We start from the raw sequence: 60,948 nt of genomic DNA, 5'->3' as shown, positions 1-60,948 counted from the left end.
TGCAGATACATTGACAAGAGAATGGAGTTCATTGTCAACACAATGAATCAAGAAATCCAGAAGCTTGAACAAGAGCTTGAAAAATGCAATCACTGTCAGCAGCTAAGAGCTCAAATTCAATCCATTAAAAAGGCCATGGAAGCCATGAAGGTAACCCAGCAGTCAACATTACCTGCTCCAATACCAATGCTGACAACACCATCAGAGTTCAGCCAGCTAAGCGTGGTGGACCAACCAAAAATTGAAAAAATTTCTGAAAATAAAACTTTGGCAGAAATAATTAAAAAATCGACTCAGGACAAAAAATATTATGTTATTTACAATGGCCCAATGAAAGGAGTTTATGATGATTGGGCAAAAGCAGCCCCATTCACCCATCAGCCCAAAACTATTCATAAAGGGGGTTTCTTGACAATAGAAGACGCAAAAGAATCCCTCAGAGAATATGAAGTGCTCCATCCAGAGCAAATTCTAAAAAGAGCAGAAAAAGCTCCAGTACAAATCCAAAGAACAGCCCAAGCCCAAAGAACTGGACTAATGAAAAATATTCCCATAAGGGCCGAAATAAATGACAAAAAAAGGGTCTGCAGATCAAACTGTAGAGAAACCTTAAATCTGGTTCTAAATTGGACTCTAGACAAAAGAGCAATATTGGGATATTATCCCATTAACAAAGAACAGCTAACAAAGCTGGTAATCTTCCCAGAGGCTTCACCCTCTGATACATATCAGTTTTTCCAATACGGATTAATTGATACAATCCTAATTTTTGACAATTTAAATATCATTAAAGAATTTCCTGCAGGTTTTATAGATGCAGTGAAAAAATTCAAAAATATGATTGATGCAAGAGAACCAAGGGATATATCTCTAAAATTTACAAGTAGTCAGCCAATCTTCAATGAAGAAGGAGAATGTTTGATCCCAGCATTTCAAGTAATTTTCATGTCAGTTTTCCCAGGAGATTTTCAACCAATAGAACAAGTTCAAGATCTATCAATTTATAGCGACGAAGGAAGATTGGCCAGTACATTGGCAAGAGTCTTCGAGAGAGCTCAAAAAATAAACAAAGAATCCAGAACAAGAATAAACTACAAAAGCAGAAACACTCTAATTGTTTCTAGTAAGAAAAACCAAATTGAATCAAGAGAGATGAGACTTCTAGTGGATTTTGAATCAGCATTTTACAACTTTTCTGGATTACTGGAAAAACTTCCTGACGGGATAAGGAGGAATCTATGCCATTTACTAAAAGACAAAGAAGACCATAGGTGCCAGCTGTGCGCCTCAGAAATGTCTGAAGAAAGCAACAATGCTGAAGACCCCACCCACATGGGAAAAGAAGAGGATGAGACATCTGAGTCATCCATCAACATTATTGTTGAATGATGTAAGAGCTTTCGTCACAAGGCACCAATAATGTAGTTGGTGCGAATTATTGCTCAATGACGTAAGCAATGACGTCATAAGAAGGGTAAGGATGGGATTTGTCCATCAAACCCAACCATTATAAATAGAGTGCTAAGTTATTTGATAGAGCATCAGAAATCAGAAAGCAGGAAGCTTAGAGTACTCACAGGCCAGGAGGGCGAAGAGGAAGTAGCTGAGGCGATTCTGGAGTCTGATCCATTAGAAAAATAATTCTAAGAAATTCCCCTCTGGAATTAATTTGTAAAATCTCCCCTCTGGAGAACAAAACACATATTGTAAAATAGCAATAAATAAAGAAGTTTATTCTCCAGAAAGGTACATCTTTATCCCAATCTTTTTAAGTTATGAATTATTTAGAAGATATAGAAATAACTGAAGAATCTGATTACTATAAGCTAACTGCTTTACTTGATAATGAAAAACAAGCTATTTTAAAAACGGAATTAGATCTTAAACCTAATGATAATTTTAATAAACAAAATCCTCTAAAAGAAATCTTTAATAGAAAAAATATAATATATTATGGAAAAATTCAGATTGAAACTCCAATAAAAATACAATCTGCAAATGGAGAACTTGAAATAGCTCTGATAAATGAACAAGATGTAAATAAACAAATTGGAAAAATTAAAGATCAACAAAAAAGATCTAAAATTGGATGGATTCATATTAGTACCATTCAAGTTTTAGTTAAATCCACATACATGAAAGGAATTAATTCTCCAATAAGTCTGGCAATCTGTGATAAAAGAATCACTAATCCTAGAGATCAAATAATTGGAATAATCCATGGTAACTTGGCAAATGTAAATGTTAAATTTAATGCTCATATTGGATACGCTATTCCTTTATCAACCGAAAATCTCGGCAGATCCTTAAGTCTGGCTTATAAATTCCATAAGATAGATTTAATGGAACAAAATGATGAACCATTTTCTATCACATATGCAATTAATTATGCGCTAACAAATAGTCATCATAGTATAGACTTCAAAGATAAAGAAAGAATTTATGTTGATGAACTATTTCAAAAGTTTGTAAAAACAGAAATTCCAAGAAATAAGGCTATTGAAAGCCCAGTTTTGTTATTAAAACAACCGTCAAGAAATTCATTTTCATCATCTAGTTTTAGAATAAGAGAATCTAAAATTAACAGCCCTCTAAGTCTATCTCATTTAAAAATTGAAGAAAAAGATTCTGAAATAAAGGAATTAACAAAAAGAATTGAAAAGTTGAATGAAACTTTAAATAATAAATTATGACGATAAATAAAGAAGAAATATACGTGTCTTATCAAGATAAGAAACAAGAACTCTTTGAAAGAGAAAATCATTTGAAATATTTAAAGTTTTCTGAAATAAACCAAAGAGCTTTCAAAACTTTAGTATTATCTTATAACAATCTGAAAAAAGAAGTCGAAGAATTAGAAAAAATAATAGAATCTTTAGAAAATAACAATGAAGCTATGGCAGAAGATGCAGAAATTCTAATATGAAAGATTTTCAAAAAAGTCTTATTTCCTTAAAAACAATTAAAAGGAATATGAAAACAAGAATAATGGCTATATCTATAAAAATAAGAAATTTGACAACTGAATCTTCAGATTTAGAAACAGAAATCAAGAAGGTAAACAAAAAGATATTTAGAACAAGAAAATTAATACAATGTTTTAAAACTAAAAAATCAGTCAAAAATTTAAAAGAAAATACTAAGAATAAACAAATTTATCGTGCTCGAAGATTGCATTATCTTCACATACAAAATATGATTGCATTACAAGCTTTTGAATCAAGAATACATGTTCAAAATATTCAAGTAATACAACCTCTACAGGTTGAACCCCTAGAACAAGTACAAATTGAATCTGAACAAGAATTACAAGTATAAAATGCCTGGTTTAGCAAATCAAACGATACAAGAATTAAAAAATGATTTAGATTTTCAGACAAGTCAAAAAAGATATTATGAAGTAAGATTACAGAATAGTAACATTTACACAAGAAATAGAGAAGAAGTGGAACAATTCTGTAAAAATTGTATAGAAAGCATATCAAGAGAAATAGAAAATTTGTTAAAAAAAATAGAAAATTTTAATAATGCAAATCCAACCCAAGAAAAATATTTCAAAAACTTGCATTGATAAAAATTGGTATCAGAGCCAAGTTAACGATTAAGGATAACACTTTTCTCGTTAAAGCAACGCTTTTTAGTGACACGCTTTTTTGCCATAAAAGACAAAAATCTGTAAAGATGCATCTTTACAGTAGTAGGCACCTTTATGATATTATTAACTTAATTGAACAATTTTCCGAAGCTGATTTTACATGTAAAGTTGGATAAAAAACGTGACATTTGTTGTTGAAATTAAAGTGGAAAGTGTGTGGAGCCTCTTTAATCTCTTCTCCAACTAATACAGAAAGGAATACAACTTATCCAGTTACTACCGAATAGAAGAAGAGAATACAATAGAACTTCCCAAATCCCCAAAATTGCAACTGTATCATGAGGTAGGCCAACCATATGAATGTTGACATTAACAAAACTTTATAGTTTATTCGTTCGGTAAGTATGAGTATGGCTTCTTTCTAAAATGCTGATAACATTAATAATTCATGTAACTTGTTGAAGTCCCTAACAAAAGAAAGAATTTAATTTTGATCTGGTAGATAGTAAAATTTTACACTTGCATTCAACTACGTATTTTCCGTTAGCAAAAATAACTACTTCTTATATCAACTATGTGAATGGTTATTTAAAAAAGAGGAAAAAAACTTTAAACGGCTCCTCACAAATACTTCAAAAGACAACGAGACACTCAATAAAAAAAAAAAAAACTATTTTCAACCTTTAATTTTTATTTTTGTGAGACAAATTAGTCCCTTTATTAATATTTTTTCTGTGTATTAATGAAATAAACCTACATGACATGTTAAACTGTTGAGTTATCCATTAAAAACTAATTAGGATTGACAAATTCTTTTTTGTTAGAAGTTTTGTTGTCTTTTAAGGATAATTATTAGGGTTGTTTATTTATTTATTTATTTATTTTTACCTTTTTTAAATACTTAGTTAAATTTATTATATAAAACTAAAAAATATTAGTAATTTTTAAGTTGTTTTTACTTATAAAAATTAAATAAAAAATATATTAATAATTAACATGTCACATAAACATATTTTAAAGGCTAACCATCCTTACGAAATTAAATATCAAATGTCAGAATAGGTATTTTTTTCATTGGGAGTTTCATAGTCTTTCAAAAAAAATTATCAAAACCAAGATGGATACCCACTCTTAAAAAATTAGACGTAATATTACACCGTTGGTAAATCAAAATTAAACTTTAAAAAAATATGGGATACTTTGTTTTGGAAACCGGAAAAATAAAAATAAAAATATACCTCAAACTCCACTTCTCCATCATGTTAAGCTGTGTCAAAAGTGCTAGTTGTGATAGAAGCACATTGCAAGATAAAGATTAATTTACTTATGATACTTTTTTTTTGGTAATTATTTACCTTTGATATTAAATATTAGAATTTTGGGATTCTCATTCAACAAAAAACCAAGTACCACTCTTAAATTTTTTTTTTTTTGGGCATAAAGTTTTTTTAGAGAAAGTTTCTCCTTAATACTTTATTACATGCTTGTAATTTATAAATGCATTTGGAAATCATTCATTAATAAAAACAAATTAAATTCAGCAATTAAACCTAAACCAACTAATTTAAAATCGTGCAATAATTACTAAAACGAGATAAAGCACTGGTTTCCCTATAGAGCATTAGAGCACTTGTTGGGGCCAAATCTGATTTGAATTGGAGTATGCTACATGCCTAATTGTAACCATTAGAAGAGAAAAACACCAAGCAAAAATGTTACATAGAAAACGACAAGTCACATGCTTTGGACCCAAACTTGTTCAATTAAGATGAATGAAGATTACACCTACAGAGTGGCAACAGGGTAGTACACATAATCATATGAGTTTGGCTATGTTATATCTCTTTTGTAGACTAAAAGCTGTCTTCATTCTGTTGGGTTCCACTCACTACTGATTTTTGTCATCATTTTCACCCCGTTTTCCCCAAGTTTGGATTCTCTCAAGGATTTTAAATGTTTGTCAAAATAAAACGTTATTTGTACACTAAAATCAACCATTATACATTTGTATATAAATACATATGTTGTTTAACTCATTTTTAATATGTATTTTATATTTAAATATTGAACATATATTTTATACTAGTGACTAATTTTAGTTTACACATAGCGATAGCATTGTCAAAATTCACAACTGAATTAACTTCTTTCATGTATGTAACCTACAATCCTACATGCATGGTTTGTTATATTATGATAAATTTATATATATACCAATAAAATGATAAAATGCCATCTTAAAACAGTACTTTTGGTTTAAAATAAAAGTTGTTTATTTCACACCTATAATATATGATACTATGTGTATGATTTTTTATTTTTAGAAAAAAGAGGTTTCAATTGCTTTCAGTGTACTCTTAATTGAATGGTGATTGATGAATTATCTTTATTGGATTAAATGCTATCGTGGACACTTTTACTCAAGAAAGCTTGTTGTACTCATTTTTTAGTATGTAGCAAGTTTTGAGAAGACAAATAAACTCTCTCATGGCAGCAGTAACAATGCTGTCCCAGGAAATTATGTGCAAATATTAGAAGGAATCTTTTATTTCCACTTGATCATGTTAATGGGTAAATGATGGCATAAGAGTCAATGATGAATTTAGATTATTACACCGTGCATGCATACATGATTATCAGAGAATGTGTGATGCTAAACAGGTAATAAGGTTTATAATTATTTGTAGTTTTCTAATAAATAAAAAGCACTTATTTCATATCATGTAATTCCAAAGATAACCCTCAGAATGCATTTACATTTTTTGGTTGAAGGACAACGCACATAAATGGTCACATATATGCAAACATAAAAGACATGTTCTGCATGATAATGAACCCCACAATCTCAACTACTCACATATATAACATGATTCTAACGATTTGTATCCATTATCATTCATATTCTCATGAGGCTAGCTAAAATTTTTTTACTACTCCTCATAGTTTAGTTTGTTGAAATTAAAACTACTCAAATTGATATTCATATACTGTTGTTGTCTAGTCTTTGCCTGCAAATAAAATTCTAACAACTAAAACCCATAACAGCTTCATAACAGTTCTACCATGAGGGTAGTTATTGTTACAAGAATAAACCAATTCTTCATTGAAGTAGGTGCCCAAGAAACAGTTTCCGAGATCAAAAGAAAAATAGAACAAATTCATGGTACTCCAGCAGCTTCACAAATCCTAACAGTTTCTGGATGGGAACTAGTGGATGGCTTAGACATGGAAGACTATCCTATAGTCACTGAAGGTACAAAAATTGACCTCAATATCAAACCAAGCACAGAACCACATTTTAACCATGTTAACAAAATGCAAATCACAGTGAAATTTTCAGCTAGAAGGATAAAGATAGAGGTGGACAGAACAGATACTGTTCGGAGCTTAAAGGAAAAAATCCACATAATTGACAGCACCCCCATCAAAAGAATGACACTAGTGTTTTCAGGGGTGGAGTTGAACGAAGATTTCAGAAAGCTAAGTGAGTATGGCATACGTGAGTCTTCTGAAATTGTTGTGTTCCTCAACACCATAACTAGGGCAAGAGATGAAGCTCCCTCAAGGAAGGTGAGCCTGGTGGTAAAAACTTCCTCTAGTTTGCTTAATGCAGCAACTATTCCACTGGAGATGAGGGATGCATGCACTGTGAATGACTTAAAGCAGTTGTTGTTAAGCAGAAAAATTCTGCCTGTTGATGACTATTTATTTATTCATAGGCAAAGGATCATGAGGGATAGCTGCAGCCTCAGATGGCACGGTGTTGAAAATGGAGACTGCCTCTATGTGTTCAAAGGGACAGTTAGTCGCAGTGGATATCACTAAGCATTTTTAAATTATAAAATATTATTATTACTAATATACATTACTTCTGCTGTTTAACTTTTCACTAGGGAAATAATTGACAAGACCATAAAAACTTAGTGTTGTTTTATATGTATGCTTAGTGTTTGCTAAGAATCTACAATATATTTACAAGTCGATACTATTGCTATTTTTATGAATTTAATCTAAGACTATATTTTAAAAGAACTTGAAAGCAAGAAACCAAACTACTCAAGTGGTATATCATACATTATTAACAGCAAATAGTAGCTTCATATTTTCTTATACGATAAATAAATAAAAGAGAACTTGATTGACTTAGTAAGTGAAAATCCTTATTCATTGAACATACAATAAACTTTGCAAGTTTGGAATTCAAATATTGCTATTCCAATCGACGACATCAATGTTAAACTAAAAACATAAACAACCAGAATAGCAACGAGCTTGAACAACATTTTTTGTTTTTTCAAAAGGAATAAAAATAAATAAATCTAAGGTGATTCTCATAATTTTGTAGAATTCCCTCAAGGTCTTCAATATAATTTAAAACAAAACGACCTGATAAACTATAAATATACAGTGCTATAATTGAAAGCCAAAACTTCAGTTTCTATAAATAAATCATGCATTTACATTGGCAAGAAAAATTAGACAGCTTGGAAGTTCAAATTGGAATTAAGAATTGGCCAATCCTGGGAGTAACATCACTCACTACAATGCTTAATTTTTCTCCATCAAAAACTATGTACATAATAAAGCATCAAAAACTTTCTTTTCTCTTTTGTTTGGATCACAACTATAATTAAGAAGAATAAAAAGGAAGATAATGACATACTTTTTTCAGGCATCGATGAACTTATTACAAACATGTACAACAGTGCAGCATCTCTCCTGTGTATATCTAGCAATTGTTGGACTTTAATTCCTCAAGAAACAAAAATGTGTAAAAAAGGAAAAACAATTGGCACCTTTGACTGGAGAACTAGAAGATGAAATTGATTTCTTCGAACTGGGCGAAGATCAGCTCCACTAAGTCCATACACATATATTAGATTTTGATCTGTTCTGCAGAAAGTAAATAACTGAGGAGATATGATATATAGGAACCAAAAGAAACGCTACAAGTAACTGAAGAACAGGCACATGGACCCAAAATCAGAATATGCAGACAACCTTAGAAATATGGAGCAGTTGCAGGCAGCAGGCTGAAGTAATGACATATAGTTAGATGTCATTTTCCCACACCGTACTCTGATTCCAACCATGCCTGTGAGTCAACATATTGCTGCCCCGGAAAGTTCAATGCTATACTTTTTCTAATCTCATTATTGACAGGGCCTGACAAACCTTTAACTTTCTTCATACAATTATACTTTGCAGGCACATGGGCACCACCCTTTGAGCACAGATCCACTACAGCTGGAACACGCCCGTAAAATTTTCTCCCTTCATCTACAAGTTCACGATCTTGAGGCCTTTGGCTCCATACGATCTTCGGGGGCACTAAATCATCCACTGTAGCTTTCATCCAAAAGTGAGATCCTCTCCAACTTTCATATTTAAATACTCCACAAAGCCTAGCTTTATGGCCAGAAGGCCCAACATGAACCTCAGAACAATGTTTACAAACTTTTACTGGATAAACCAACAACAATTTCTCCACCCCTGACCTAAGAATTTCCCAAGCATTGAGTGTTTCTTGTGCTACAGAGGTAAGATCCCTTGGTGACAAAGATTCACCTCCATGCACGCTATCATTGGCAGCCTCCAAGCTCCAATTACTTGAATTAAGGTTTTCATCATTGGGATAAGCGCCTGCTTGCCAACATAGCTCCAAAACAGCAGGTACGCGTTCAAAGTCAAACCTCTGGTTGTGTGTAATAACAGGCTGGAACATGTTATGTAGGTGAAATGCTTGGACAGGAACAAGTATATCATTTAAACCACCTCTGACCCACTCATGAACTCGATTCTTGGCTCGATGCTTGTAGCCCCAGCAAGTTTGAATTTTATGCCCCTGCTCACCAATAAATATCTCTGGACAGAATCTGCAAATGTATATTATGGGCAGATAAGAATAAAATGATCTCAAGAATTTCAGCTCTCAAAACACAAAACACAATAGGCCCGAGGTAAGGTACTAACTTAACAATCATACTTTATATATGGTGTTAACAAGATTGCAATTATCTCATGTAAATGCAGAACAAACTTCCTAACTCAAAATGTAAAAAATCACATTTAAAAAAAAAAAAAAGGAAAATCCCAGATACTACTACTAGCAACAACAAAACTAACAATAACAAAAATTAATAAAAGGCTCTCACTTGCAAGCCATGATAGGAATGGACTTGAGAAGGATGGAAACGCCATGGAAGAGAATATCCCGAGTTACCAGCACCTCCTTTGCAACCGGAATGGTGGCGCGAACCGGGTACGCTTGGGCTCTTCTCTCGATTCTCTTGAGAATCATGGGGCGGTGCTTCCTCAGGTTCGCTTTGGTGGCGTAGAACCGAATAGGAAACTCAAAGCATCTAACTGATTCGCTGCACACAAGGCCCCGCCAAGGCAAATTTCTCAGAGCCATCGAGTCTGCAACACAAAATGATAAAAAAAGGACTTAGTTGGTCACAGAGGCATTTCATCGAACAGTTAGCTGTCGTCACGGACACGCAATGGGAAATGGTGACGCTAACCTATTGGGATTCAAACGAATCGCGAGAGAAGCCAGGGCCAATTGCCAAACTGGGGTTTTCGTTTCGGATCAATTTTTTTATCTTTGAGGTGCAAATGTGAAGCAGCGTCTGTTAATTTTGCGGTCTGATGAAGATGGAGTAGCCGGGAGTCTTTCGTTGTGGCTTACTGGCTTTCATCCAACAGCGATCAATAGTTGTATATTTGTATATTCATTTTCAATTTTAATTATATTATGAGTTCGATTATATATTTAACAATGTTTTATTAAGTAATTATATTTTAAATTTTATGTAATTAGCTTTAAATACACCAAGTAATTTTGGATGTTAATTACTTAATTATGAAAACTGGTTTTAAAAAAATAATAATTTATTTAATCTAAATTATTGTGAGTTGTGACATTCTCACTCTCGAGTAATTATCCAAATCAGTCCAATTTTAAAAGTAGACATTTTAGTTCAAAAAAAAATTAATACAGATCAATCTCCAAAGTTTTATTCCGGCAGACAAATCAGTCTCCGGTTCATTTCTCGACAGAGTAATTATCCAAATCAGTCTCCAAAAATTTAAAAAACGGAGATTTTAGTCCCAAAAAATTAATATACAAATCAATCCCTAACGTTTCTCTTCTTTAAACATAATAGTCCTCTGTTCAAAAATAAAATAAAATTATTATTATTATTATTAATTGCATAATAATATTGTACTATAAATTTTTGTATCTGTTAGACAAAAATAATAATAAATTTATTCATTAGATTCTTTTATATATATATATATATATATATATATATATATATATTTATATATTCACTCAATAATAATAATAATTAATAAAATTATTAGAGATTATTTTACAAGAAATTTAAGGTTCAAACTATTTGATATTTTTGTATTTAATATAATCAAAAGATGTTCTATTTTAAAAAACATATTTGTATTAAAAGAAATGTATTTAATATAAATTCAAATTAAAATATTTTCTTTTAATACATATTTTTTAATACAAACATATTTTTTTTAAATATGACATCTTTTTATTATATTAAATACAAAAATATCAAATAATTTTAACTTTAAATTTTTTATAGAATAATCTCTAATAATTTTATTGATTATTATTATTATTATTATTATTATTATTATTATTATTATTATTATTATTGAGTGACTATATATATATAAGAGAATCTAATAAATAAATTTATCATTATTTTTGTCTAAAAAATACAAAAAATTATAGTATAATATTATTGTGCAATTAATAATAATAATTATTTTATTTTATTTTATTTTTGGACGGAAGACTGTTATGTCTAATAGAAAGAAACATTGGGAATTAATTTGTACATTAATTTTTCTTGAGGACTAAAATGTCTATTTTTAAAATCTTTGAGGATTGATCTGAATAATTACTCTGCCGAAAAATGAATTGAGAATTGATTTGTCTGCCAAAATAAAGAATTGATTTATGTATTAATTTTTCTTAAAAACTAAAATGTCCACTTTTAAAATCTTTAGGACTAATTTAAATAATTACTCCTCACTCTATTTGAAACTTAAAAATCATAATTTTATAAGTTATAATGACTAAATACTCAAACTAATCCTTCAAATTAATTTCTTACATCAATTTTACTCTAAGAATCTAATTACACTAATTTGATTCTCGCAAATTGAGCTTCAAATTACATACGAATTCTTCGGTTCATTTTTGACATAAATCAGTAAGTGAACTGTTGATGTAATACAACTATTGTCACTCTGTCAATTATAACAACTAACTGACATGTCTAGTAATATATAATTTTTCAATTTAATCCGTGTTCCTATTTATAAACCCTAAAAGCTACTTCTTCTTTTGTTCTGTCTCTCTTTTTTTATCTTCTACAGTGCTCCTTTTATCATGGTGCAATACTAACAGAGATGGGTAACAACTAATTCTGGAGACTAACAAAAAAATAGAAGACGAAAAAGAGAAGCAAAATTAAAAAAAGATGGTATAAATGGGTCAAAAATTAAATTGTGGAATTATCAATTGCTAACCATGTCAGCTAGCCGTTATAAACAGCGTAACTGTAATTGTGTCACATCAATAGTTCATTTGCCGACTCATGTCGAAAATAGACCGAAAGACTTGTAATATAGCCCAAAACTCAATCGAGGAGAGGGGGTTCAATTAGTGCAATTGAATTCTCATAAAACTAGTGCAAAGACTCCATCTAAAATACCACTTTGGGATTTAGTCAAGTTATAACTCTTACAATGTCGATTATGATCATATTATAAATATAAAACTCACACATTAAACCGATTTTCTGTACTATCATAAATTTTAAAATACTATAATTCAATCTACCTCATTTTTATTTTATTATTGTCTATTGACTGGAAGAACATAGACAAAGGTGATTTGGGTTAGATTCCACATGACATTGGCAAAGCAACTAGATTCAAATCTGCAAAACATTTAAAGGGTATAATGAACATTCAAAGAACATCTCTGACTCTTAACTCTTGGTGCCATTGTCGTTCCTATTTCCATAAGCACCCTCCAAAGAATAGCAAAAATAGACCTGTCTATGTATATGTACAAAAATACAGAAATTCAAACCGTATATGCTTGTAGAAAGGTGAGGAACCAATCACCATGCTATTTCGATCGAGGAGCAATTTATGACAAGGCAGTCTCCATTTCTCTCCAACTCCAAGTGCATGTGCAAACTCACTTATGCTACCTTTAAACTATATTCTCTTGTTCTCGTTCTACTTCTGTGCCTGGTAATAGCAGCCATTGCAACTAACTTGGTGGAGTTACAAGATCAATTCGTTAACTAACTGGAAAATGAATCCAATTACATGCTAAGGTATGGCAGCCGAATCTTCGCCTCTCGGGATTGTAAACTCTTCATTTCCTAAACTGACATTATTTTCCAATTCAATGTTAGCTTCTCTTTTGTTACATAAAGTCTCAAGAGGAATATTAATTCCGGCGAAGCCAACCATGACAGCTATCGCTCCCAGATAATTCATAAGGCGAGGAGCATGGCCAGTCAAGGTATCCACGATGGCAGCCAATGGAACCTGAATCGTAAGGCCAGCAGTTGCTACTGTGGTTGATGTGAGAAGAACAGCCTTGGCCCACAAGTAATCACTCAGCACATTATCAAACAGTCCTGGTTTTGACAGGAAACAATCCAAACATTATGAAATGTACAAAACTTAAGAAACAAAAGCATTGTGTTGAACATCGAATACAACACAATGCGTCAATCTGGGAAATGGATCCTCTCAATTGTTAAAAAAATTTGAGAGTGTAAAGTGTGATCTCTAACCCTTCATTGCTCTCTCTCTCATATTTATTATTGGTCCCACGTATAAAATTAATGGTAGGAGATCACACTTTCCTCCCTCAATTATTAAAAAAAATTGAGAGGATCCATTCCCCTAAATATAGGGGTCATAGAGTCAGTTCATTCTTTAATGGAAATTCATTAACATAATTGGTGCCTAATTTTTAGGTTCAATTCTTTAGTGAGTTATTACCTTGTTGAATTGAATATTGACAAGTTTTACTTATTCTGATGTAAACTGCACTCAATGTAAAAGCTTGCACACTATCATCAAATAAACTAACAAATTACAGAGGATAAATACCAACATCACTTCCTACAGTCCTTAAATGTGCAAAATTTGTAACATTAACAAAAAAAGATAAAAAAAAAATATGGATATATGATCCTCAATACCAGATTAATTGCTACACCTAAAATCAAAGTGTTCTCTATAACTACTACTAATAATACCGATAGTCTGATAGGGAGGGATAAAGGTCCCCATTTCCAAATATGACCAAAAACAAAAAAAGTTGGACAACATGTGCAATATGCATAATTAAATAACCAAAAGTGCCTGAAAGAATGTGTCAGTGTGCTAAGGTCTATGTCTGCTTATTTGCAGAACACAGAAATATTAGCACAATTTCGATGGCAGAAAAGGTAAAATAGGTAGATCTCCTCCTTAAATAGTAATACCGATTGCAATTTTACAGCAATCATGTAAAAGAACTAAACCACAATGTCAAGCTACTAATAATAATGAATAACTGACCTTTGCCAATGATCAGACCAAGCTGCTTCAAGGTAAGTGTATGAAAAGGTTCCACCTTGGTGAAATTGAGTATGAGGGCAATTGGAAGAAAAATAAGAATATTAAAAAGTCCAAGAAATCCAAGAAACTGAGCCATGCTTGCTTCACCACTCTTTCCATCATCCTCAGGTAATTTCTTGCGAATTAGGGTTATATAAACCGCATATAGTCCTGCTGAAACAATTGCAAAGATGTCTCCAAGAAGTGGATTCGATGCGATTGTTTTTAAAGTGCTTTTTGAATCACCAAGACTCACAATTATTGTTCCTCCCATGCAAAGAAGAACACTAAAGAGCTTTAACCAAGTAAACCTCTCACCCAAGAATGCAAGCGAGACCAAGAAGGTAAAAAGACTGGATGCACTACTCAAAATTGTATTTGACTGCATAAAACATTAAAAAGGAACTAATTTGAGCACAATGATTAATTGAAACAGAACCTACAAACCAAGAGATGAAAACAAAATCCATAAGTACTTACTGTGACCGTAGTATACTTCAACGACAGGTTAAAAGTGAGCTGAGCAAGAAACCAAAATGGACATATCAATAGACTAACTTTGGCCACCCTCCACCGTGTCCAACGCCCTTTCTCATCCAGCTGATTATCAACATTCTCAATCACATTAACTTGACCAGGCAACACCTCAACCCTGTTTTCCGGTGGCAGAAATATGGAACCAGAGTTCCTTTGTTCGCTGATGCCAACCTCATCATCCACAACCAATGATTCATTGCCCTTGTTCCCTACATCATTCTCTTCAAGGAGTATAGCCTGCTCTGACTCCCTCACACTTTCTGAATGTTGGCTCGTTTTCTTCGCGGTCCAAAAGCAACCACCGCCACAAGAATCCTCCAAATATCGCCCAATTTCAACAATTGGTATCAAAACCACAAACAATGAGTTGCAGATGTAAGTAACAAGGAATGGTGACACACCACCATCAACAACAGACTGTACTACAAAGCTAGCAGCTATCCAAATTGTGGCCACAGCAACTATATACACCAGACCCAACCCCCATTTCCATGCTTTACTATTCTCAACTTTTGAAGCCATACCAACATTAAAACTCACCGAAATCAAAATAGAACTTCTCAAAATTGCAAACACTGATAGTGTGGGAACTCCAAATCTAGAATTCCCACGAACCAAAACCTTCTACAATTGGGAAATTGTCAACACCAGTTTTGCAATTCAAGCTGAAAAAAAAAAAAAGACACACACACACACACACATATAAGCACCAATAATTTGGAATTGCGATTCAAAATCTTTTCTTTAACTTTTTTCACATTAAAAAAAAAGTTGCAGCAATTATTTGGGAAAAGGAGAAAAGAGAAATCGAGAGAATTAGCTTAGTAGATGAGAAAATTACCTGTTAGGAGAAAGAATTTCGGTTAATGGGAAGATGAAAAACCCGAGATTCGCATCTGTATTCCAGTAGCAATCGTTGAAAGTTGAAAGTTGAAACTAAATCCACGCGGTTTCCGGGTTAAATAACGGGTGGGTCGTATCCGAATTTTGTGGTCTCTGGCCCGAATATGTGCCAGCCCATTATGCTCCAGGTTTGCCCATGGCTGTTGTAAACCTAGATTTTTGGCAAAAAAAAATGGGATAAAAATAAAACGAAAAAAAAAATAGAGAATCAACTTTTATTTAACTACCAAGTCCCAAAAAAATAAACTTTTATTTAGCTTCCAGTCAATTTTAGTGTTTAGATTTATAATTTAAAATTAAAAGTTTATAATTTAAAGTCTAAAATATAAGATAAACAAAAATATTTTCAAAAAATTAAATAATATTAACTGAAAAATTTTAATTACTTAAAATTACTCTAATAAATATATAAGCATTTTCGCAATTAAACTTAGTTTACAAACTTGTTTTCTTTAACTAGATAAATAAACAATCTCAATATGTCTTAAATTTTTTATTTTAGACATTATTTTAATATTAATATTATTTTATAACTAACATGTATTTTCTTAATTAGAAAAATAATTTAAATATATAATTAATTAATAACAATTGTATTTTTATAGGATATCAAAATGTTTAGTATATGAATAATGTTATTGATAAACAAAAATTACCTTTTATTTGTGAATGTTTGGTTCAACCTATTAATTACTCTCTCTATAAATAAACTGTAGTATAGTATTGTCTTTAATTGATAATCATAATAATCAAGTAGTTAATATATAATTACTTGTCACAATATTTGAAATAAATTATGAAAATTAAATTTGTCAAGGGATTATTGTCATGATTTAAACATTTGTAACATGAGTTTGAACAAAAACTATTACAACAACCACAACCAATTTGAGCGGCTGGGAGCACTTCTCTCAACCGCTATATATTAAAGCTTGACAAAGTTTTTAATCCTTAATTACTTTTAGTAAAAATTAAAGGAAAAGAAAAAATCAGCTTCATACCAAAACAAGCTTCAGGTATTTATCATGTATGTTATGATCGTTACTGCAATTCCCTAAATTCCCCTATTACATATATATATAAGCGTGAGGATTTCATTTAGAATTATCAAGGTTGATATTCTCAAATATATTTCATTTTATTTCTGACTTTGCTGAATTGATTAGATTTATTGAAAAGAGTGTGTGTTGATTACAAATAATAACCAAGTGCAGTTTTCATGTCTGAATTTGACACAAACGACATTCCATCTACTTTTGGTGAGTTCTGTTTTTAGTCTGAAAAAATATTGAATACACAATATGTATGTTATTAAGTTGATATGGTAATGAACAACATACATACAGATCCGTTTGCTGAGGCAAATGCTGAGGACTCAGGTATCGGGGCGAAAGATTATGTTCATATCCGGGTGCAGCAGCGAAACGGGAGGAAAAGCCTTACAACAGTTCAAGGATTGAAGAAAGAATTCAGTTACTCCAAGATTCTTAAGGACCTCAAGAAAGAGTTTTGTTGTAATGGTACTGTTGTCCAGGACCCTGAGTTGGGCCAGGTATATATACATCCTTCCTCGTATTGTTCGTATTGTTTAGCAATATTATTGTCTACTTATACTTTTTTATTATATTTTAAAAATTAATTTAAAGTATTTTATTATTCGAAGACTAAATTGACGTATAATTTTTTAAGAATCATTTTGATCGTTAGTCTTTAAATAATGAATACTCTTTTAATTTTACGGTATTTATTATTTGAGTTATAAATCATAATTATTAAAAATTCTCAAACTATCGTAATTCTTTAAGGTTTTTAGATTTGAACATTACATGCATATTTTTCCAATAGTAGGAGAAGGGAATAACACTATATTATGCAGGTCATACAACTTCAGGGAGATCAAAGGAAAAATGTTTCTACCTTCCTTGTGCAGGTGAACGTTAAATAATTAATCATAGATGGATTCTAGCAATACATTTTAAAAAGTATTCTTAAATAATAAAAATATTATTTTAATTTTATTTTTTTTAAATAATATATATAACTAGTGTAAAGTAATTAACATACTAGAATGACCCTTAATAATATCATAGTTTTAAATGGGTGTTGTAATCTATAATAAATTCCCATGTTGTTATAATGCAGGCTGGCATAGTAAAGAAGGATAATATCAAGATTCATGGTTTCTAATTAAGTACTTACTACTCAATAGCAAAAGATTGTAAATCTAAAACTCAAGCAATATAATAGCCAGCTTTGCGTTATTGTATGTTAGTTCAAGAGGCCTATGTGCTGTAATCATCTACTCTAGGTTTCTTAATTAATCATTGTATTATGTAGTAAAAGATTATTATAGATTACTTATATATGTGTGTTCCCATGCATGCAACCATTTCGAATAAATTTCTCACTTTTCTTCCCCTTGTGCATCACTTTATGTAAAGAATCACTCCACCTTTCACTTTTTCAGAGAGATGTATAATACATTATCGAATTAAATTTTCAGAATTAATCTTAATTAAGAACAACCCTCTTTTTAAAACAAAAAAATAGTTGTTATTGATACGTCGATGTCATTGTTAAAGACGTAGTAATTTATATATTTTTTATTAACTTAAATTTTGAGTAAAAATATTTATAGATCGGATCGTATATACAAATATGAGATATTTATATTGATCGATCTATCAAATTGCATATACCACATCTATATATCTAAGAATCCACACTAAATAATAAATAACTAAATAATATATATGTTGCATTTATGTTTTATTTTAATTAATAATTATTATTCATATATGTGGTATTATTTTATGTTTGTTATTTAAGAAAAGTTAGTTTATTAATATTTTAAGAATAAATATATTTAAAAGAATAAAAATAAATTTATTACAGTGAAAAATGGATTTTGTTGATTTTTTCTTTTATAGGAATAAGCTTTTTGATATTTTTATTTTGCAGATATATCCAATCTAATCCGCAAATATGTGGATGGGATCCAAATATAAAAAACGTGGATATTGGATCTAATTTGATCCGATAAATTTAGTGCAAATCAAATTGAAATTTTGACTATATCTAATACGATTGGATTCACAAACACCCCCTAATTTTGGGATAAATAATATTATAAATGTTATTAGATAATTATTAAAATATATAATTTTATCTTTAACATCTTGATTGAATTTTAATTTTATTCCTAACATTTAAAATGTTATATATATTTTTATCTTAAATATTCTATTTGGTTCTATTTTTGTACTCTGTTAAAAATTAATTTTTTTTAAATTTTATTTATTTTTTTCTTTTTCTTCTATTATTTTTACTTTTAAATTACTATTATAACTACTACAATTACAATTTTTTGCTACTTAAAAATACAATAAAAAAAAGTTTTTTAATTAATTTTAATAAAAAAAATAAAATAAAATAAAATAAAATATTTAGAATAAAAAAATATATTTTAAAAATTAGAGACAAAACTAAAATTTAATCTAATAAATATTAAAAATTAAATAATACTTTATTTTTTTAATTTTTTTAGACATGTGGTAATATAATTTTATTAACTAATTATGTGAACATAAAAATTAATTAATTATATAAATATATATTAAAATATATAAAACAACACATATAAGGATATACGAATTTGCGATAATTGATTTAGTGATTAGTTTTTTTAATTCAATATGAAATATTATAATTCAGTTTTTCTTTCTTTTTGACTCATCTGAAATTATTGGAGAGACATGTGATATGACAAGTGACAACCTACCTTCTCCCACCGAGTCAGCAACCACATTAGTCATCATTTGATTACATGCCATAATAATGGAAATAAATTGTTCCACTTTATTTGTGATTGTAATAAATATATAAGCAAAATTAAACATCATAGGGAACTTCGTTCCGTATAAAAAAGCAAAAAAGAGGTATGAAACATGCGGTAGGGGTGGAACAAACGTAACTTGGTCAAGAAATCAGAGGGAGCAAATGATAAAACGTGATGGGCATTATTTTCCTTTACATTGAAAGAGAACTAGTGGTAAATAATTGAATATACACAAAAATATGCTAATGAGTTTTGCCTATAGAAAAACTTTTTAAGTGTATCGATATTTTAATAATTTTTAATTATTGATTTTAATTATAAAAGATATAATATAATATATATAATTAAGATCAACGACGAATATACCGGTATATTTAAAAAATTTTCTTCTCTATATATCTTGTGAATTCTTTTCTTTTCACAGAGTTGGTGTTTGTAGATTTAACTTGGTGCTTATCACAGATGTAAGCAAATTTAAGAATATATTTGTATCAATAATCATCAGTGTCAATTTGCTTCATGGCTTCTATTTTATATTTTCAAATATTATTTCTTTAATATAGAATAATTATATACTTATTTTATCATTTAAATTTATTGGTCCAAAATTTACTTACACTTGAGTTGCTGTTAACAAGTGATTTAACATTAGCATTAATAAATTAAACATATTCTATTAAGTGCTATTTTCTTCACTTGCAATTTGTAAATTTTTTTCTTTTATTTTTTTGATGAAAAAAAAATCTTGACAAATAAATTAAATATATAATTTAGACTAACCATAATGTAATATATATATATATATATATTAAACAATTAAAAGTAATAGTACATTTAAATATTTGGTATCGCTGCATATTTGACAGGTTAATAACTAATTCGATATAAATCGAGACTCTATTGAAGGTGTCATTGGCTAATGAATTCTTATATATATATGTAAAGCTAAATTCGAACTCTTAACATTTGTTTAAACGAACAAGAGAACTAATTATTCGATCAACTCAAATTGATTTATATTTGTACATTGTGGTTTTTTTGTTTTTTTTTTTGTTTTTACTTAAAACACACTAGAAAAAGAAACAAGCTCAAAGAGCAAAAGAACAAAAACTAGCAGCAACTATAACCTTTCAGGCTTTCACCGTTCCATAAAATCAATAACGAAGAGGAGCAGACACAATTTTCCTTCAAAGCTTTGGCTTTTCTGGTGTTGATTCTTAACAACAAAATTAATTGTATATTATATTTTATTATGCTTTTTCTCTCTCGTTTTTATATTTCAAAGATCTAAAACATTTTCTAAATTTATTATTTACTTTCAACTAACATGTATAGTAACATGGTAAAGCTCAACTACCTAAGGGTCACATATACGTTCAACTACCATTCTTCTCTGTACTTTACTATATCCATTTTATTGTTCCAATTCTACCATTGACGTGCTTTTGATTAATTAATTAAGAAATAAGAATCACTCGGCTTCTATATATTAATAGCAACAAAATTCATAACCTTCCTCATCCTCTAACATATCTTACTCCCCGCATCTACTATATATCTTTTGTTGGAATTTGGAAACTGTCTTTGACAATGGACGACATAGATCACTCTTCTTCTTCTTCTTCTCAACATGTTTCTGCAAACTCTTCAGGTATATAAATATATAATAATCCTTTAATTTTGTTATACTCCATTTCTTCTAATTTATATAATATAATATTCCTCACTAGCTAATATGTAATGCTTTCTTGTGTTAATTACTACCACTCTTTTTGGTATTTTAATATTGGATCGAATAATTATATAGATTATATTTTATTGAGATCATATTGATGATTACATATATACATATATATTCTTCTTCTTTTTTCTGTCTCTAATTTTATGAGTTATATATGATGACACAATATAATTCATTTAGATTGATGCAAGTGATGACTAGTGCTTTATTTTTGGAGAGTTTATATTGTGCAGAACAAGTGTCCAATCGAGCTTCCAAGGTTGAATTTTCGGAGGATGAGAAAACTCTTATTTCCAGGATGTATAAACTTGTTGGGGACAGGTCACTATATATATTCTTAAATTTGTATCGTATTTTTAAGAAGTTAATTTTGATACACTGTCAATATAAAATAATTTTACACGTACATTTAATTATGTAATGTACATCAGTAAAAATAGTAAAATACTTTATACTATCAGTGCATCAAAATTAAATTCTATTTTTAAAACTAAACATTACATAACTAATAGTAAAAATATAAATAATATTACACATCTAAATCTTTTTATGAACCAAGTCTAATCAAGTTAAATAATAAAATTTGGAATAATACTAATCATAATTAATTTTTGTTAGGTTAGACCAATTTGATTGGACTTGATTAACAAAAAAACTTGAATGTGTAGCATTATTTTAAAAATATAGATGCTTTTCAAAACATAGTAATATGAATAAGCTTAAGAAAATAATAATATATGTTGTTTTGATTAATTTCCATAGCAGGTGGTCCTTAATTGCCGGAAGAATTCCCGGAAGAACAGCTGATGAAATAGAGAAGTATTGGACTTCAAGATACTCATCAAGAAACGAATAACTAAATTCTGCCACAGAAACTATACTCTTGGCTTGGAGCAAGAAATTTTTGGGAGCTCAGTGAATTTTAGTTTGTGATGATGAGACCCAAAACAAAAGAAAGTGTGCTTTAATATAATTTAGTACACGTATTTTTATCTGTATTTGGGTTTAAATTTGACCAAAAATGGGGTCAAGCAGTTACCTTAGAAGTTAGAATTTAAAAGCTGATGGTGTTTGTGATATATTGTGGATCTTTTAAATGTTACTTGGCGTGTATGGTTACTTTCAATTTATAAATTATAATCATTTATCCACTTGCTGGTATTAGTATCATCTTCATTCTTCGATATAAAATTATAAATTATAATTAGGAGATACTATATATATTAATTTTATGTACATTTTGTATATATATATTTTTTGTTTTAATATTAAAATTAATTGATAAAAATAACAAATATACACATATAAATATAACAAAGAATAGTATAAATATAATTTCTTTAAATAAAATGGTTGGTGTAAATTTATATTAGTTCGGAAAATATTCAAATTTGTATTTTTATTTATTTGTATGCAAGTCGAAATAATGATATTATAGGGATCATGAATAGCGGTTATATACATAGGTTCCCTCGGTTAAAATGTCCTAGAATTTTAACTTATTCAACGTGACAAATATGAAATATGTACACACTACTTAAATTCCTTATCGTTAACACATTAATACACACCTAATGACATAGTAAGTTAAATGATTAGAAATATTTTTTTAAGGATGACAATATTATTATTGGTCTACAATTAAATTATATGATAATTAATCTTTTGTTGACTTGTAAATTTTGACGGGTAAAAGTGTAAAACAATGTACTCAAAGTTTTACATTTAAAAAAATAAAATCAAAATCTTAATACTTAATTAAAGGAAAGACTGATTAAGAATATATATTAATGGATAATATATGAATTAATTTTTCTACAATAAAAAAAGTTAGTAAAATAAAAATTGAGAATTTAATTATTTTTAAATTAAAATAATAAAGTTCATACATGATATAGTTATATTTTTATAAAATAAATATATAATAATAGTAAACATAAAATTTGTTTATTATATTTTAACTAAAAAAAAATTGAATTTGAATTTTTAAAATAGTAAGAATATTTTTTTTATAAAGTATATAATAGAAAAACATTTAAGTAAAAAATCTGGACCCTAAATTTTTTTCGATATCTAGATATATAATAGAAGTTTGGTGACATTTTTTTTTTAAGTATATGCTATGGTGGTTATTATTATTATAATGATTACGACTTTATAATTTGATAACATTTAAAAGATATTATTAAAATTAAAATAATATTTTTTAAACATTTAAAAAAATTAATTTCACTATTTTGCAATAGATGACAAGATCCACTGTCGCTGTTTCTCTTTCTCTCTCTCTCTCTCTCTCTCTGCATCGATCTGAATAATGAGGCACGTTGGAGCTGATTCGCCATGAATAATATGCACCTTCTGTTTCTTCCAACCATACATCAAATTCAAACCTTTTCAACCTACAAATTTTGACTCTCTATTTTATTTATTTCCTTCACTGTTTTAATTTTTTTCTCTCAGCTTCAATCAAATTCAAGGTTAGAGATTTATTTCCCCCGTTCGAGATTCGGGCGTAACTATGTCGCTTTTATCTTTTGGCCTGCCATGTTGTTTGTTCTGTTAGATTTGATTTTCTTTCTTTATCTCTCTGGTTCTTTAAATCTAACTAGATCTTGTTGATTTGATATTTGGTGTTGCTTCCTCAAGGAAATGGTAAATTTTAATATTTTTTGTTTTATTGATTTTTTTTTTCAGTAAAAATAACAGCTTGCGTATAGCTCGATCAATTTCCTTATAACTCTCTTGTCCAATGTGAAATTTTGAGAACTCCTGATGTTGGGCTGAATGTTCAACTCTGACCTAAAATCATGTGGTTTTAGATATCCAAGCTTGGTCTTGCTATGCTGCTTGAATTTAGATCCTTTTTTCAGATGATCAAGCTGTGATAATTTTATTGCTACCTTGCTTGTTTTTATTAGGAGTTTGTGATCTTACAATAGATTATTTGAAGAAAAATCCAAGCTATTGATTGGCATTTGGCATGACTTTTCATATTTTGATAATTTGATACTCATGCTTTTTGTCACGAAATAGTGCTATCCATGATGCTCAAAAGCATATTATAGTGTTTCTCTATTTCCATGTGTCTGCTTCAATTCTGATAGTAACAAAATTTCCCATTTGATTGTTGGGTTATTTAACTAGCAAAGTCTTGTAAGTCTGAAAGTTGAATCTATTTGCTTATGGATGAGTTTAGTTGGAGTCTTGGAGAAGCTGGAGTTCCTGCTATTCTTTTGGTGAGGAAAAAATGCCGGTGAAATGAAATATATTAGCCTTTTAAGGTATTCTTCATAGTCACAGGGTATGGATAGATGGTGAAGTTGGAAACCTTTGTAAGTAGTGAGTGCTAGTAGCTTGGTGTTGACAAATTTTCTTGCATATGCATTTTGTTTATTGAAGCTATTGGCAATGAGATTACCAAAATCTGTGGTCCGAGGACAGTCCGAAATCCCATTTTGCTTCAAGTCGAATTTCTAAAGCTCAATTGCATAAGCCTCTTGGGCAAGGACCACAAAATCAAATTGGCCTTTCAATTATGTTTAAGAATTTTTATGCATTTAGAACTTTCATGTTTACCTCTCGTTTTCCTCAGTGATTAAATGCTCAGATAGAGAAGTTGGTTTCGGTCTAAGGGATTGCTCGGCAGTTCCAGGCCCCAATGATGGTTAGATATAGGTGACAATATTTGAACCCCTGAATTGCAAGTCAGGTTCACTTGGGGTCACAACCACCTCTGCGAAATCAACTTTCCGTGGGAAGTTGTTTTTGGTAACTAATCAATGATACTGCTATAGCTATGGACATTGGACAATAGGTGGTAAGGCTATCAAAATTTGAAATCATTCTAAAAATTAGGTGGTAATGCATGAGATATTGTATGATGATAGCACAGGCAGGAACAGCACTTGAGTGCATATGTCCAAGCTTATGAAATGAGCTATTTGGCAAACAAGAAAGGCTATTCTATCTGAAATCAGTTACCATAAATGAGGATGGGATCATGAAAGACTACTTAACATGGTAACATCAACATGAAAGAAGCAGGTAAGATTGGAGTCTTACATCTTTTAAGTTTTGCTACCATTGTCATCTATTAATGCTTTCAAGGTTTAGTTTCATGTGATCATTCTCAGCCATTTGAATTAGTTTTAGTAGGGTATTTGACAAAATTCAGGCTTACCTCAGTGTATGCATACTTGCATCTGTTTTCCTGAATCATTAATCAAATATTAATCCTATTCAATCATCAATCCAAATATATTATATATGTTTAACCAATTAACTATTCATAGTTCACAGCTCCTGCCACAGTCCCTTTTGAAGTTGCAGTTAAATAGACAAAATGATGGATGTAAATATCAATTATGTGACAGAGTCATGGTCCATGTATTGCAGAACTAATTTTTCTCTCAAGTTGTCAGTGAAAGGAGAGAAAAATTCCATATCTTATGATTCATAAGATGTTCAATTATTCAAGCAGAGCCAGTTTGAGAAAGGAAAAGTATCAAAACCAGGACAAATCACAGCAACAAAAAGATTTCGTGTATAATTTTCTCGTAAATGTTATGTAACATATGTTTTCCTATCTTTGAGTAAGTCACTTTCTCTTGTGGTGATCATCACTTCTTCCTTGTTTTCAAAATGGGGATCACGATAATGGCGGCGATGATCAAGACCAGTATAACAGCAATGATCATGCATTTTCTTGACCTCTTTTGATAACTCTTTGCAGTTTGAAGAGCATCGTTTCCCAATCTAACATGATCAGTTGCGTTTGTCACCTGTCAAGTAGAATGCCATTTTGGGAGGAAAATGCAAATCTGATTAGTAAACTAAAATGATAGACGACTTTGCTGATTATCCAACAAATGAAGATCACTAAATTTCCTGCTGCAAAACATGAACTTGGGATATTATAGCAGCTTAAAAACATTGTGCATTATTTTTAAACAATTATATGAGAATCGAATCAAGAAAAAAAAAAGGATCAAAACCAGTCAAAACTTGAAAGACAACACACAACTCTGTGAAACCACTTCACAATAATATATGTATATATTGACCATTATATGTATATACCAATATCAGATATCAATTCAATTATCAGTATAAAATATATATTGAAATATACTATATTGAAAACATATGAAGTAATACACGTATATATATATATATATATATATATATATATATATATATATATATATATATATATATATATATACACATCAGTTTTGGTATACATATATTCCAATCCATGATGGAAAGTCTTGAAGTTAACTAGTTTATATGTTGCACAAATTTAAATTATTGAATATTATACGGCATAATGCGCAAATGACAATTTTATTAGATAATCAGTCACAAATTTAAGAAATTCATAGACATGTTTGATGTAGATATGCATATAATAATATACCCAATGTAGAAAAGTGCTTTGCTCTTTTCTTTTTATTTAGGACCATATTTTCAGCCATTTTATTGAGAATTGCAATGATAAATGGAGCATAACCATGATTTATAAAGATAAGAAAATCTCCTAACCATAATAATCAGATTATGTTAGCATACAGCAAGAAAAGATATAAAAGTTTAAAAGGAAATGATAAAACTACGATGATAATGTGCTGGTATTTGCTAGTTACCAGCATACCCTTTTTCATGTTTACATGGCTTCATCCAATATATAACATAACGCATAAAGCGGAATGTCATGTAAATGTGATGCTCAACAATTTTATTTTCTAAGCAAACAAAAAGGGCCTTCGATTTTAGAAATTTCTTTGCTGAGAAGTGAAGTTGGGTGAAGACTAAATATTGAAATTAAATTTTGAAGAGGATTGTACATTACATATGATTTTTTTATTTTTTTAAATATTTTTCTTAATTTAAAAACAAACAATCTTCATTTTCACTTTAACTTTAGTCTTTATCTTAGCATTAAACTTCTGTCTGATGCATAGAGTACTACTACCTATATATAAGATTTGTTTGCTAGCAAAATAATTTCTCAAAAATTGAGACTTAATTCCATTATACTCAAAAATTAGTTTCATCACTTAATAACTATTCTAAATCAGGCATTGTTTTCATAGAACTAAATTGAAGAATAAGGGTTTGTCTTTGGTTCTCACAACTTTCTCAAATTCATTTGGTCTTACCGAACATGTAAATTGGGAGAATTTTGGTTGGAGTGAGAAATAGGAAATTATTTCACTCCATTTTTTAATTACCCACTAATGTCCAGGAATTTATGTTATTTTCAAAATAAATTGGAGGGCAGAAAATAAAAGGTGAAAAGACAAAAAAAACTATACATTGTGTACTCAACCCTCCAAAACTTGTGCTGAGAACCAAAAGCATTCTTCAAAGGAAAGAATACTGAAACTACTTTTGGAAGTTAAGCTACCCTGGTTCAAAATTACTCTTCTTCAAGTTTTCAAATTCTAAATCTAACCCTACTTTTCCTTTTCCAACACGATACTAAGACATAACTCAATCCTGCACATTTTACACCAAACTCAATACAGAAACTTAATTTAATCTTAGTCTCTATCTCTCAGTCTCTATTCCAAATGCAGCCAAATGCAGCCTAAGAACATAAGAACTAGTGACTCGGTGGCTAAAACATGGTTGTCCGCCGAGTACTGGCCCGGCAGCAAACGGTACTCTAGCATAAACCAGTAAACATGGAAGTAAAACAAAAAGAGAGTGCACTGTCGTTCTAATCAAAGTAATAACACATGATTAAATCTACCAAATGGAAGAAGAAGCTGCTTTAGAATGGAACATGGAAATATACTTTTGAAGGTATATTAAAGAATGTGAATTTCATATTGAGACACACCAATGTATATAATAAGGTCAGAAATCAACACACCAGACATATCAAGCATCATATCAAAAAAAAGAAAAAGAAAAATAAGACTCAAGAATCCTGTGCTAACAAGTCGTCCCGCTTCACTCGTACAAATGCTTTACTGAAAGCAACTCAAGGAACGAAAGTATATTGACAAGGGATAAAAGGGCCATGATCAATTGCCCTAGCTACTCTTCCAAGGATGAAGAACGCCGACAACTATTATAGCTACTACTATCAATAGTATAAGGATGGCGATGCACGTCCATTTTCGAGTGTTCTTCTGGAGTTTCTTAGCACCTTGAAGTGCCGTTGTCCCCCTCTGGACATGATCGACTGCGTTGTTGACCTGAACAAGGCTCTCATTATCGCAAACTGAACTAGACATTGCCTACACTCTACATACAAATATACACGCAGAAAAACTGAGGTTGTGAAGGAGCATGAACGAACCTGGCTTTCGATGTTGTCTAAAATCTCTCCCTGAGCATCAACCAAGACTGCCATGTCGAGATAAATCTGAAATGATAAAATACGATTGGCATATTCATAATGGTATCATCAACTTAATTAAATATTTAAGGCTGAGATTTTTATCCATGCAAACCTGGTGCAAATCAAGAAGCTTTTTCTCAATTTCTTTCACAGCATCATGTCTCTCCTGAATTTCTTCTACTGTGCTTACAACCTGTAACAACCAAGAAGCATGAACAGTTATGGACAAGTTCAACCAAGATTAAAGCTTTGAATTTCACCAAGATGCTCCTAGATACATGCAGCAAAAGAGAGAGGAAAAAAGAGAGGGGGTGGTGGAGGGACTAATCTTATCTATAATAATGTAAAACATCACTTCACTTGATGCAGCTACTACACTTTAGATAAATCAAAACTTCATAAAATCGTGATGAAACATTTCGCACTTTCGCTAATCCCCTCCTCTTCTGAGAAAAAGGCGGAGAGACAGATTGACAACAATGACAGCATAGCGCCATATCAATTTTCAAATTTTTTTGGGGGGGGGGGGGGGGGGTTACATTCCAAAACAGAACATAAACCAAGTACCTGTCCTCGGCCTGCTTCTAAAATTGCCTTCTGGAAGATTTGTTCACTATTTCCAGTTTCAATCAGGTGATCAATTGTCTAAGACAGCCATGAAACAGCCAATTACAACATAATCTATATGCAGTGTATTCTTCATCTCAAGTAACAAATTCACAAGTGAAGCTCACCTCATCATCTGGCCTAGTTCCAGTGACTGTCAAAGAAATAATTCAACCACAAAGTGAAAACCTTTTCACAAAAATAGTGAAATAGATCGAAGAACAATATATACTACTACCATAGGACAACAAAAGTGAATTTATCAAGGAGCTGAAAATGCTCAAACCTGTAATAACTCTTCTCTCAACAACCTCACGATATTCATCTTGTATTCTTTGTCTAAGAGTCTAGAACATAAAAAGCTTCTAAGAATATGGACATAAATGGAGAAATACAACTGATGTAAGGTGCTAAAAATGTAAACATACCTGAAACTCTGTCATTAGATCCTTGAACCTTTTAGTTAAGGCACTGCAATTTCAAGATAAAATAGATATTTTAGCTTTTTAAGTTGTTTCATCATATATACTAATGAAGATAAGTAGTAGTGCTCCCAACATACTTTGTCATATTCATCCTCGCTCTATCAATACCCGTTCCCTTCTCACAACCAGGCTTTTTTCTGTTGTTTAAGTTCTGCAAATAACAAGACCATATAAAAAACTCCTCATATGTTTGAAATTCCAGGACTAAAATCTACTAAAACAACATCAAGTCATTATCTTCGTCTCATTACATCTCTGTTTATAGCTTCTATTTTTGTTTTGACACCATGTGCAATCTTTCCAACTTCATCAATATCCTTCTCCATTCTCTTCTTGATAGCTGAAAATGATGTTGCATTTCCATCAGTGATCATAGAGCATTAAGTTTCAGTCACACATAATGTCCTAATGGAAAAGGCAATATATTTAAAAATTATTGATTTGATGCAATATGAACCATGAATATTTACATAGCCAATATTGATGCCAGAAAAATCTCACACATTATGACCCAATTCGACTGTCATGCTTTCGACTAATATATAGGGGGAGTTTGCATTGCAATATACCTTTCATAGCAGATGCTTTTGTAACGGCTTTTGATTCTTCATTAGCTTCCTGCAACATTTCCATTTAGTAACAGCTGTAGATGAAACCTAGCTAACAACAAAAAGTGATAACTGATGGTGATAATAGGTACCTTTAGCTTTTGAAGTAGCCCAGAGAGCTTATCAATTTGTTTGTCAACCTCATGGATCTAATAACACAATAAATAATATTAGTAACTTCAAATTATTCAACTGAAATATTGAACAAACAGTTTGAACAAAACAAATATTATATACATGGAGAAACTAACCAATTTCATTGCCCTCTTAAACTAACACTATACTATTACAAAAGAGAATCAAACAAAATATTCATGATGGGAAGAGGAAAAAGAAACTGCAATGGCAAGTTAAAAACACCATCAAAAGACTACATAGCATGCACATAGTGGTTGTACCTGCTTATTAAAAGCTTCCATTCCCAGATCAGAGTTGCTTCTCTGAACCTGCATTCCCATTTCAATATCACCTTGTCTAGAAGGCTGACCATGATTACCTTCATCAGCAAACGAATCCTACAAGACACAAATCAAAGGGGAAAAAACATTTAAACTTAGATCTTAAAAGACCACAGCATGATACATAATCTAAGTAAGCTCCAAAGTTACTAAACGATAATAAAACAAAATAGTAAAAAAAGATCCCAAGATCACTATCAGAATAAATCCAAAAATCCCAAAACATGTACCAAGTGTTCTGTCTTCCACTCGTTAAGGTGGGAAACAAATCAAGCAACGATGTAGACTAGGAAGCATCAATAAGCATAGCATAACAGAGAGCACAGCCACTTCAAATCTAAATAGGGATCCAAAACATGATCCAAGTTAAAGCAACACACCACTTTCAAGGAATAAAATTTAAGAAGAAGAAGAAGATTCCACTACCAAACACCGTAAAGCACTAAAAATCAAAGCTCAATAGAACAAAGAGTGATTAATCCAGGTCCTTACCCTATAATTCAAACCTTAATAGCATTGGAAAAAAAATCCACAGTACTCCCAAGTCATAATACAAAGAGGTTATCAAATCCAACAGTAAGAACAGAAATTTGCGATCCAAAAACGTAAACTTTAGCAACAGAAGTACAAGACCCGGTTGTCAAAATTGAAAATTTTTTGTTGCATCAAAAAGGGGCAAATCAGAAAGATGATTTAACTTACAGTAAGAAGGTCGTTCATCTTGAAGATATGATAAAATCAATCAAAAGGGAGCAGAGTGAATGACAGAAAGGAATGGAATTTGCAATGAGATGATACTGAAAAAAAACGGATACAATTGTTTCTTTTTGCCGTTGGCCGGCGAAACGACAGCGAAGCAAAGAGGCAATGCAAAAGGTAAACCCACGAAGAAAACTATATTAACAACAATGGCACTTTTTTTTCTTTTTTTTTTGTTGTCTTTCTTGTGTTTCGAATAATTACTTCCAAATTATAATTAAATATTTCGAAATTTCTATTGTCTCACTTTTTCTTTTTCAAATTTGCAACAATAGTACACGCCTAAATCAATTTATGTTATAGAAAAGATTAGAGAGTCAATATTTTTAATGGAAAAATAAAAAATTAATAGTATTGACTTAAATATATTAGTACTTAATATTTTTCTTCTTTTATTAAGGAGCCAATTAAATATCTATATATCTATGTAAATATTACTAATGTATTCAATTTAAAATAAAACTATACATCAAAGAGAAAATAATTTTATTAATATTATTTAATCACATATAGTATATTTTCAAAAAATATTAATTAGTTATATATATTATAGTGGAGGTTTATTTTACTTTATTTTGACAAGAGATTTATTATCTTTTATATTGACGATATATTATTTTAAATTTAAATTATTTTCGATTGACTTTCTAAAAATAGGGTTGAAATTTTTAGTAATATTTTTTTTAGTCTGAAACCCATTTTAAATAGGTTTAATTGGTTAATAAATTAATATTTTCTTTCTACATAACTATGATCTTGCAGGGATTTTATACCCCATCAAATTGTACTTTTTATATAACATAATAACTAGAAAAATATTGTATTTTAATAATTATAAAATTAGTTAAGAGTTAAAGGAAATGTTTGACTCTATCCAATAATCATTTTAGAATTATTTCTATAAAATTGTGAAACAAAATAAATGAAAAAAAAGACTAAGAAAGATCAAATTTGTTAGAGGAGAAATGAGGTCTGTGTGAGTACCGAGTACTGACCAATGGGTTACTTACTTAGTAGGCCTATCTCTACCTTTTGGATTGGCCCTTGCGCATTCCGATTGAACATTATTTTCAATTTGTCAGTGGTTGAAAGAATAAAATTGTTTCCAAATGTCCACATTAAATCCAGCTAGAATGAGCTATATCATGACTTGCCAACGGTTTAATTTGAGAATTTGATTTTGACTTTTGCATATGTTTTGTTTTAATATATCTATGTATGTATTTTGTGTTTAGGGTATGTTTCTATTTTAATTTATAGAGTAAAGCAACCAAAAGATTAGAAATAAGCAGGCAACATCATTTGAATTTGCAAGTATTCATCTTGCTTCTATTCGTTTGGGAGGGATAATTATTCGTCCCTACCGCCTCTATATATAATATATAATTTTAATATATAATATGTGTAATATATATAAATAATTAACAAAATGATTTATAATATTATATTATATTTAAAATTTTATTTTAATTTATATTATGTATATGATTATAGTTATATAAATTTTAAAATTTAATTTTATTTATTAAATTTTAATAATTATAGGGGCGGGTATCCACAAAAACGGATAGAGGCAGGACGGATATCCACAGAGACGGATTAGGATTCAACTATTTACTATTGTAGATAGAGCAAAAATCTGTCCCTATTCATCCCCGTTAGGGTTGGCAAACGGGCCTAAACCCGCCGGGTTAGTCCGCGTAATCCGCCAAAAAAGGCGGGCTGAGCTGGAAAATCGAGACCGCCAAATAACAAAAGCTCGCCTAACCCGCACCGCTTAAACCGCGGATTTTGGCAGGGCGGGGCGGGCTTCCCCGCCGGGTTAAGGTTTTTTCAGTGAGGGGTATTTTTATAATATTTTTACCAAAACCTAACTTCATCTAATATAACTTACAAGAGTATGAAGATAAAAATTTAGTGTTTTGAACTATGTTTAAGTTATTTTGGAGACAATATTTATAATTATGTTTTGGATTATGTTTATTTTGCTTTGGAGAGAATATTTATACTTATATTTTGAATGAAAATTTGGTTTATAATTATATTTATTAGATATTTATAATTACAAAGACTTTAATGTTTGTGAATATAAAAAATATAATTTTTTATGCCATTAGAAATTATAAATTTATTAATATGGTTGTGAAATTATATATATATTACTTAGTAGTTAATAGTAAAAAAAAAGAAGAGCTTTAGCGGGCTTAGCCCGCCAACCCGCAGTTAGGCGGGGCGAACTAGAATTCTAGGACCGCCTCACTAGGCGGGGCGGGGCATGCTTCTAGCGGGGCGGGGCATGCTTCTAGCGGGGCGGGGCGGGACGGAGCGGGCTTCCTCACTTGCCACCCCTAGTCCCCGTTGCCACCTCTAAAATTAAGTACAGTTTTAAATTCTAATATTTAAAAACAAAATCAAAATTGTCTTTAATCTATTTTTTGGTTTAAAATAATCCTAATATTATATTTAGTATCAAAATCATTCTTTTGACCAATTTATTTCTTATAAAATTAAAAAAAAAACGCTTTTTTTTCATTATCTTTTATCTATCATCCTCAACCATCATCCTCTATCACAATAACAAATTATTATGGAAAAAATTATTTTAAAATATATGTTAATAAAAGAGGTATATATGTCATTTAAAAAATTATTATGTTAAAAATAATGATTTTAATGCTAAATATAACGTGACATTATTTTGAATTAAAAAAAAAAGATTATGGACAATTTTAATTTTAACTCTAAATTTTAGGAATTAAAATTTTATTTATTCTAAAAAATTAAGTTTTACCAAAAAATTAATTTTATTTGTGAGTTTTTATTACATAGCTTTCTATAATCACCACTCATTTAGCTGAGAGTTTTTGGCTTGTTAATAATCGGATTTAAAAATATGATAAATTTTTAAAGAACCGATTTAATGATTAACTGATTTCTCAAATTTCAAAGAATATATTACAAAGAGAATATTAACTTTTCATAATTCATTCTAATGCCTAATAATTTAACGTTATAAATTTAATTGTTATATTGTAACCACTATTTTACTATTAAAGAGAAGGTTACAAAATTAATTATATAAAAACTTAAGAATATCATATGAACATATAATACTATAACAAAGTCATATGGTCACAATTAATTAGGAGATAAACTCATAATGTCATAATCTTATAATATATGCACTATTTTAAATACGTGCATTAAAGTATAATTTCTAATTTAATTCTTCTTAAACCTATATTAATTTGAGCGTTGAAATTCTTACAGAAACACATTATCATTAAAAATAACGAATGAACTTGGAATATTAGAAATTTAGAATAAAAGTATGATAACAATATTATATTTCAACCTACTCTTTATAATTTTATTTAGATAACTTCTAAATTAATCAGCCTAGCTCAACTCAAGAGGATTACATTTAACAGAAGAACGAAAGAAAAAGGAATTCCTACAGGGGAAAGGCAAATGGAAGGCTTTGGGACAAGATATTAGTTAGAAAACAAAAACATTTCTAAACAAACCCATTAAAATTTCTATTTTACAACTCTCTATTTGCTATCTGGTACGAATTAATGCTAATAGTATATAACAATTTTGTTGGAGGTAAGAAATTTCAGGAATGAAGAGAAAATCTGGATAGAGAAAGAAAACACAAGCTGAATTATGGAACTTTTTTAATTTCTTGACTCATATATGTCAGGATTTTTTTCATAGTATTAACTATTGAATATATAAATATAATAACTAGACATTATAAATAAAATAAAACAAAATGTAAGAATCAAACATCACCCCATTTTTCTTCTCCTTTTATATGTTGCAGCACACAGGACAGGCGAGTATACTCATAAATAAATATTTACTTAAAAATAAATAAAAAGCTAAGCCTATTTCTACAACTACATAGACAACTTTGAATCTTGATTCTTGGACCTGCAATTGCTATCAATTTGCATAAAAGTAACTTAATATCACTAAACAAAGATATCACATATTAAGCAATAATCAAATCTTGATTTTGGTTACACAATTAGACTCCACATGCACACGATTAGAAACAATACCAAGAGATATATCACAAGAACTGTGTGTTGTAGCCTTCATTTTGATAAACTTGAGTATGATAACTTTCCCAGGCATAACAGCATCTGATGTAAAATTCAATGTCCCACTTGCAATATCAAGCAAAAATTTCGGATCCTCAATCATCTTTGCTACATTAAATTCCGCATTGCTGCTGATATTGATCTGGCTACGAGCTGGAATAAAGTTTGAGGCCAATGGAATATCTGCCACAACGTTACCATCATAATTTACATGGCCAGTGGAATTCACAGACCTAAAGTCTCCATAATTTGGATTAGTGATAGTGATTAAGGTTGGTATGAACACACTGGAGGATAAATTAGTGACTGAAAGGCTTCCTGGGCCTATTACTGGGTGGACAGTTACAACAGGGTCCTTGATTTTGAAGACTGTGAAGATTAAGGCAACAATCACAGCAATGACTATGATTAAGAATAATGCTGACACTGACATGCATATTTTGAGTTTCCTACTAACCATTGTTAGTTGTGTCTTGGTGTTTTTGATTGAAGGTTTTTGAGAACTAAGAAGGGTATATAAGAATTTTGGAGAGTTGAACAACTTAATTAAAAAATGGAAAGAGGGATTTTGAGGAATGTGAATTAATTTGGAGTATAATGTATATATGGAAATGTGTTATTTTTTAGATTTTGATATAAATAATGGATTTGATTTATCATTTATGACTTGAAATTTAATTTTTTGCTGCTTTAGTTATGAATCAAATTCATCCAAAAAATAAAATAGAAAACAAAAAGTCCACTAACAACCAGATCAAAATTCAGCCTAAAAATTAGCACTTGACTCCTAGTTTGTTTAGAAATTAATAACAAATTAATAAATTATCATTATTATTTTTCTTTTGCTTATATATTTCTCTTTATTGTAGTTTGACCTTTAATTTATTTAGAACTAGCCAGCAGCTAGTGCAACTACATATAAGGAAAAAGTTATAGATGCCCTTTATCCTCAAGTTTATTGGCAGTTATTTACAGGTGTTTGTAAATTAGATATGATTAAAATCTTCATCTAATCCACATAGTATTAGATTTAGTATTTATATTTTTATATTTATATCAAATATCAAATATATCTATAAAATAAAAAATATAAAAAAAAATTATTTCTATAAAAAAAAGTTAATAAAATTCTTTTTTCACTCTAATAAAATTCATTTTTTTATTATTTTAAATATGTTTACTCCTAAAATATTATTAAACCAATTTTTTTTAAATAACAAAAAATAAAATAATACAATATATATGAATAATAATTATTAGTTCAAATAAAAAATAAATACAACTTATCAATTATTTGTTGCAAACACACAGATCGAATCCACAGATATAAATGTGATATTCATAATTCGATCGGCCCAATCATTTTACGAATTGGATGCAAATAAATACCACAAATTTACAAATACGATCATCCAATTCATGCCGTATTTTCTACATTATAGATATATATGGAATGTATTTTATGATAATGAAATTCTTATATAAGAATGTAAAAATATATTTATAGTTATTAGATTAATTTAAATGGTTAAAATTAAATATATCTAATAAATAATATACATTATAGTCATTGAATTCATGTGTGAATGTATTTATAATAGTACATTTATATTTTTTAATTTCTGTTAAAATATACCAAATAAATAAATTAAAAAAATTAGATTTTTTTATGCAAATAAAATTTAAAAGTATTTTTGATGATTGAATATATTTTTAAAAAATTTATAAAATATATGAAATAGAACTTTTTAAAAAATGTATTTAAAAAAAAATAAGTGCTTTTTAAAACTAATCCAAACTACCTTTATATTGCGTTGTTGTCTTGTTGATCTTAAAACAATTTAGTAATCAATTTTATTTCTTATTATTTTAACTCCCAGAATGATGAAAGGGATTTCTGGTGATTCGTTTACAATTAGTGAGCATCAGTTCAACTTAAAGCAATATAATCTGCTGAGATCTTGCTTCCATAAATAGTGCTTTAAACTCGGAAGGAGTGTCAATGTGTCATTCTACTAATACTAATAAAAGAAAAAAATTGTTAGAGAAATAATATTTTTTAACTAACAATTAGCCAATAAATTTCTGAATTCTTTTTCGAGAGGATTTTTTCTGTTCGTTTTTGGTACTAATATGGGCCGAGGCCCAAAAGAAAATTACAATGTCAAAATTTCGTGGGGCATTACAACCCCTTTAGCATCATCATTAATTCTTGACCAAAAAATAAAAAAGCATCATCATTAATTAGGGAACCTAATTCATCTGGTGGAATATCTATGTAGTTTTTATCATCATTAATCTTTTAATATTTAATTTTTGAGAAGTTTTTCACTCAGAACTATCCAAGTGTTAATAATTGATTAGTCCATAAAATCCCATTTTCCCTACCATTTTGGTTCTCAAATAAATACATGGTGATTCATTAGCCTGTCGTATTATGGTGCATATTATTGTTGCATACATGAAATTTGACATTTTTAATTAAAGTCTTATCTTTTTTCATTAAGTACATTGACATGCATGTATGATTACAATTACATTTTAAAAATACACTGGAAATCACATAATATATTCATGTAAATATTTTATCAAAAATTTAATTTGACTAATAGAGGTACACAAATAATTATATTTTATTTATGTAAATTTGGTTTTTTCTATTAATCACCTACTTAACACAATCAATTTATACCGAATTAGATGGATTATAATAGGGTAAATTAAAAAGCATTATTTGTTTCAACGAGTTTTATTTTATCTATATTTATTATTTAATAAGATGTGAAATTTGTTTATATTATTTGTACTTATTTTTATTTTATATTTTTTTGTACATGTTTATTATTTTATAAGATGTGAGATTCCGTTTGTATATTATCTACAAATAATTTCTTTTGTAATATTAGTGTTTTTTTTGTTTCCTACAGTATCTCCTAATTCGACAGGTTAAGGACTAATCCGTCGCGGATTTGAGCTCCATTTAAGGGTCTGTCGCTGACAATGAATTGCTGCATGCACAAGATAGAATTCGAACTCTCGACACTTACTTAAGCGGACGAGTAAGCTGACCACTCGACCAACCCAAGTTGGTTATAATATTAGTGTTTAATTTTGTTGGCTGAGTAAAGAAATTATAGCAAAAAAAGACACATGGACCATACATCCCAAAGATTAAGCCCCCCTATATGCACCATAAAGATACGGTGATAAGCTACATTGGATATTGTTCTCATTATATTATTATTATTATTATTATTATTATTATTATTATTATTATTATTATTATTATTATAAAAAAGTTCTTCAGTTTATGCGTAACTTAGTTATTGGTTGCCGGCCATTTTCATATTCAATCTCAGAGAATGTCTGCACCCACAAATTAAAATAAAATGATGAAACTTAGATTAAGTATAGTTGTAAGTATTGTATACCTTTTTTTTCTGGTGACATTATTTTACTGTTTTGAGTGTGTGTATATAGTAAAAGATATTTTTAAAGGTATTTAAAATTATTTTTATATAACGAAAAAATAATACGTTTTATTAAAATAATAATTTTATATAATTTATTAACAAGTATATGTAATATTTATTATAATTTTTATTTTTGATAAAAAATTTATTGTACTAAAATTAATTTCAATAAAAATGATGTATTTTAAAGATGTTACAAATATAATTTTTATTTATAAAAAATTGTAATATATTCTATTTTATTTTAATTTTATCATTAACATTTGATTTAATTTTATTTTCACATTTCAATATATTTTAGTTATACTCTTAAGTTGGATAATATATATATATATATATATATATATATATATATATATATATATATATAACATGTCAGCAGTCCTATGTTAAAGTATAATGGAAACGTTTGAAATATTAGAAATAAAAGTAATACCTTTTAGGTCATATAAATTAAAGAGAATGCTAGTACATAGCAAAGGAAAAAATGTAATAATTTTGATTATTAATATAATATATTTAATATTATTAATGAGTACACCATTATATATTAATTAGATACCCTTTAAAATTGTTATTGGAAAAGCAAATACAAAAAGAAATTATTTATCAGTTACAACAACTAACAACAACAATAATAGTAGTAGTAGTAGCAGTAGTAGAGAATGTAGATAATAAATATGAGATTGTACATTGAAATGAAAAAGTTCAATGTATTTGTGAGAAACACAATGTCCATTGTCCCCAACATGCTTAGCTTTCTCCCTTTGCTTCTTTCTATTCACGGGGACTAAATAACACTAATTTTACTACTATTTCATATTTTCATTCTTGTCACGGGGGACAAGAGAACCTTGTTTTCCACAAAAGTCAATACAATACAAAATTACACTCACCAAAAGGACTACGTTTGAGGCTGCCACATGCATGGTGGTTACGCTTAGTTTATACTTTAGAGAAGAGTTTTAAGTGTACTGAAAATATTGTTGTTTTAGTTATTTTATCGGTTGATTTGAATTATAAGAAATATATATAATATATATTAATTAAAATCAACGGTTAAAACAATTGAAACACCGATATTTTTTATACACTTAAAATTTTTCCTATACTTTATATATGTCTAAAGAGGAGTGTTAGATAAATAATGACGATCTTGAATAATATGAAAAATTACCAATCAAATAAAAATACATTATATTTTTAAATTATCTATCTAAATCTTAATATTAAAATAACCATTCGTACACCTAGTAAAATGAACATCCGATATATTTAGTATTCATATTATTTAGTATTTACCTATACTTTTTCATATCAAAATCATTTGAAAATCAACAAGTTTTTTCCTCCTTTTTTTTTTTGGATATTTGTGCCTTAAGTTATGTCCCTCCGTTTCATAATTTGACCTTTACATGACATAATTCATTTTTTCTTCTATTAAAAAAAAGCAAAGAAGAAGCAAGTAAATGGGACAGAAATTTTATTTATTAATTTAATTTTTCTAAAAAAAAATAAAAAACTACAATTTATTTTGGCTTGGCTTTCAAATTGCCTCTATGGCCATAAGCCGTAAATCACGCATGAATTATAGCTTTCCAAAAGTGGCAATAATAATAAATAGACAAAAGTATATATAAAAGGGAGAAAATATTTTAGACGATATATAAATGATTTTAGATTTAATTTCCATGATTTTGTATAAGATCAAATAATTTATCTGTTGCCTCTATATTGCTTCTGCTTATTGTTATTTTGACCTAAAAATTGTAGCACAGTAACACATGGACCACCAAACGACCTAATTAGGCATAGTGAAGCATAGGAAAGCTTCGTTTTTCTACCCTATCCTTCACCACATCCCTTTCATCATTGCCTTTCATAACATAAACAAGTTCAAACTACTTCCATCATTCAAACTCAATTATATATATATATATATAGCAACTAGATTTAGGAGAGCAAGAATAATGATGCATTTTTAAAAGGTTATCATTCTTCATTTTATCTCATTTTTGCTAATGCTATATAATTTGTAAACCTAATAAGAGTTTAATTTTAATATAGCGCTTTACACAGTCGTGCAATTACATTTGTTCTTTTGAATGACCATTCCCACGATCAATATAAAAAATAGTTATTTTTACAGATATAATATTACGTAATTGAATGTACGAGTAAAATTACTTTATACTTGATTGTGCATCAAATTAAATTCAACTAATAATAACGAGCATATATTTTAAAAACATCTGTATATAGTTCAAAAAGGACAATTTTTAAAGTTAATATTTGTGAATATTTATAAATTTTAACAAATATTCTTACAAGTTTTACCGAATGTTTTTAAAATACTAATTAATTAAGTAAACTTAAAAGAAGAAATTGGATATATGTTATATATGTATAGATAGAGTTTCAAATTAAATTTGACTCTATTTTCTTCATGTTAATATATGCAACCACCGTATATAAAAACCATTACATTAAAAAATACACTATATGTTTGTAATGATGCAAATTTATATGTAAGTTTGCGTAGGTACATTGTAACAAAAAGAGCTTTCTAATCGCATTTGAGCGATGCTGTGCTGGAGGATGATGCGATTGATGGTGGCCAAGTGGCCATAAATGCTTATCCTAACCTATGATATTGCATACCATGATTGTAAAAATGTTCGGTTTTAAACTGTGATTTTGTTAGTTAGTTAGTTGTGTTGTAAAATGAACCATGCTAGACGATCATTTTAGTCAATCATATTTTAAGTACTAAATTTTAAATTTTAAATATTAAATTTTAATTTATAATAATATAAAAATAAGATATTAATTAAAAATAGAAATTAATTTTAATGTATTAACCGTGTAAAATATTTTACATAATCATATAATTACATATATTTTTTTAAATAACTATTCAAGCGGTTAATATAAAAAGTAATTATTTTTATATTAATATGGTATTACGTAATTAAATACATGTATAAAATTCTTTACATTGACATTACATCAAAATTAAATTCCTAAAAATATTAGTTAATTTTATTAAAAAATATTCATCTTTTAATATTTTTTAAGAGAAAACTTCATGGGTTAATGGTTTTATTTTACATTTGCTAATATTTTTATCCATCGTTTTAATATTTTTAATCTAAAAGCCTATTAATATATTGTTAGTCAATATTTTTAAATATTATTAACTAACTACTAACTAAAAATAATAAATTATACAAATATTCTAGCATTACTCATTTTCTAATAATGATAATAACAATCTCTATCTATTTTATCTGTATAAAAACTTACATATATTTTTTTACAACTAAAAAATGGCATACATCTCATTTATATATATCCTATTGTCACATCAACCTTTTCTTCAAGTTGTAGTTTTCATTAAAAAAAAAATTCCATTATCTCTTCCTAATAATTTCCACTAACATTGTCTATTAATTAATAATGAATTTAATATCATTATTAAGCTTTTTTTGGAGAAAAACTATCTTATTATTTATTTATTTATCATTAATTATATTTATTATTATTAATTATTAATTAAATACTTTAATATATATAAAAGTAAATTGACAGAGTTAATTTTATTATACTATTATCATTATATTGTACTATAGAATTTATTATAATATAATTATTTATATTAAAAGTAAAAAAGTTTAACTTGGCATTACGCGAGTCTAAATGATCTAGTTTGAAAATTTTCCGTAGCGATGTGAAACCTATGAAAGCGATAATAGTTTGAAGATGGTCTTTGAACTATAGACCTTTCATCTTCTAATCCATGACATACATTTAAAAAAATGTAAAATATAATAAAAAAATATCTAAAATATAACTAAAAAAATTTAAAATTATTGTACAAAAATTTTTAAAATGATTTAAAAAAAATGTGAAGAGAGAGAAGAAGAGATTGAAAGGAAAGACTAAAAAAAAAGGAGGAACAAAAAGAAAAGAGAAATAAAAAAGGGTAAGAGCACTGCGTAAAATTAATTTTTTAAATTTTAAAATTAAGATTTTTTAGAAAGTTAGCTCCATATAGAGTTGTTTTCTATATTTTTTAATTAAAACATGATTATTATTAGTGATAGTTAATTATTTGATTGGTTACCTAACCTTTGATTTAAACGCGTTTATAGTCCAAGTGGTTCGGACTAATTAATTGTCTTTTCAAATTAGTGGAAAGTTTATCCACTAGAAGAGGCTTATATAAATATTTTAATTCTTTTCTTTTATCGGTTACAAGTCTAATCCTAACTTTTTTTTGATGTGCAAGACTTTAATCTTATTATTGGCATGGCATATATGTAACAATACAGAGATCAAATCGTTGTCAATGTCAACAGTTTTCACCATTTATGAATTATTGCTTTGTGATGGAGACAACCAAAGTTCATATGCAAAGCATTCACATATAGAATCATAGTTCATACGTACATATCCGGTGAAAATTCAGGTGTAATCAATTTTATTAACTTTACGTAAAATTGATAGTTAAAAATTGTTAAATAATTTAATTAAATTTTTATTTAACAATTCTCAATTATTAGCTTTACATGAAATTAAAATTGACTGTAACTGAATTTATATATATATGCACTGCGCAATGAAACATTTAACACGCACGTAGTATTCATTATTCATTTTTATGCTTTGAACCATAACTTAACTATTTATATAAAGCTTACATACTCACAAAATAAATCATCATATCCATGCATGCACACAAAAGCAAAAGCATGGATTAAACGTCCAAAGATATAGGAGTTACGTTTGTGGGTATGTTTAATTTTAATTTATAATAAATATCTCTTAATTGTAATTAACTTGGACTTTTAATTTGTGAAATAAAATATGATAATCTTGGTTATATAAGAACAATAGAGAGGGTGAACCGCCTTTATGATTGTACCAAACTATATAGCTGTAAAGTAATTTGCATTAAGTCTTACTTATATCGGAGAAGAGAGGAATATAATTAAAAAAAAAAGAATATACTATTACACCAACACATGAATGATTAGGTTCATAAATAATACTCCTTTAATCTTAGCAAGAGTCATGCATTCTATAAAATGGCCAATTTTAAGAATAATGATTTTCAATAGAAAAATATTCACAATTTCAAAAAATTAAAGAAAAAACAAAAATATTTGAAATAAATATAATAATCTTTGTTTTACGGTAGAATAATTGAGAGGGTGAATTGTGTATACTAGTATATAATAACAAATTTATTAATTTATTTTTTATAAAGTAAATATATCTAATAAGGAGAGACTTTAATAAAGACACTAAAAATATTTTTTTTAAAGATGTTTACACCGGTCATGTTATTATTGGACATTTTTATTAAATCGGTTAATAATTTATATTTTAATAAATCATAACAAAATCGATTTGTTATAGCAATAATAATAAATCCAATTATCCGCATTATAATTATTAGGTCCGGTTAATCCGATCGATTTATACAATTTAAACCGATTTATGTTCAATTTTTTTATAAAAGGACAAATATATCCTTGAATTTTTGTTTTGTATATATTTAAATTCCTATAATTTAAAAATACAATTAGGATTGTAAAACGATGTCCTTTGTGGAAGTGAAAAATCCAAAAAAAAATTATGGTCCAATCCGAGTCATATAAATTAGTCGGTTCAACCGGATCTAATAACAATTAAGTTTATTATTATTATAAAAAAAACGGTATTATTTTGATTAGTTAAAAAAATTTAAAAATAATCGATTTATTAATACGTATAATAATAATATGATACATAAACGTCTTTACAAAAAGACGTTTTTTTACATCTTTATATAGGAGCATCCTCGTCTAATAATCACAAATACAAGATTAGTCAAAATAATAATACATATATCCTACTTTAATAAGAGGTATTAAATTTACATATATACTTTTTATGAACTAGATATTTAAAATCAGAAAACTATGCCCAATGGCCGCAATATTTGTCTAATATTTATTACATGGAATTGTGGGTAAATGCGTTTAAGAAGTTTGTATCTGATACTTGGATTTTATGAGCACATGGTAGCCGTTTCTGAATATTCTTAATTATATTCTTCATCAAATGATTGGCAAGCAGGAAGCACAAGATGAAAACTAATATTTAAACCTATCACTCTAGTATTTCATGTTTATTATATGCTATAAATTAATCACTACTTTTCCTAAGGTACAAGGAAGATAATAACGAAGCTCCCCTATACATTTCGTGTTTTCTGTATTGTTGTGTTATTTTTTTTATTATTCTTATCTCTTTGTATTTTGAGTAATGTTATATGATGAATAGAATTTATGGTTTTTGATGACTAATCAATTAAAGATATTTTTATAGTAATTTTAAATTTTAAATCTTAATAGTATAACAATAAATATTAATGTAAAGTATTATCTAATATTAATAAAAATTATTGTTTCTAACATTTTTTATTTCTAAATATTTTACTATTCTTCATCACAAGTATATCTTAGCCGAATACGTATATATACTTGTTTGCCATGAGTGTATACGTAATTTAATTTCTACAGAACTTGAGTGTTGATGATTACAATTCTTACATGCCACCATTTTTCTTTGTCATGAACGAATTTAAAAAATGAATGATATTTTTCAGGAAAAAGACAGTTATAGTCTTATAGAAATACTGTATTATTAGAAGTATACCATGCAATGCAATAATATAGAAATTAAAGTAAACAACAGCATATTGTTAATTATTTTTTAATTCAGAAAAAAAGTTGCTTAATTCTGAAAAAGTTGCATTGGAATGAAGTACGAATAAACAACCGTAATCTATATCAGAAGAATAATGCAATTTAAAGGTGACAATATGAATACAGAACACAATAATTATAAATATTTTTTATAATATATTTTATTTCGACAGATTAAATATTAATCTACTATATATTTAAATTTTATTTAAGAATTTATTATTAATCAATAAATATAAAATAAGTAAAATTTAAATTTCGATATTTATTTAAACAAAAAAAAGTAAATTAATCACTCAAAAGATTGTTACAAATAAACCTCAAAGGATTGCTCAAGGCTAAAGTGGTGCATATCCTTAAGATGCCCCACACAACCTTAATATAGTTATTAGTTAATAATGTTGAACTAGCTAGGAATAATCTTGGATTTTCAACATCACAAAGTGAAGATTTTTTTTAATTCCAGAAAATTTATCTTCTTATTTCACTCCTCTTTTTATTTATGTTTATTTATTATTTTTTTAAAATAAAAGTAATTTCAAACTTATTTTTATGGGTTTATTATCACTATTTTAATTTCTTTAACCTTTTTCACCTCCACCGATGACCCATTATTTGGTCTATCCATTTCAAATTTTATAATATTGCCGTCCACATGTTTTCTGGATATATATCTCAACACCTTCTCACTTTTCTTAATTAATTATTTTATTTTTATTGTGTTCAATGAACATAAGAGAAATGCTGAAGCACTATAACAAGTAACAACAATCAGAATCTAGTCTAGTCTTGTCTTCTTGAGTGGATGGACTAATTTTGGAGCAAGGTTATTATCACAAATAATATTTACCTAATCAAACCCAAACATATAAGATAAAAGAAGATAATTTGTGTTGGGCAATTGATAATCATACATAAAATTTTGATGAACAGTGTAACTAAATTTCTTTTTTTTATGGCAACTTAACAAGATACAAATTCTTGGACTCAGCAGATTGTTAACATTGATTGGTATGATAAAAACAATGATGAGTCACAAATCACATTGAGTATCCAATTCTACAACTTGAGCTACATAGAATCAACATAGAAAAAGTAGATGAGGAATTGAAGGGCACATTTTTGGAATGGTATCAATCATTCAGCCATAATAATTAACCAACATGGAAAAAGGAACCAAGCATAGCCCTCTTTTCTTCAAATCATTGCACTCATCAATATTCTTCTTTCCATGAAAACTCACTTCACCACCCTCATTTGTCTGCAACTCTGATTCCAATCCCTTGTTACCCTGCAGAATCATCATTACAAACCAAACCATAAAACTAGAGTTTCTTCTCTTCTAATGCAAATTAAAATGACAAATTAAGGTTATACATATATATAATATATACCACAGAACCAAGTTGATAATCATCAATATTCCTTGAAATAGTTTCTGTTGAATTCAAGTCTCCTACCTACACAAAACAATGAAATCATAAGGTTAACAGTTTCGTATCCTAGTACTACTTTCGCCGTATAAGTTTAACTGTTGTGTTGCATTAGTACTGGCATGATCGCACTTGCAAATTATTGTATATACCTTGGGACTATTGAGAGGGGAACTAGCAGTGTCTTCCAAGGGATCATCATCTTCTTGTGATATCTGCTTGGCTCTTGTTTTCTTGAAACAAAGTTTCTTAGGGAGGCTTGAAGGCTTCCTAATAACCGAAGAACAAGAAGCAAGGTGATGATTGTGATCATGATTATTATCCTGCTGGATTGAAGAGAATTTCTTCCATGCAGCAGCAGAAGAAGAAGAAGCATCTGAGACCAAAGAGGATCCACCACCAAAACTGAGACAGTAGCTTTGCTCTTTTATCACCATGCCTTGAGATAAGTCTTGGAAGTAAGAAGTCCACCCACTCTCTTCATCAGAGACTGCTTCTTTCCCCATAGATGGATTCAGAGAGTGCTCCATCATAGAGACCCTTTTTCTGTTATTTCAAAGAGGAGTTTGTTTATAATTTATATAACTATGGAGAAAAATGGGAAGCCATTAAGTAGAAGTAGAATCATGGAGGTGGGGCCAGTGGGGCACTATGACTATGAGTATGAGGGAGTTAAATTAACAGTTGAAGGGTGCAAGCCTGAGTAGGGGAACAAGTAGTAGAGAACGTGCAGGGGAAAAAAAACTAATGGTGAAGGTGGTTGACCTTTGTGGCTCACAAGAGATTTTCTTTTTGTTTCTATTATTATTTTTCATTTTGGGATTGGAGGCCATTTCTCATTGTCATGGCTTACCTTTTTCAACCGAACACAATTAATGGGTATGAAGAAAAATAAAAGTGTATAGGACTGACTAGTTCAGCTAAAAATCTGCTCATGGCAGCAGACCAGAACCAGTAGAGTTAAAGCCTCTGTATTGTGGGGTCAAAATTCACAGCCAAATTGGAATTATTGACATGAATTTCATATTAGAGAATAAGAATTACTCTAACTGCTTGTGGATGACTTTGAAGGCTTTTCTCTACCTTCAAAACACATTCAGTCATACATATAGGAACTGGTGTGTGAGTATGCCTAAGAATAGATATCATGGCATATTAGGATTGTGTATTAATTTGGTTATTGGTGTGAGTAAATAATTGTAATTTTATGCTCAACCATTATCATCTAAATAGTCTGTGCCACACCAATGAGGATTACTTGATCATAGATTCATAGTACTTAGATAGTTCTACTGGGGTTTCCATAACCCTGTTTTGGTTCTGATTCGGCTTAATTATTTTATTTTGCACAATTGCACGAATAAGTTGCTTAACCATCATAATCCACTTCTATCTGTCAAATCACTTTGCAAGTTCCAACTTGATTGAAAAAAACAAAACCAGAACCGAGCACTTCCGTACGAAATGGGTTAGGGAGGGGACATCATTTTCACAAAGTATGATGATAACACAAAATAATACATCCTTAATCGCGAAGCTCTATAAAGTTAATACAGAATTGACAATGTTAGCACAAATCTAATTCAGTCCTTCTCTACACAGTTAAGCTGGGGCAAGATGAGTCAAGGTCAAGATTTCATTCCCCTATATTTTATTATCATATGGCGATAATTATTAACAAAAAGAAAAATAAAAGGGAAAAGAATACGATACTATTGTTGCACACACTTTACACAATTACAATTTACAACGCCATTTAGTCTAACATTTTTTATCAGTTAAACATACACGTGGCACATCAACTAGAGATCATCATTAATCGTTAATACAGTTTCAGATAAGTAGGAAAATTCGTCAGCTGGATATAGCAACTCACAATTCAATCTTGAAAGGGTGGAAAAGAAATTCTCAGTTAGCAAGGCAACAGATTCTATTGTAGATTGCAAAATACAAACAGGAAACACAGCCAAGATGAGCAAATGATCATGGAACACATTGCTCAATATTAAAGTGAAACTTTACATGTTACTCTGTCTGTGTGGATCAAATTCTACTGGATAAGTTTTCTTCCAAAAGATAATAGCAAGGCAAATATAATAGCCAGACAGGGCTATAAATGTTTCCTTAGAAGGATCCACAACCATAATCTCGCTCTTGGCAAGCAGCGAGTAGCTCGGCGGCACCAAAGTTCTAGTGGCCATATTTCTGAAACTCCCACTCGCTATTATCTATACCAGCAAATAAGACACCAAGGCAGTGAGAAGGTTACCAACTAATCCATTATAGGTTCAAATAGAAAAAGTGAGGTGAAATGAAACCAGATATGTACCTAGAGGGCAAACTTGACGGGTCTTGAGCCATCTGCTTATGCAATGGAAGTGAAAAGCATGGTTGCAAACTCCTGCATAAGATATCAGCCAAATCAAGCAACAGTTTGAGTAATCCTGAACGGCCAAGCCAGACAGTGACAACAAGAGAAGAACATGAAACTAGAGAAAGGGCCAGTGAATATCCTTTATAATCCTGACTAAAGTACAACATATATCCAATTTCTCAAACAGAAACAAACCAAATGTTCTATCTACCTCTTGAAGAAATTACCTATGCACTATGTCCTATGCTAAACAAAAAGAATTAGGAACCACGATATTATTAAGTATCAATTAGTTAAGCAATCAAAAACATTCTAGTAATGCCAAAATCTTTACAGAGCAAATTATGGCTCCATAAATACATACTTTGACACAACAAATTAAATCATGCTCTATTATTTCCCTTGCTTTAAATGAAAAATATTGGCCCCATATGGTTTAAGTGAAAAGAATAGCTACAAGCACAGAACAGCATATCCCAAATAGCACAAGTTAGACCTTAGGGTTTGGAGTTGATCAAAAAGCCCCTAAAATTTCAGCCAACAATACTAACTCAGACACCCTATTTGACACTAAGTTCTAACCAATAATAAGCTTCACAGTGTCATGAACACCAAAACCGAACAAATTACTCAGACCAAAAATATGTGTTAGCACAGCATAACATACCCCACGCTACAGTGCATTCCTCGCTAGTGGCGCTAGCCTGATTAGCCTGGCACTCAATGCCTGAATCGTTCACAATCAAAATCCAAGAATCGAAACAAAAATTAATACGATTAATAATTATTTCAAACAGAAAATTATTATTCACAAAAGTAAAAACCAGCTGAAATCAAGGTGCTTACAGAGATCCATGATATGGTTCCGGCAAATAGCGCAGTTATCAACAACTATATCTGCATTCAACAAGAAAAACAAGTAAATAAATAAAGATCGTGGAGCATAAGGAGAATTTTGAATAGAAGGGGAAAAAGAGAGAAAGAGAGAATTAGGGTTACAAACCCCAAGCCCAGAGAGCAACAGCGTTCCATTTCTTGATCTCGAAGCGCTTGGGCTTCTTGGAGGAAGGACCCGCGCTGCTGGAAGGCTCGCCGGCCGGAACCATTGGTACGTCGGAGTCCAGAGTTGCCATCGCTCTCTCTCTCTCTCTCGTTTCACGTTTCGAAATCTTGGAGCTTGATTTCTGAATGGAACGAAAGGGTTCGCACTTCTAAGCTCGTGAAGCGTGTCGTGCGAATCAGGGTCTTATTCTTTACGGCTTAAAGTGGACTTTTTTATCCCCTTTTGGGCTTTCAAACACGGCTAAGCCCAACAAGAAAAGTTTGGCTAACTCAATCCATAGGTAAATCCAAGACCCAAAAAATCCATAAGTAAATATGGCTAGCACAGAGTTCTTAAGTGTTAATAGATTAAGGTCTTTAAAAAAAAAACACAATTTGAATCACTTTATTAGTTAGTTTAATAGTCTGTTTAAATAAATATTAGAAATTTGAGTTCTATTTTGTGCAATAATTTATTGCTCAGCAACAAATTTTAACATAAAGCTCAAATTCGTGATGAATTATTTATTCACTTGCTGAATTGAAAAATATCGTAAAAAAAATAAAAAAAATAATAGCATAGTTAATTAGTCTCTAATAATAAAAAATTGACAAAATTGGCCTCTAATATTTTATAATATTAGATAAATTAGTTTCTAGTAAACATAAAGATAAATTAATTTCTCATCTTTTAAAAATTTAGACAATTTAATTACTTTATCATATTATGTATATGCTTTAGCAAAATAGAAGACTAATTTGTCATTTTTAAAAGAATATTAGAGTCCAATTTATCTTTTTATTCTTGAATTAATTTATTTAATATTCTAAAAGATCAAAGACTATCTTGTTAATTATTTCCTTTTTAAGAAACAATTTATTAGAGACCAATTTATTACTTAGAGTACTACTCAATAAAAAAAAATACATTACATTGTTTCAATTATACACATCTACCTATATGATATTTTTTGTTGATATAATAACATATTATTAGAAATTTATATTATATATAATGTTTATACTAGCTAGTATTATTCCATTAAAAATGAAATTCATCATATGATATTATTTATAGTTCTCTTTTTTTTTAAAAAAAAAGCAAGCTTAATGCTAATTAATACATCACTTAGTCAGTTAGTCCTTTTATTTTATATATAAAAAAGGTAGTTTTATTTACTTATTTTCTTTTATACAAAAACATGGAAACCACTTACCCACATATGCCAAATCTGTCTTGGTAGAGAAGAGAACAGTTTGGTTTGTTTAGTGTAAGCACCAAATTCATTTATTGTACGAGGGAAAGAAGATACCCCAAATCCCTTCCTCTCTTTAATTTTCTTTTCTCAATATGAGAGGGTTTCATTCCATGCAATATATATGCATTCCACCAATCAAGATATAGAAGAATAATTTAAATATTTCAATTATTATTAGTATTATTAATTATTAATAATATAATATAATATGGACCTTCTACCAACAATACCTATTTCAATAATAAGGCATTAAAAGAGGTGCATATGCATATATATAACAGTAATGATCATTCAATAATTTAATAAGATTCATATTTATTACAAAGCTTCTTACATTAAGGAAGGTTTCCAATGTGTACATATGTAGTTGGCACTTCTGCGAATCAATCATGTAAATTAAAGGAATCCATTGTGTGCATATTATGTCATTCAATGAGAACATACACTTTTATTTTTTAGCTTCATAATTTTCCCTTTTCATTTCAGTTATATATGCTTTAAATACTTGTGCCGAAATGCGAATCAAGATACTCTCATATACGTATTCAAACACACTCTATGCTTTAAATAATCCTTTCTTGCACTCCATTATTATTGCACTGAGTTTTCTTTGCAGGCAGCATGACACAAATACAGAAACAACAGAGATATAAATATAAAAAAATATAATAATATATATAGTTTTTTATTTGTGTGTTTTAATTTCTAAAATTTTGTATAAAGTCATAAAGGGAATACAAATTTATTATAACATAAGTATAAAACATAAAGCATTAAAATAGAGTTATGAACATACATGACATATATAGTGATATTTCAATTGTTAAAATATATATATGTATATAAGTCTCATATAGCAAGTAACTATGTTATAACATTGAAGCTAAATATGGAAAAAATAAAGAAGGAGAAAAGCACATGGTATATAATAAAAGGTGTTGTACACGTTCTATTTTATTGGTATTTTTATTTAATTCAATAATATTTTTGAATGAAAATATACGGCATCGTTATAATAGTTTTGTTACCACTTACCAAACCATTGTCCATGTATTTATTATGGTGATCGCCTGTCCGGAAAAAAATAATTTGAATTCTCAACTGTGCTATTTATTACAATCGCCGGTACATTCTGGCTAAGATTTCATACTTGTTCTCTGATTTAATATTCTCATTAGTATTAATAAGACGGGAGAGTTTAATTAAACTCTAAATTAAATAAATTAAGCATGTATTTAATTTATTTAGAGTTTAATTAAAAACTAAATTTTTAATTAATATCAGTCAATTTTTTTTAAATTTCTTTGTTGTATTAAATTATAAACACTAAATTTGAAAATATAAATTCTAAATTTTAATTTCTAAAACTTAATTTTAATTTTAAGATCTAAATTATATTAAAAAGATAGGGCTAAAAATAATTTTATAATAAAAAATTTAATTAATATTAGCTAATAAGAATTAGTCTTTTTTATACTTATTTATTTATTTAAATAATTGAAAATAATATGTTATATTATAACTTTGATATAAATAATTTTATGGTTAAAAAATTTGAGCCAGAAGTTGATCTTTGTTACATTAAAAGAAGACATTTAAGCATAAGATAGAAAAACAAAAAATTAAGAAAATATGCATATATATACAATTTACATTTCAAAACTAAAAATAATTCTCTCTACCAATTTAAATTTTTTAAATGAAATAATTTGATTTCAGGATCCTTATAATTAATAAGTCATGCATCAAGAATCTATAACTGGCTGGTCATGTGAATTATTTAATGAGAAATGTTACGCGGCTAATAATTTTTGTTAGTATATATTAATCAATATGTTGGACTAATACTTTATTTTTGTACTATTAGAATTTAAGATAAATAGTTTAAAATTTAGAATTTAGTATATTAATATTTTAATTGACTAATAAGTATTGATTAAAAAAGATAAATTTTATTAGTAATATAATATTATTTGTATTTAATATAATTAATTACTTATATACTTTGAAAGTGGGTTGACACCACTCTCTAATATAATTAACTGATTATCTAAATTTGAAATCCCTCTTCATCCAATTAAGTTCATGACAGATATATAAAAATTAAGGATGATGTATATACTTTGTTGTTAATTTATATAAATTAATATCATAATAGTTTCATTTCAAACAAACAATAAAATTTGAGCTAACTGGAAAATTATATATAATGGATTGTTATCAGGATAAATACTTACCCTTAGCTTCATTCATGATTTCAATTTATTATATATATTGAAGTATTTATCAATTTCCATGAACTAATAAAATTTAAGGAAAATGTCTATAAATTTTCTTTTCTTAAATCCTATATTATAGGCATCCTCACCAACACACAAACTTACATACATATTCAATATCATAAATATCTTATTAATCAATAAATGATATCTGATAACTATAGCTAGTAAGTATAGGAAAAACATGTTACTATATTAACAAATTGGAACCAATAAAAAAAAAACTAATTTTGCTAGTGTGATTTACAAAAAAAAAAAACAATTAATAATATCCCATAATAACTACTTGTAAATAGTTGGGTTTTGACTTTCCCATAAGAAGATGAATGGAAAATGCTTATATGCAAAACGGGCAAAACGGGTAGAGAGGGAGGATTGAGGAATTATTGTGTACATTAAAAAAAAAAAAAAAAACTTAGTTTCAAACTACACAATTACTACTACAAAATTGGAAGATAGTGGTGAACAATTAGCAGCTTTTTTCACAATCGTTGCTATCTGGTAGTTTTCTAGTAGTTTTAGTGATGAATGCTAGAAGAGCGGCTATTTAATTTGATTTTGTAACGAATTTTAAATAATTGATGCTAATCTACCTTTGGCGATATTTCAATCTCCCACTTTCCAAAAACACAACACTCAACAACAGCAAAAAAAAAAAGAAAGAAACCTAAAGAGAAACGAGGGAAAAACGGTAAAAGAGAGAAAAAGGAGGAAGGAGACGGGCCGGCGCTGCTGGGTTCGCCGTCGCCGTTGCGTTGCCGTGCCGTCGGAAAGCTAGAACCGCAAGAGAAAGAACCGCGAAGAGAGAGGGAGACCGCATCAGCTCACCGCTCAGCCAACGCGGTCATCGTCCTCATCGTGGGTCTTCACCATCGCGTCTTGCCACCGCCGCCACCGCCAAGCTTGCCGTCGTCGCCATTAAAGCCGGAGAGAGAGAGAGAGAGAGAGAGAGTGTGAAGAGAGGGAGTGCGTGCGCTCACGAAGGAGAAGAATGACGAAGAGTGAAGGAGAAGCATAAGACGATGAATGCATGGGAGAAGGAGGAGGACCGTTCTCGCACCGTCCTGCTCTGCCGCCGCTGCCGTCGATTGGGGTCAAGGCTGTAAAATCCGGTTAATTAATGACTAATTAACCCATAAATAAAAATATATTCTAGAAAGTGAGAAATGAGATTTTTATGGTTTAATGTGATAGAGAATTTTAAAACGAGAATTTTGACACCAATTTAAAAGAAATTGGCCCAAAATTGGGCCGAACGGGCCAAACCAGGCCAACCGGACCCAAGTTGGGCCCAAGGCCCAGTCAAGCCTCTCTTAATTAAGAGAGCTCAGCTCTCTCTTCCCTCTCAAACACACACACACGCTGGTAAAGGGAAGGGAAACATGAAACCCTTGCTCCAAATCACTCAAATCTTCCATTGATCATAACTTTTGATCGACGCACCATTTGCAGCAACGCGACCGCGACGTTGAGCTTTACAAAGCCTATAAGGTTGTGCAAGAGGTAAGCCACGTTTCCTGTCTATTCTTCCAACCTTGATTTTCGAATTTATTGGGCAAAAATGTTGAAATTGTGAGCTCTTTTGTGTCATAAGATCTAATTAATTTGAAGGGAAGGCTTAATCTTGCCTTCTTGGTCCTTGGTTAAGGTAAGAGATCTCAAACCCTAGTAAAAATTCTAAATTAAAGCATTTGGGTATTTAGTTATTGTATTTGAGTGTGATATTGTGGTTTAGGCATTGTGTACATGTGTATTGGAGCTTGGTTGGGGGTTTTGAAAAGTTTTGGAGGGGAGCACCAAGCTGAAAATCTGTTGGTGAAGCTTCGGGAAGTTTGAAAGTTGAAATTAGAGGTGTTCCGGGTGGAACGGAAATCGGCCAAGGTATGGTTTCGATTTTCTGTATCTAAAATGTAATGTGATTGTGAAAATATAGGCTAGTGGCCCTAGGATAAGATTTCGAGCTATTGATGTAGTTCATGGATGATATAAGTTGTGTTGTTATGTATGAATTTAGTGGATTGTGAAATGTTGATGTAGTTGCTAAATGAATTGGATTGAGATGAGTATATGAATAGTGGTTGAATGATTGTGAGTGATGATAATTGTTGGCAAAGCATGTAAAAGTTGTACGTGGTATGGAGTGACATGTTTAATGGATGATAAGGTTGAGGCTCTTGTTGATGAGCATTAGTTGAAGTGTGATATTGATATGTGTATATATATGGTGATTGATGAATTGAATATTTGTTTGAAAATTGAGATATGAAATGTTGATTATGATGTGAGATTTGTTAAATTGAGATTTGATTAAATATGGTGGAATTGGTGGGTTGATGATTGAATGAGAGTTTGGAAATGATTGATGTTGGAAGGGTGAGTTTTGATTGGTTTTAAATGAGAATTGGAAGTGTATGTTTTAAAAATTGGGAGTTTATGAGTTTTTGTAAAAATGGAATTTTGATGAACTTCAACGAATCATATCTTAAGCTATTATTTTCAGAACTTGATGAGTTTTATATCAAATGAAAGATAATTTCATAAGCTTTAAAATGGTTTAGATTTGGTGGAAATCTGAATTTTGTAGAAGGAGATATGATTATTGGAAGTTTGGGCCAAAATTTTAAATTCTGCAAAATTTGCAGAATTTGTGATTTCTGGTTTGTGCGCGCACGTACACCCTGTGAAATTTTGAACCTGTGTGCATGCACAGCCTTGTGCGTACGCACATGCAGGGACAGGGCTATTGATGGAAGCGCTAGCACGCCTTGTGTGCACACTCCACCAACGAAGGTTTACAATCTGCGCATACGCACAGCCTTGTGCGTATGCACAGCCTTGTGCGCACGCACACGTTGAGAATGTCATTCTGTTGATGGCGCTAGCACACCTTGTGCGCACAGTCAACAATGGGAATTTTACTTTCTGTGCGTATGCACAACCCTGTGTGCACGCACACTTTCTTAAAATATTTCTGGGCGTGCGCAGGCACACCTCTGTGCATACGCACGCGACCCTATTTTCTAAAGCTTTTGTTTTTAAGTCTTTTACATTCTCAACAAGTTTGTAACCTTCCGAGATGTTGTTTCATGCTTATGAACCCCCAATTTCATCGTGTAAATCTTAAATCAAAATAAAATGCCTAGTGATTGAGAGGAAGTTAGGGAAGAGGGTAACTTGTAGATGAAGAAAGGGGATGTTAAGATGAGATATATGATTTACAATGATGATATGAGTGGTTGAAGGAGGTGGTGGAGTGCTGTAAATGAAATAAGCCGAATGGCTGAATATGATATGAGCCGAATAGTTGTGTGTGATGATGGTTATGGCTGATTTTGAATTACGATTTCTAAGCCGGATGGCTGAGATGAATGTTAGTGTATGGCTGTGATTAAATGCATATATGCTAAATTGTTGATTATTGTGATTATTGCACTCCACCTATCTGAGATACGAGTTTTCCAGGGTGAAAGCAGTGGCTAGCCACCACAAGCTCCAAGTGGAGACTTGATACTCTGTTGATCCTATGTCGTAAGTATGGCTGGACACTGTGAAAGTTTCGGATGAGCTCGCCCCCGTGAATATACACCATTGAGGGTGTTGGATATAAATTATGAATTGTATTGCGAATAACTCAAGTTGGAGATGCACGACAGAGGGACAGTCCAATGGTTAGCTACCAGGACTTGTCGGGTTGGCTTTATAACTGACAAATAAAACTCATCAGCCACTAGGACAGGCATGCATCATATGCATTATATGTGATTTGTTTAGAATGTCTAATTGATTGCATCATTACTTGCTACTTGTCTAACTGTCTTATCTGCTTCCTACTTGTGCATTTCTTTGTTTGATATACTTGTGTTTGCATCTCAATTATTGTCGGCGGTTTGGAAATTTGAAGGATTTGGAAAGGGGATATTTAGTTAGTCCAAAGACCCGCACTTAGTTGCATGTATTCATTTCTCTTGGTTTAGTTATATTTATACGTTTCGATTATAAATTTTAGAGTTCTAAGATTGCCTTCAACTTTCTCAGGACATTACATGTTAGATATTTGGCCACTGTTACCATGCTGAGAACCTCCGGTTCTCACCCATGCGAATTTTGTGATTTTCAGATGCAGGATATGAGGCTCCTCGCTGTAGCATGCTGAAGACTTCTATTTTGACGAAGATCCTTAGCTTTATGGGTTTAATTTTGATCTAATTTACTTGTTAGATACTTACATTCTCCACTGTATATATATATTTTGTATTATCTCCTCCTAGAGGTTATTTTGGAGAAACAGGTTTTGTATCTTGTGTTTTGGGCTTCATTTTGGATAGCTCCCTTATTTATGTATGTATACTTTTATGCTCGGACCAGTTACCTTTGCAAACCGAGTATCGAATCTTAATATCTGTATTATTGGCACTCTCTTATATATATTCTCGCGTTACCTTATTCTTGTCTGTTTCGTTTACGTTATCGACTGGAGTGTTGCGCTTTTCGATTTAATGGTTTTGATTTACCCCTTTTTCTTCAAAGGCTCCTAGTTATAAACCTTTTTCTCACTACTATATTTACTAAACTTTACTTTTAGAGGTCGTAATACCTTGCTATCTCTGTTTTATGACTTAAGTATAAAACTCTGTGTGGTAGGGTATTACAAAGGCCGTCACTGTCGCACCCTATTCTCGTCGCTATTAGGGTTTGCTGCTGCTGCCATTGAAAGAGCCGCCTCTGGGAGGAACCGAATGGGGAGAGGAGGTCGCCATCGCACACGCCGCCACCAGTTACAACCGTCGCCGAATCCGGGACAGATTCACTGATTACTTTGCTTCTTCCTTTCTTAAATTTGTTCTGCTTCTATTTTGTTCCACTATTCTCCTAACTTTCTTTCTATGTACTTTGAAATTGGTTTTGCTCATTTTTTTAAAATATGTTTTTCGAATAGCGATAATTTTAAATAACTCATTCTATTTAACGACGGTTATACCAGTAGTTGTTGAAAACTGCTACAAAATCAACTCTTCGCATCCTTAAGAAAGACGGTCTTTTAACTGCTGGTATTCTATTTAGTGACGGTTTAAAACCACCGTAAATCGATAAAAAAAACCACAGCTAATCTCCGTTCTCTTTGTAATGAATGAACTAAACTATATAAAAAGCAAAACAATAAATAATGAAACCAAATGTAGCCGACATGGTGAGCCCGGTAATATTGACCTCGTAAATTTCTGGTTACATATTGCACTTGCAACCCCCTTTCGATAATTATAACTTTATGAATAGGACAATAATCCTAGAATAAATTGGCACATTATTGTTACCCTTAATTAATTTCATTATTACATATAGTCAACATGCAACACAGCAACCATAATGACATGTATGCTTTTGCCTGAAATAAATTATAATCACCACTAATAACCAACAGCTTTAATTTCATTAGGTCTTAATCAATTTGACTCCCAAGTCTATGTTACCATGATAAAAAGTTATCTATATCTATCTATTATTATACTACTAGGTTCCAGAAAGAAGACAACGTCTTAAAATTCTTAATTAAATTCTTGGCTGACTACTATATATGGTGTATTAATAGTTTTGATTCCTACAAGAATTCTTCTACTATGTAGGCTTATTTAATGGAAAATTGGAAGACTATGAACTAGTAATACAAGAAAAGAAAATAAGCCTTCAATTGCGCCGGTGAACTGTTCCATGACAATGTGTTTTTTGTGTTTCAGTGATGACTTATTACCCATTCACCAAAGAAGAAACGGATGACTTAGTATTTGATAGAGAGAGGGGAAGAGGGCCCCAATAATATGATGCTATTTATCAAGACCAAAAAAATATATTTATAAATATTTAACTAATTTAATTTATCATAGAAAAATATTACTAATTGTAAATATATACTAGAATTGATATATAATTTTTAGTCACTTAATAATTTATAATAATTAATTAGATTGTTTCATGTTTTTATACATTTTTGTTAGATATAAAAATGATAAGATATATTAACAGTAAATTTTTAGAAGAGATAATAGTACATAATATAATATTAAATTTTTATAAAAAAAATTAATACAAAACACAAAATAATCATATAATATATTTTATAAGAAAATTTGTAAGTGTGTTGTCGTACCGATATTTCAGTAATTTTTAACCGTTAATTTTAATTATATAAAATATATATAATTAAAATCAACAGTTAAAAATTATTGATATACCGTACCAGTATGACGGTACACATGAAAATCTTCTCTATCTTTTAAATCCAATAACTTTTTTAAGTTTTAGAAAAGCTTTTAACAGCCAACTTTACATTTTAAGTTCAATAATTATTGTCATAAAAATATGTCATCATTATTGGATTATATTATATATAGAACTTGTGATTTGAAAAGCAAGGAATCAAGCTTATTGTGGTTTGACCTAATCAATAGGGAAGACTGTTTGTTCTAGGGCTTACTCAATCACTTTATTTGAAGTCAATGATGACAAAAATGGGAGCCACTTGCCATTTCCTTCAGGACCATGACAGCTACAGCTACATGCAGACCCCCATATATATATATATGGATATCTGCTTACATCACCATGTCCTACAACAAATGGACATTCAGTTTTGGCACAACCTGCCTAGCTAATTAACATCACTTAC

General features: G+C 29.7%; 10 protein-coding genes across 17 annotated transcripts; 4 read left to right on the top strand and 6 right to left on the bottom strand.

The window, feature by feature from the left end:
* Window positions 1-330: 330 nt before the first annotated feature.
* Window positions 331-1,389, top strand: LOC130945820 (uncharacterized). Its single transcript, XM_057874515.1, has one exon. The coding sequence runs from the start codon at window positions 331-333 to the stop codon at window positions 1,387-1,389; it is 1,059 nt and encodes a 352-aa protein (XP_057730498.1).
* A 5,261-nt stretch (window positions 1,390-6,650) lies between these two features.
* LOC130945819 (uncharacterized) lies at window positions 6,651-7,420 on the top strand. The gene has a single exon (XM_057874514.1). It carries the CDS (start codon window positions 6,659-6,661, stop codon window positions 7,418-7,420), a length of 762 nt encoding a protein of 253 aa, XP_057730497.1. The 5' UTR covers window positions 6,651-6,658.
* A 621-nt stretch (window positions 7,421-8,041) lies between these two features.
* LOC130944061 (APO protein 4, mitochondrial) lies at window positions 8,042-10,010 on the bottom strand. Of its 3 annotated transcripts, none has more exons than XR_009071957.1 (3): window positions 9,751-10,010; window positions 8,597-9,471; window positions 8,042-8,488 (listed from the first exon to the last, which is right to left on the bottom strand). XR_009071957.1 is itself a non-coding variant. In XM_057872197.1 (2 exons), exons 1-2 carry the CDS (start codon window positions 10,008-10,010, stop codon window positions 8,655-8,657), a joined length of 1,077 nt encoding a protein of 358 aa, XP_057728180.1. In that variant the 3' UTR covers window positions 8,042-8,654. The 3 variants fall into 3 exon arrangements, 1 of the variants encoding a protein (XP_057728180.1); XR_009071956.1 differs by having other exon boundaries at window positions 8,043-8,483; XM_057872197.1 differs by having other exon boundaries at window positions 8,042-9,471.
* Window positions 10,011-12,466: 2,456 nt separating this feature from the next.
* On the bottom strand, window positions 12,467-15,716 carry LOC130946885 (uncharacterized). Its single transcript, XM_057875777.1, has 4 exons — window positions 15,648-15,716; window positions 14,750-15,471; window positions 14,231-14,651; window positions 12,467-13,296 (listed from the first exon to the last, which is right to left on the bottom strand). The coding sequence occupies exons 2-4, from the start codon at window positions 15,326-15,328 to the stop codon at window positions 12,983-12,985; spliced, it is 1,314 nt and encodes a 437-aa protein (XP_057731760.1). The 5' UTR covers window positions 15,329-15,471; window positions 15,648-15,716; the 3' UTR covers window positions 12,467-12,982.
* Window positions 15,717-16,675: 959 nt separating this feature from the next.
* Window positions 16,676-18,125, top strand: LOC130946612 (protein translation factor SUI1 homolog). 4 transcript variants are annotated; one of them, XM_057875411.1, is made up of 5 exons: window positions 16,676-16,725; window positions 16,876-16,968; window positions 17,056-17,261; window positions 17,586-17,639; window positions 17,852-18,125. In XM_057875411.1, the coding sequence occupies exons 2-5, from the start codon at window positions 16,929-16,931 to the stop codon at window positions 17,894-17,896; spliced, it is 345 nt and encodes a 114-aa protein (XP_057731394.1). In that variant the 5' UTR covers window positions 16,676-16,725; window positions 16,876-16,928; the 3' UTR covers window positions 17,897-18,125. The 4 variants fall into 4 exon arrangements, with proteins under 4 accessions (XP_057731394.1, XP_057731396.1, XP_057731395.1 ...); XM_057875413.1 differs by having other exon boundaries at window positions 16,676-16,736; XM_057875412.1 differs by having other exon boundaries at window positions 16,683-16,725; window positions 16,924-16,968.
* A 2,935-nt stretch (window positions 18,126-21,060) lies between these two features.
* On the top strand, window positions 21,061-22,392 carry LOC130946796 (MYB-like transcription factor ETC3). The gene is made up of 3 exons (XM_057875642.1): window positions 21,061-21,198; window positions 21,522-21,609; window positions 22,054-22,392. Exons 1-3 carry the CDS (start codon window positions 21,138-21,140, stop codon window positions 22,142-22,144), a joined length of 240 nt encoding a protein of 79 aa, XP_057731625.1. The 5' UTR covers window positions 21,061-21,137; the 3' UTR covers window positions 22,145-22,392.
* Window positions 22,393-25,756: 3,364 nt separating this feature from the next.
* On the bottom strand, window positions 25,757-31,740 carry LOC130944112 (syntaxin-132-like). Of its 2 annotated transcripts, none has more exons than XM_057872279.1 (13): window positions 31,502-31,734; window positions 30,740-30,856; window positions 30,434-30,490; window positions 30,303-30,351; window positions 29,985-30,073; window positions 29,811-29,884; window positions 29,677-29,719; window positions 29,535-29,595; window positions 29,377-29,402; window positions 29,210-29,287; window positions 28,755-28,835; window positions 28,601-28,666; window positions 25,757-26,069 (listed from the first exon to the last, which is right to left on the bottom strand). In XM_057872279.1, exons 1-13 carry the CDS (start codon window positions 31,517-31,519, stop codon window positions 25,908-25,910), a joined length of 921 nt encoding a protein of 306 aa, XP_057728262.1. In that variant the 5' UTR covers window positions 31,520-31,734; the 3' UTR covers window positions 25,757-25,907. The 2 variants fall into 2 exon arrangements, with proteins under 2 accessions (XP_057728262.1, XP_057728261.1); XM_057872278.1 differs by lacking the exon at window positions 25,757-26,069 and adding an exon at window positions 28,073-28,496 and having other exon boundaries at window positions 31,502-31,740.
* Window positions 31,741-35,569: 3,829 nt separating this feature from the next.
* Window positions 35,570-36,130, bottom strand: LOC130945817 (uncharacterized). The gene has a single exon (XM_057874513.1). It carries the CDS (start codon window positions 36,128-36,130, stop codon window positions 35,570-35,572), a length of 561 nt encoding a protein of 186 aa, XP_057730496.1.
* A 10,709-nt stretch (window positions 36,131-46,839) lies between these two features.
* Window positions 46,840-49,075, bottom strand: LOC130946753 (vascular-related unknown protein 1-like). 2 transcript variants are annotated; one of them, XM_057875596.1, is made up of 3 exons: window positions 47,487-49,075; window positions 47,296-47,361; window positions 46,840-47,192 (listed from the first exon to the last, which is right to left on the bottom strand). In XM_057875596.1, exons 1-3 carry the CDS (start codon window positions 47,865-47,867, stop codon window positions 47,043-47,045), a joined length of 597 nt encoding a protein of 198 aa, XP_057731579.1. In that variant the 5' UTR covers window positions 47,868-49,075; the 3' UTR covers window positions 46,840-47,042. The 2 variants fall into 2 exon arrangements, with proteins under 2 accessions (XP_057731579.1, XP_057731580.1); XM_057875597.1 differs by lacking the exon at window positions 47,296-47,361.
* A 144-nt stretch (window positions 49,076-49,219) lies between these two features.
* On the bottom strand, window positions 49,220-50,936 carry LOC130946754 (RING-box protein 1a-like). Its single transcript, XM_057875598.1, has 5 exons — window positions 50,712-50,936; window positions 50,555-50,605; window positions 50,376-50,435; window positions 49,664-49,735; window positions 49,220-49,562 (listed from the first exon to the last, which is right to left on the bottom strand). Exons 1-5 carry the CDS (start codon window positions 50,839-50,841, stop codon window positions 49,525-49,527), a joined length of 351 nt encoding a protein of 116 aa, XP_057731581.1. The 5' UTR covers window positions 50,842-50,936; the 3' UTR covers window positions 49,220-49,524.
* Window positions 50,937-60,948: the final 10,012 nt, after the last annotated feature.

This window comes from Arachis stenosperma, chromosome 8 (assembly GCF_014773155.1).
Source record: "Arachis stenosperma cultivar V10309 chromosome 8, arast.V10309.gnm1.PFL2, whole genome shotgun sequence".
Taxonomy (NCBI): domain Eukaryota; kingdom Viridiplantae; phylum Streptophyta; class Magnoliopsida; order Fabales; family Fabaceae; genus Arachis; species Arachis stenosperma.
Note: the sequence above shows the minus strand (reverse complement) of the source record. Positions and strands in the feature narration are given on the sequence as shown.

What these genes read in the sequence shown, in the direction of transcription:
- LOC130946612 (XM_057875411.1), top strand. Translation starts at nt 16,929, where the DNA reads ATGTCTGAATTTGACACAAACGACATTCCATCTACTTTTG. An exon ending in CGACATTCCATCTACTTTTG is followed by an intron (nt 16,969 to 17,055) that starts GTGAGTTCTGTT and finishes ACATACATACAG; the next exon opens with ATCCGTTTGCTGAGGCAAAT. An exon ending in TTTCTACCTTCCTTGTGCAG is followed by an intron (nt 17,640 to 17,851) that starts GTGAACGTTAAA and finishes GTTATAATGCAG; the next exon opens with GCTGGCATAGTAAAGAAGGA.
- LOC130945819 (XM_057874514.1), top strand. Translation starts at nt 6,659, where the DNA reads ATGAGGGTAGTTATTGTTACAAGAATAAACCAATTCTTCATTGAAGTA.
- LOC130944112 (XM_057872278.1), bottom strand. An exon ending in TAGAAGCAGGCCGAGGACAG is followed by an intron (nt 28,836 to 29,209) that starts GTACTTGGTTTA and finishes TGGTTGTTACAG; the next exon opens with GTTGTAAGCACAGTAGAAGA. An exon ending in TAGACAACATCGAAAGCCAG is followed by an intron (nt 28,497 to 28,600) that starts GTTCGTTCATGC and finishes AGCCTTGTTCAG; the next exon opens with GTCAACAACGCAGTCGATCA.
- LOC130946753 (XM_057875596.1), bottom strand. Translation starts at nt 47,867, where the DNA reads ATGATGGAGCACTCTCTGAATCCATCTATGGGGAAAGAAGCAGTCTCT. An exon ending in CCCCTCTCAATAGTCCCAAG is followed by an intron (nt 47,362 to 47,486) that starts GTATATACAATA and finishes TGTTTTGTGTAG; the next exon opens with GTAGGAGACTTGAATTCAAC. An exon ending in ATTATCAACTTGGTTCTGTG is followed by an intron (nt 47,193 to 47,295) that starts GTATATATTATA and finishes ATGATTCTGCAG; the next exon opens with GGTAACAAGGGATTGGAATC.
- LOC130945820 (XM_057874515.1), top strand. Translation starts at nt 331, where the DNA reads ATGAAAGGAGTTTATGATGATTGGGCAAAAGCAGCCCCATTCACCCAT.
- LOC130946796 (XM_057875642.1), top strand. Translation starts at nt 21,138, where the DNA reads ATGGACGACATAGATCACTCTTCTTCTTCTTCTTCTCAACATGTTTCT. An exon ending in TGTTTCTGCAAACTCTTCAG is followed by an intron (nt 21,199 to 21,521) that starts GTATATAAATAT and finishes TATATTGTGCAG; the next exon opens with AACAAGTGTCCAATCGAGCT. An exon ending in TATAAACTTGTTGGGGACAG is followed by an intron (nt 21,610 to 22,053) that starts GTCACTATATAT and finishes TTTCCATAGCAG; the next exon opens with GTGGTCCTTAATTGCCGGAA.
- LOC130946885 (XM_057875777.1), bottom strand. Translation starts at nt 15,328, where the DNA reads ATGGCTTCAAAAGTTGAGAATAGTAAAGCATGGAAATGGGGGTTGGGT. An exon ending in TGAAGTATACTACGGTCACA is followed by an intron (nt 14,652 to 14,749) that starts GTAAGTACTTAT and finishes TGTTTTATGCAG; the next exon opens with TCAAATACAATTTTGAGTAG. An exon ending in TGGTCTGATCATTGGCAAAG is followed by an intron (nt 13,297 to 14,230) that starts GTCAGTTATTCA and finishes TGTCAAAACCAG; the next exon opens with GACTGTTTGATAATGTGCTG.
- LOC130946754 (XM_057875598.1), bottom strand. Translation starts at nt 50,841, where the DNA reads ATGGCAACTCTGGACTCCGACGTACCAATGGTTCCGGCCGGCGAGCCT. An exon ending in TGTTGCTCTCTGGGCTTGGG is followed by an intron (nt 50,606 to 50,711) that starts GTTTGTAACCCT and finishes TGTTGAATGCAG; the next exon opens with ATATAGTTGTTGATAACTGC. An exon ending in GGAATGCACTGTAGCGTGGG is followed by an intron (nt 49,736 to 50,375) that starts GTATGTTATGCT and finishes TATCTTATGCAG; the next exon opens with GAGTTTGCAACCATGCTTTT.
- LOC130944061 (XM_057872197.1), bottom strand. Translation starts at nt 10,010, where the DNA reads ATGGCTCTGAGAAATTTGCCTTGGCGGGGCCTTGTGTGCAGCGAATCA. An exon ending in ATTCCTATCATGGCTTGCAA is followed by an intron (nt 9,472 to 9,750) that starts GTGAGAGCCTTT and finishes ATACATTTGCAG; the next exon opens with ATTCTGTCCAGAGATATTTA.
- LOC130945817 (XM_057874513.1), bottom strand. Translation starts at nt 36,130, where the DNA reads ATGGTTAGTAGGAAACTCAAAATATGCATGTCAGTGTCAGCATTATTC.